Here is a 60,948-nt window from a genome sequence, read left to right on the forward strand (position 1 = left end):
CAGGCCCCATTTTAAAGATGAAGTAACGTATATACACTGCCCGGTAGCTCAGCAGTAAAGAATTCACTTGCCAATGCAGGAGACATGGGTTTGATTCCTGGGTTGGCAAGATCCCTTAGAGAATGAAATTGCAACTCACTCCAGTTTTCTGGCCTGGGAAATCCCATGGACAGAGGAGCCTGACTGGCTACAGTCCATGGGGTCTCAAAGAGTGGGATATGACTTAGCAACTAAACAACAACAACACATATACACTACCATGTGTAAAATAGATAGCTAGTGGGAAGCCGCTGTATAACACACCTAGAGTGGAGGGATAGGGGCAGGGTGGGAGTGAAGCTCGCGAGGGAGGGGATATATGAATACTTAGGACTGATTCACATTGTTGTATGTCAGAAACCAAAACAACATTATAAAGCAATTATCCTCCAATTAAGAATAAAAATTTTTTTTAAAAAAGAGCAGGTAACTGAGATTGAAAGGAAATGGCTACCCACTCCAGTATTCTTGCCTGGAGAATTTCATGGGCAGAGGAGCCTGGCGGGCATAGTCCATGGGGTTGCAAAGGGTTGGAACACGACTGTGAAACTAACACATACACTATAAAGCAATTACAAACATAAAACATATTAGCTTGCCCAAAGTTGCCGAAAATATAGATTGGTCTAACAGTTTCTCACTCCAAATTCATTTCAAGCTCTTAACTCTGGCTTCCACCTCTTGTAAAAGGGTCTTTTTAACCCACTCTAGAGAAGAGCTACAAGAGAGAATGGAAAGAGGATTTGGGAAGAAACTTAACAGTTAACTCCTGTGATTTCCGTATTTGTGACTTTTTCTTTTGCTCTTTATCTCATCTCAGCATAAATCACACATACCTAATAGTGAAAAGCTTGAAGAAAAATGTCTGGACTGGGCAGAGGAATTGGGGATCCTGAGTCCAGATGAATTCTAGAACCCTAGGACTGGAAGGGACCAATGCGTCCTCTACTTTAACAGCTAAATTTACAGATGGAAGAAAGTGAGAGGAATGTAACTCATGCATGCTCACCTAGCCAACCGTGGCCAAAAGCAGCCCAGAACCTTAGCCTACTGATGTACAACCAAATAACAGCGTAGAAATAACCACAGACTCATGGCACCAAAACAAACACAACACCCCAAATATGTAGGGGAATCAAGTGAAGTGAAAGGTGCTCAGTTGTGTCCAACTCTTTGCGACCCAGGCCAGAATACTGGAGTGGGTAGACTTTCCCTTCTCCAGGGGATCTTCTTGACCCAGGAATTGATCCAAGGTCTTTTGCACTGCAGGCATATTCTTTACCAACTGAGCTATGAAGGAAGCTTATCAAGAGCTGACTTAAAAAAACCAGTACACACTCTGCTACTCATTCCCCTTTTCTTTTGGATACATTTTCACTGGGCTCTGATTGAGAATGTTAATTGGGAAAATTTTACTGTGGTACTCTGTCTTGTCTTTTACTGATGTCATAGGGGGAGGTTGGTAGCAGTGCCTAGAAGGTAGAGTGGGTGGAACTGGGAAATTGCTCTGTAAGATTCAGGCTGGTGACAATGGGGTTCTTGATTCCACCAGTTTATTATTCACTAGGCACTAGAATTAAACGTAATAATAGCTTGCATTTGTATAGTATATTCTAATTTACAAAGGGCTTTTATGACATTATCTCATTTGATCCCACTGACAACCCCTTAAGGTAGACAAGACAGGTATAATTATCCCACTTTATGGATGAGAAAACTGAGACTGGAGAAAACAAACGACTTGACCACACAAACTCAGTTACTAAACTGGAGTCTGGGCTGGAAAGTGGGTGGGTGTTCTTACTTAAGAGACCTTCAGCTTTGCAAAGGTCACACAGCTAAGTAGGATTTGAATCCCAGTGAGGCTGCCTCCAGAGGTTATGATTTTGACCACCATGTTCTACTAGTCATTCAACAGACGTATGTTGAGTGTCTCTTTTCTTAGTTCCCTACTTACTGTCAATAGAATCTATGTACTCCTGCTAAGACCAGGACTCATTAGTGAAGGCATGCTTCGAAAAGGCTTCCAGAACCCTCTCCATACCTCAACAAATATAAGTCTGTGTCCTAATCTCGGAATCCCCATTAGCTCTAACTTCAGGGAAGATGAGTTAAGAGGAGCGATGGCCGAAGTCTCCAGGCCCTGGGCTGAGTTCAGCAGGAAGTAAGAAAGACAGATGAAGGCTCTTCTTCCTAAGAGTCTTCTGTGATGGCTTCTCCCTTGTCCTCTTAGCAGCTAGTAGCAGCTGCTGGCTACTTCTTAAAAATTGTCCAACCTGCGAAGAACGTGTCACAGAGTACACAGGGCTTCCTTGGGCCTGCACCCCTGGGACAGGCCGCTCAGCCAAGCAGCTCCATAAATAGCACTGTCATATGTGAAAGGGGAAGCAGGTCAGGAAAACATGCTGGCTCTCCTCAGTGACTGTGAACCTCTGAGTCTAAGTGATGAGTCTGAGGGGAAAAGACAATTCCTACTATGTGGGTTTAACACTGAGGAGCCTCTCTGAGAACTAATTAGCATTATAAGTTGTTTATTACTTTCTCTTCCTTATTCCTTCCCTCCCTTTTCTTTGGTCAGTCCCTGACTAACATGCCTTTTCCATCTTGTCTGTCAGATGATATTGTATAAGAATCTAGACTGAGTTTTTCTATTTATAGAAGACAGTTGTGCTGCTTTAGCACAGGAACTAAAGTTTGGTTCCGGGTTATGTTACATGTAAAAAACACAGAAATGTGTTTGTTCTCAAATGTTCTCTCCCATTCCTATTTTATCACATTAAAGAGGCCTCTTTGAGTAACATATCCCTTTCCCATGTCCTTTTGAATCACAAAAAAATTTTCTGATTGCAAAAGCAGTTCATGATAGTAATAGATTTCGAGGACTATATAAATGTACAGTTAAAAACATAAAAGTGCCTTTTAGTCTCCAGTCCAGAGATAACCACTGTTAACAGATGATGCCTCTTTTAGCATGAAGACTTTCACAATGATACATGGGAAATGTCAAGAATGCTGATAGTAGGTTTTGATAGAAGGGGGGAAAAGTTGCAAAGCCAGTTTCAAAAAAGGTTCAAAAGCAAAATGAAGAGGAGGTGGAAAAAGAAAAAAAGTGAAGCAAATAAGCCCCAGTTTTTCAGCCTGGGTGACTGGGAAGAACGTGTTGCTGAGGGAAAGAACAGGAAAGGTGTTTAGTCTGTTAGGCCTGGGGGGCCATTCTGGGTAAATTATTATCATCATTCTAGAAGCCACTGTCACACATGCTTCAAAGCCTGCACTTAGCTTCCCAGATGTTTGTGTGCTGCTTGGTATTCCAAATCTAGACCACTTAAGCATCTCAATAGGACTTAAAAACTGAGAGGGAGGGAGAAAATTCAAATGTAGAAAAGACAGAGCCACCTGCTTGAGGAACTTCAAGCTTTCAATCATCACTCTAAGCAGTTGCTTGGAACATTTTAGCACTGTCATCCACAATTTCTATAAACTTACTCATAACTTTCTCAAAGTTTAAACACTCCCTAATTAATGCAAAATCATCTTCAACAAAATGTAATTTGAGCCAAACAGATATCTTAAGGCCAGGGTAAGAGGTACACTGTTCTCAATTAAAAATGTGAATTCTGCCAGCCTACTTTGGGGATACAGGTCAGTTCATTCGCTCAGTCATGTCAGACTCTCTGCGATCCCATGGATTGCAGCACACCAGACCTCCCTGTCCAATACAAACTCCCGAAGTTTACTCAAACTCATGTCCATTGAGTTGGTGATACCATCCAACCATCTCATCCTCTGTCATCCCCTTCTCTTCCCACCTTCAAGCTTTCCCAGCTTGAAAAGTGGGAAAAAGCTTGATCAAAGTCTTTTCAAATTGGAGTTTCAGCTTCAGCATCAGTCCTTCCAATGAATATTCAGGATTGATTTCCTTTAGGATGGACTGGTTGGATCTCCTTGCAGTCCAAGGGACTCTCAATAGTCTTCTCCAACACCACAGTTCAAAAGCATCAATTCTTCAGCACTCAGCTTTCTTTATAGTCCAACACTTACATCCATACATGACTACTGGAAAAACCATAGCTTTGACTAGATAGACCTTTGTTGGCAAAGTAATGTCTCTGCTTTTTAATACGCTGTCTAGGTTGGTCATAACTTTTCTTCCAAGGAGCAAGCGTCTTTTAATTTCATGGCTGCAGTCACCATCTGCAGTGATTTTGGAGCCCCCAAAAATAAAGTCAGCCACTGTTTCCACTGTTTCCCCATCTATTTGCCATGAAGGGATGGGACCAGATGCCATGATCTTAGTTTTCTGAATGTTGAGTTTTAAGCCAACTTTTTCACTCTCCTCTTTCATTTTCATCAAGGGGCTCTTTAGTTCCTCTTCACTTTCTGCCATAAGTGTGGTGTCATCTGCATATCTGAGGTTATTGATATTTCTCCCAACAATCTTGATTCCAGCTTGTGCTTCATCCAGTCCAGCATTTCTCATGATGTACTCTGAATAGAAGTTAAATAAGCAGGGTGACAATATACAGCCTTGACATACTCCTTTCCCGATTTGGAACCAGTCTGTTGTCCCATGTCCGGTTCTAACTGTTGCTTCCTGACCTGCACACAGATTTCTCAGGAGGCAGGTCAGGTGGCCTGGTATTCCCATTTCTTCAAGAATTTTCGACTTTGGGGGTACATCATCTAATAATTATGGCAGAACAAGAGGCAAGCTTTTGATGCCATCACTCTTGCCACTATTAATCTTGCTGGTACTCATTGCTGTGTGTATAACTAGGCAATTTCCCATTTTAGGATCTTGACAAACAGGTCCCACTGGTTCTTCCCTTCTTAATCCAGTATCCCCACAGGTAGTGTGTGTTATTAAGTAGGCTGTACTGATGCCAGTTCCTATGCACCTTGAATGAGGCTGGTGAGGATAAAGTCAGAGCTTGGCCCTGCTGACTGGACAGTGGGAGGGTAATTGCTGCTGACTTGCAGCAATCCTCAGAGACTCCTTGATCCTCGGAGACTTCCTACTCCCTGGATCGCTCCCCTGGTGAGGTTTTCAGTGGGGCTGATGTTTGTACTTCTCCTACCTTTTAATTATCACAAAAGAAAAATAAGAGTGCAGAGATAATATTGTTGCTATTAGTGGTTATTTAATTTAACTTTACTTTGTTATTTTAGGTTTGTATCATTGGCTTAACTAAACCAAAGCTTAAATTTTCTCAGCATAGCCCCAAGGGATAGAACAAGGATCAAAGAGAAGAAACGGAAAAGGAGGCAAGCTTTAGCATTTCTAAAGGCACCAATCTAAGAGTGAAGAAGCAACTTCCTGAAAACAAAGTTCCCTCTCTCTAATAGAAGTCAAGTACTAGCCCAAGGATCCTCTGTTAGGATTTTATCACCTGCGTGGAAAGATTTGGGGTAAAGTCAGATGTGACTTGGGCCACAGAGCTAGTTGACTAACTAGAGAGTTTACCAGAAGGTGGCATTAATTAAGTATAATCACCAGATTTCCAGGAAGGGTTATACTCTTTAAAAGCTCATAAATTGAATTATAAGAGCACCAAGATATGATTGAAAGCTGAGAGACATATACATGAAAACTAGTGTGCCATACACTCATTCCCTATGAGAAATGTAACTGCACAACATATGGATATGAAAACCAATTGACTGCATTATCAGTTGTGGGGGTAAAAACACACACATTTAGACACATCTACAGAATCCTGGAAATACACTGTCAAGACTATGTATAATTAGGGATTTTATCACACTCCTAGTTCTCTAGGAATAGAACCAGCCTCATAACATGTAAGACTATCGAGCGATTTTAGCATAGTCACCTTCTGGAACATGTTTCCAACTTTCAACTCCAGTTAACTTTCAAGAATAGGCATGCCTTTATGTGTGTAGTAGAAACATTTGTTTTGAAAGAGGAGGGCTCACAGTCTCTCTCTTAGGTCATTTCCTCAGTTCCTGAGTTTATGCCTCACATTTTGATTCTCGCTAATGCTCTTCTCAGACAGTTCTGAGTTGAGTCAACTGTGAGAAAAACTGGCAGCTCACCCGCCTATTGACCATAGGGTGTGTGTGTGCTTGGTCACTCAGTCGTGTTCAACTCTTTTTGATCCCATGGACTGTAGCCCTCCAGGCTCCTCTGTCCATGGGGATTCTCCAGGCAAGAATACTGGAGTGGGTTACCATGCCCTCCTCCAGGGGATCTTCCCAACCCAGGGATAGAACCCAGGTCTCGTATCACAGTCGGATTCTTTACTGTTTGAGCCACGAGGGAAGCCCATTGACTATAGGGTAGCACTCAGTTGTTGAATGGGAACCTGTACGAATGATCTCTATGGTCCTTCTCAACCCTGTGGTTTTACAGTTTCATGAACCTATTCATAAGGGAATGGAGGAAGGGATAGGAAAGCTTACAGTTGAGGCAGGGGACTAAGGACAGGGTTGAATCTGATTTAACTAAAAAAACTGTTTTTACTGAGGGCAGAGATACGGGATTATATGTGTTGAATTTTCTCTACTTTCATTCCTCACAGGCGCTTCCATATTTGGCTAAAATCCAAGGAGAGTTTCCTATGGGACAAGGTAGGCAGCAGCTCAAGAACCGCGTCTGTGCAGCAGCCTCACTGTGTACGGGCCCACATACCTTGCACTGAATTATTGTACACTCTAATTCCACACAAAAATTGGTTTGGCCACAGTTTCACTCAGCTAAGTACCTTGCTCTATCTAGCCATTCCTTTGTTCAAACAACTTTTACTGAGCACTAAGCCAGATGCTGGCAGAGAGCAATAAGCTGGATACTGTCCGCTGCTGCTGCTAAGTCGCTTCAGTCATGTCCAACTCTGTGCGACCCCATAGACAGCAGCCCACCAGGCTCCCCCGTCCCTGGGATTGTCCAGGCAAGAACACTGGAGTGGGTTGCCATTTCCTTCTCCAATGCATGAAAGTGAAAAGTGAAAGTGAAGTTGCTCAGTTGCTCAGTCATGTCTGACTCTTTGTGACCCCATGGACTGCAGCCTACCAGGCTCCTCCGTCCATGGGATTTTCCAGGCAAGAGTACTGGAGTGGGGTGCCATCGCCTTCTCCGAGATGCTGTCTACTCACAATCTAACGAAGAAGTAAGATATGAAAGGAATAGTTTTAAAACTAAAAAGTTTTGTGTTTTGTTAAAGGAACATGCAAAGTACTGGGGAAGAAATCCCTCCAAGAACTGCTTTAGTTGCATTTCACAACAAAAAAGTTGTATTTTTATTTATTTCAGTGTACTATTTAATTCTTCTTGAGACTTCCTTTTTTAACCCAGGAATTATTTGAGTTGATTTGTTTTAAGTGCTTGGAGTTTTTTCTGTAATCTTTTGTTTATTTTGATTTCACTGTGGTTAGAGAATGGACTCTGTATGATTTCAATTTTCTGAATTTTGTTGAGGTTTGTTTTATAGCAAACCTCATAGGTTATGTCTCTCTTGATATATAATCCATGGGAACTCAAACAGCATGTGTGTTCTATTGCTGTTAGGTAAAATACCCTATAAATGTTGATTAGATCCTGTTGGTTGATGGTGTTCCTGAGTTCTTTTATATCCTTGCTAATTGTTTGTCTAGGTGCACTGTGAATTGTTGAGAGAAGTATGTTAAAGTCTCTAACTATAATTGTGAATTTGTCTATTTCTCCTTTCAGTTTTATAGGTTTTGCTTCACATATTCTGTAGCTTGTTGTTTCATGCATACATATTTAGCACTGCTGTCTTTTTAGTGCAGTGTCCCTTTTATCATTATTTATTGTCCCTCTCTGTCTTTGGTAATTTCTTTTTACTGGAGTCTACTTTTTCTGACATTAATATGGCCAATAATGCTTTCTTTTGATTAATGTTTACATGACATATCTTTCTCTTTTTGCTTTCAACCTACTTATTTCATTATATTTGAAGTGAGTTTCTAGTAGACAACATATTTGGATCATTTTTTTTAAGTTCACTCTGCCAGTCTGTCATTTGATTGGTGTATTTAGGCTATTTACGTATAATTATTGAAATGTGAGAGCTTAAGTTTGCCATTTTATTTTTATTTTCTATTTATTGTATTCCATTTCTATTTTCTTTTTTATGTCTTTCTGAGGATTATTTGAACATTTTTGAGAATTCTATTTTAACTTATCTATAGTGCTTTGGAGTGTTTTTTGCATAGCTTTCTGGTGATTGCTTAGGTACTATACATACATAAGTTATCTACTGGGAACATCACTTTTGGAGGATAAAATGGCAACCCACTCCAGTAGTCTTGCCTGGGAAATCCTATGAACAGAGGAGCCTGGCGGACTATAGTCTATGGGGTCACAAAAGAGTCGGATACAAATTAGCGACTAAAAAACAACATCACTTTACCAGTTTGAACAATAAGAATGATTGAATTGTAAGTGAAAAATTTTCCAAAGTCTGCAGCATTTAACAACAAGATATCACCTTTAGCACCAGAGAAGGTGTTGATGTCACTGAAGTCCAGATTTCAGGCCTTCCTTATGAAGCTGCCGTCTATGGTGTCGCACAGAGTTGGACATGACTGAAGTGACTTAGCAGCAGCAGCAGCATGTCTCCAGAAGTGTCTACCTACGAAATCTAGCTTCACCACAGGAGAAAAAATGGGTACACTGACATATGTAGGAAGCTACCAATTATCCATGTTTATGAAAAAACATGGCTCAGTGGTAAAGAATCTGCCTGCGATGAGGGAGACCTTGGTTCAGGAAAAGGAAATGGCAACCCACTCCAGTATTCTTGCCTGGAGAATTCCATGGATGGAGGAGCCTGACAGACTACAGTCCATAGGGTCACAAAGAGTAGGACATGACTGAGCGACTAACACACATGAGAAAAGGGATAGATTAGATACTTAAAATCCAGATAGAGCTTTCAAAATTCCAAATTTTATCTGCATATACCAATCTGATAAACTTTTAAGAGAAAATTTTAAAAACAACAAAATTATATTATTCAAATTTTACCTGCTGACTTTATTTTTTTGCTAGTATTTCATGTAAAGAGGAAAATGGGTCATAAATGACTCACACTGGATCATTAGACTGCAGGTACTTTGAATAAGGCAATATGAACTTTCAGTTTGGCCGTATGAAAGATGTCTAGACTTGGATGTCAGATAGATGTGGGGTTGATCCCATCTTTGTCATTTTTAAACCATGTGACATAAAACAAATTACTTAACTTTTTGCATACATAGCTTGTATTTGTAAAGTGTGGTCAATAATTTTTTCTGTAAAAGTGAGGATTGAACAACACATGACATATGCAAAAGGCTTAGCCTATAGAAGGTGATAGACAAAAATGAATGTCCTTGCTATGTTCCTGTTGACTTTCACAGACAGAAACCAAATATCTGTATTTAAAAGCATATGGATATTTCCTTTTGGCAAAACTAATACAATTATGTAAAGTTAAAAAAAAAAAAAAGCATATGGATATTTCCAAACTAGTCCTCTCTCATCAACCAAGGCTTGTATTTATCGATACCACCTTAACATATAAGTATGAGGTAGTCATCAGAGAGAAGTGTGATAGATAGTTAATATTTTGGTAGCAAAGAAGTCCCTTCTTAAAGAGCTTTTTTTAAAAGAAAAAACAAAAAACATTTACTGATTACTGACTAGGTGATGAGCATGGGGTGGCACTTTGGCCATCTGACATTACGGCTTCCTTTCATTGCACCCACCAAGGCATTTCCTGAGAGATAAAGGCAAAACAGGACCTGACCTGAAAATTAAGTCTGAGATGTAGATCAGAGCTGCCTAGGTAATTGTTTGACCTGGAAGACATTATTTAGCTTCTCTATAACTCAGTTTCCTCATCTATTAAACAGGACTAGACCGCATTTGGGGAAGTTTTGAGGGTAAATTAGGTCATGTCCATAAAACAGTTGAGGTCTTTGAAACAAAGGCTTTTACAAACATATAAACAGCATGATTAATGTCATCATCGCCATTATTATTGTTGATGAGGAATAGTTCAGCACACATGGAAACTGCAGAATAGGGGATATTTGTTACAGAGAATATGAATTGAAACACTCTTCTATGGAGTATATCTTACCTGATGCTCTTTTTTGCTGGCTTAAAACATCCCACTCTGACAGAAGTACTTTTGCTCTTAGAAGCGGCATTTTATTGCTAGAGTAAAATGTGTTTGTAAAAAGTTCCATCAGCCATCACCCCTATCTTTCACAATGGTTAATAGTCTCTCAAGAGTGTCTCAGGTGGAACTAGAAAACTTTTTACCTTCCCTGTAATGCAGTACCTTCTTTAATAATCTAAACAGCTAAATATTGATCTGGGCTTCTCTGGTGGCTCAGCAGTAAAGAATCTGCCTGCAGGACAGGAGACTTGAGTTCGATCCCTGGGTTGGGAAGACCCCGTGGAGAAGGGCATGGCAACCCACTCCAGTATTGCTGCTCGGAGAATCCTATGGACAGAGGAGACTGATGGGCTACAGTCCATAGGGTTGCAAAGAGTTGGACATGACTGAAGCAACTTAGCACACAATATTGATATAGCACGCAGTGTATTCCAGATACTGTGCTAAGATGTTATGAGCATTATCTCATTTAAATCTCACAACAGCCTAGAATACACTTTACTCTGACTTTCTTTAGTCTGTACTCAAATAGCACCTATTTATGGGAGATTTTCAGACTACCCAATAGAAGAGAGTAACAGCTCCCTCTCCCCAGTGCTTTTACTTGGGTTTTCCCCCATAGTTACCATCTAATATATTTAAGTTTCTTGGTATATTCTCTGTCTCCCATTAGAATGCAAGATGTATAAAGATGGGATTTTGTTTTGTTAACTATCCTCAACATCTAATATAGTCCCTGGCAGGCAGGTGCTTAAAAAATATTCATGAGCAAATTAATGACCCTACGAGTTAGGTAAGATTAAACTATTTTACTGATGATGAAATGGAGGCTTTGAGATTTACCCACAGTCACACAATAAACAGCCAAGCTGGGCCTGAAAAAAAAATCTATCTGATTCTAGACTAATCACTTCCCATTGACCTGATGCTCCACTGGCTTCAGGGAAGATCACAAAGATGATACTTTATTGCTGTTTTGCTGGGGCATCAGAAGAGTCATGAAAGTAATGAAAGTGAGATAAAGGCAAAAGATGTGTCTAACATGTCAGATGAACTGGGGAAGTTAATTTGATTGTAGTAATTGTCCTTTTCTCCCCCTTTCAACACATTTTGTATTTAAAAAGATATATCAATCAATTTTCCCTTTGAGTCTAGCTAAAAAGACCTGTAAATGTGGGGCCCCTTATTTCTCCTTTCCCTTGTCTACCTTCCATAACTTAGTCAGCAGTATGCTGGGGCTACAAGTTCCTACAAGAAACTGAGGTAGACCCACTGGGATTTTCCTACTAGGATATCATATTGTCTCCTTGCAAACTGGTGATAAATGCCAGTTCTTTAGTATAAAGACTATCCAAAACTGCAGGCATTGCAACACCAGAGCAAAATGACACGATGACTATCTCCGTATTTGGCTACGATGTGTCCCCTCATTGTCTCTATACCTGGTCCTCAGGTGCTCTTCCAAGTGGGAAAGACCAGAATCTAGGTCTGGGCATCTCTACCCTTAAGCCTTTATTCTCTTCAGGGAGGATGCCTATGTCTAAGCAAGAAGATCCCAATTAAAGTAAGGAGTATGGTAGAGTCAGGTCGGAGAAGACAATGGCACCCCACTCCAGTACTCTTGCCTGGAAAATCCCATGGGCGGAGGAGCCTGGTAGGCTGCAGTCCATGGGGTTGCAAAGTGTCGGACACGACTGAGCGACTTCACTTTCACTTTTCACTTTCATGCATTGGAGAAGGAAATGGCAGCCCACTCCAGTGTTCTTGCCTGGAGAATCCCAGGGACGGGGGAGCCTAGTGGGCTGTCGTCTATGGGGTCACACAGAGTTGGACACGACTGAAGCGACTTAGCAGCAGCAGCAGGGTCAGGTCAGGAGAAAATGGATCTGATTCAGTAAGACAAAAGGAAGGAGTATTGAGGAAAGGCAGCCCCAAGGAAGAAAAAGTAGCTGGACTCTTGGGATAAGACGAGACTTCAATGTGACAGTTTCTTCTCTCTCTCCTTTCTTCCCATTCCCTCTCCTAATCCCCTCCTCCCCATCCCAGAGATCACCACCTATTCATTTTCTGTAACTCCCCTCTATCCACCACTCTCCCTCCCTACTGTGCATTCTGAAAGGACTCCCTCAGACAGAAATAGGCTCTGGGGGAAGTACAAATGCCTAATAAACATTAGAAAAGCTGCTAACCTCTGAAAACCTGGGAAATTGAAATAAAACAAAGCTGACAATGCTTGGAAGTTTTTAAGCAGAGGGGTGGTATGGTCAGAATACATATATGTTTGTTTAACTTGAAATTTTAATGCAGTGTGTAATTTTTTGGATACAGACCCCAAAGCAAATGATTCAATTTCAGGTTTTAAAAAAATATACCAACAAATATGCTGGTGTTTTTGTGTTTAAATATAGCATGGTATTCTTGTATATGGAAAACTAGTTTTGCAATTACTAACCTTTATTTTTCCATAGCTGAAGGATTTTTTTTTACCTTGGGAACTTATAAGAGAAAAAACAAAAACACAAATGATCAGTGATGAAAAAGCAAAGGGTAGGGCATATCTAATATGCTCAATTTACAGATTGTTAAGTGTTACTGAAACAAATTTAGGTATACATAAATTCCATTTAATATGAAGACATACCTTTGGAGCAGTACTGGGGTTAACTCCATAACACCAACTTGTAGAAACATTCTAAAAGCTGAAAGTTTGTGGTGTTTAGTTTGGTTTGGTTTTGTAACTCATTCCTGGCAAGACATCATCTGATCTGAATTCATTTAGTGGCAAAACCTGAACTAAGCTCATATGTTATGCAGCTATTTATAGTCTGTATTTCCCACTTAGTATGAATATTCATACATTTTTCTGCAGAAATAATATTTGATTACAATTATGGGTCGGCTGTATACCCCATTAGAGTGTTACATAATATACTTTATATGCACATATTATGGTAAGAGATCCTATAATGCAGGAGCCACAGGAGATGTGGGTTTGATCCCTGGATCAGGAAGATCCCCTGGAGGAGGACATGATAACCCACTCCAATATTCTTCCCTGGAGAATCCCATGGACTGAAAAGCCTAAAGGGCTACAGTCCATAGAGTTGCAAAGAGTTGGCCACAACTGAAGTGACTTAGCACGCATGCACGAACCTATTAAAATCTGTCTTAAATCTGAAAAATTCTGAATTTTAAAAACCTCTGGCTCCAAAGGTTTTGGATTAGGAATTGAAGACCACCTTTCTCCACCTGGATATTAATAGCTGCATAACATTTTTATGTAAGGGGTTCCATGTTGGACATAGTGATCTCTGAGACATTTTCCTTTATTAAGCACAATATTTCCCCCTTTTCAATGGGTAAAAACTAGTGTCTACAGAGGAAGAGGCTCCAAACACACAAACGGTAACTCATAAAGCTCAGGCCATCATTACCAAATCTTGTCTCTGATGGAGAAATTTGGCCAGGGAGTGGCACCTATGCTGTTCTGGCCTGGATCATTTACTTCTACTGCCATAACTCTGAACTTGGCTTTGGTCCACTTTCTCTCAGATACTGTGAGAAGCCCCAGCCATGTGTAGCTTTTGAGAATCTTGTTATATTTTTTGAAAAAACGCTAAAATCGAGTTACAAAAATTGTGGTCATGTTTCCATTAAGTGGTTTTTGGTAACAATTTTGTTAACATACAATAAAAGCTATGCACAAAATAATTATAGAATTGTCTTAATAGGTTTATTAATATTATTAAAAATATTAATTGATAACACATTAGAGGTGGTATATCCAGTAATGAAACACAAGTTTAAAATTGCATAATGAACATGACCCAATTTTAATTCTGTAAATATACCTCCAGGACAATCAAATGTATAACCTCATTTGGAAATAACATCTAAAGTCTGCAATGAGACATCCCTGGTGGTCCAATGATTAAGAATCTGCCTGCCAATGCAGGGGAAATGGGTTTGATCCCTGATCTGGGATGATCCCTCATGCAGTGGGACAATTAAGCCTGTGTGCCACAACTACCGAGCCCGCATGCTCTAGAGCCTGTGCTCCGCAACAAGAGGAGCCACTGCAGTGAGAAGTCTGCGCACCTCAACTAGAGAGTAGCCCCGGCTCACCACAACTAGAAAGGGGCCAGCATGCAGCAGCAAAGACCCAGCATAGCCAACAACAAATAAATAAATAAAAAATTTTAAAAGTCTACACTGGAGGGCTTTGAAAGGGAAGCCCAGGTCCTGTGTTAGGCTTCCTGGACTGTCCCTGGATTGTTTGCTTTTCTATTTTAATGCTGATCTGCCAACTGCAAAGAAACCTCAGTCTCTGAAGCTGCCCAGAGTTGGGTCTTTCAAGCATGGGGTTTCCCTGAATTATGTATTTCTTTTGCTGAATTTATGTTATTCTTATGTTTTGTTCCATACGTAGTAGCAATAGAAGAGAGCCACACGTATCAGAAGCCATGACACTCCCTCCAGTCAAAAGGCTCTAGAATGTCAGGGACTTTTTTCAGACCCATGCCTAAAGTCTGTTGAAAAGAAGACTCTTCTGAGCCAAGTGCTGCCCGGAAGACTCTCCTCTTACTCAAAACCCTTTTCCTCTTGGGTTGTTTCCTGCTTCTCACTGTAATTGTCTCCCTGACAGAGGAACCACCTGCCCTGCTTCTCTGGGGGCCAACTGACCTGGGGTTTTCTGTTTAACTACTTCATGCCTGTCCCAATTAGGATATTATTCCCTTTCTGCAGGCAAGGAGACTGAAGTTAAGAGAAATTATGTGGTTTTCCCAAGTCCTAGAAATTTGCAAATGGCTAAACAATGATCTCAAAATCCATGCTATGCTAGATAGGCCAGGCAGTCTATTGCTTCTTTTACAAAGTGTTTGTAACTGATTGTTTAATCAGTTACAAAATCACCTAACTCTGCTATCCTGTGGCCCACATTTCTCTCCCTTAAAGAAATTCATGAAATACTTTGCTAAATGCCTTGAATTCCTTATGAAATATGTGGTAACTCCATTAAAAAGAAAGAAATAAAATTAGTTCGTACAGCAAGTATTTTTTGATGACCTGCTGTGTGCCAACACTCTATGTTTATCATAATTATTCCTAATGAATCAGTGTGGGATCCTAGTGATCAGTTCTTCCTCTTTTAGTAATTAAGAAACTATTCTTTGAACATGCTATTCCAGAATCTAGCACAGGATAATCACTGAAGTAACTAAGCTGTAGCTTGCTGAATTCAACTTTTTCACTTTTTTAGAAAATCATGCATGCAAACTATTCATGCATTCCTAGGAAACTTTTTCTTCTCCCTGAGTCTGATGTTGAAGCTGAAACTCCAGTACTTTGGCCACCTCATGCGAAGAGCTAACTCATTTGAAAAGATCCTGATGCTGGGAAAGATTGAGGGCAGGAGGAGAAGGGGACGACAGAGGATGAGATGGTTGGATGACATCACCAACTTGATGGACATGGGTTTGGGTGGACTCTGGGAGTTGGTGATGGACAGGGAGGGCTGGCATGCTGCAGTTCATGGGGTCGCAAAGAGTCGGACACGACTGACCGACTGAATTGAACTGACACCTTAGAGAGATAACCAAAATGGTTTGGCTCCCAGTTTTAACTTTTTTCCATAGCTGAAATAAATGTAATTGCAGAATACAGTTTATTTATATTTTCTTTGACTTTTATTTTTAATATAATTCCATTAAATTCTTTCACCTGTTTCTGAGGCACCTATGCTGCCTGCCTTCTTCTCCCAGTCTGCCCAAAGGAGTAAAACCTCTCTGACCCTGCTGCTGCTGCTGCTGCTAAGTCGCTTCAGTCGTGTCCAACTCTGTGCGACCCCATAGATGGCAGCCCACCAGGTTATCCCATCCCTGGGATTCTCCAGGCAAGAACACTGGAGTGGGTTGCCATTTCCTTCTCCAATGCATGAAAGTGAAAGGTGAAAAGTGAAAGTGAAGTCGCTCAGTCTTGTCTGACTCTTAGTGACCCCATGGACTGCAGCCTACCAGGCTTCTCTGTCCATGGGATTTTCCAGGCAAGAGTACTGGAGTAGGTTGCCATTGCCTTCTCTGTCTCTGATCCTAGGGAAGCCCTATTCCTGGATCTGAGATTTATGTGTTTTATTGTATAAAATCAACCTTCTGTGTATATTTGAGCAGAGGATCCTTTCACAGACTTGTTGCCTTTGGCCTTTTTTGGTTATGGCTACCTGCAGTTGTTTTGTGGGAGTGTTCTCATGATTCTATTGCTGCATAACAAACCACCTCAAGACTTAGTGAATTGAAATAACAATTTATCATTATTCCATGGGTGACTGGTCTCAGTTGGGAAGTTTTCACTTAGGATCTCTCAGCTGGTTGCCATCAGTCTTCTAGGTCCAAGGTGGGCTTCAGGGCTTATGGAGTCACACAGAGAGCCATTCTTAGAAGGGCCTTATGCTTGGTTCAGTGTCCTGCTGTTGCTATTTTGATTCTTTTAGTATTTTTTGAACAGGAAGTCCAGAATTTTCATTTTGCACAGGGCCTTACAAATTATGGAGCTGGTCCTGGCTGAGGCTGCAATCATCTAAAGACTTGACTAGGCTGGTTGTCCAAGATGCCTCACTCACAAGGCTGCTAGCTGAGGCTGGCTGTCAACTGGGAGTTCGACTGAACCTGCCACCTGAAACACCACACATGACTTCTCTGTGTGGCCTGAATTTCTCAGAGACAGTATCTCAAGAGTGAGGGATCCAAGACATCCAAGAAGAAGCTGAAATGCTTCTTATGACTCATCCTTGGAAAAACCAGAACATCACTTGCAACATATTCAGTTGGTCAAGTAATTCATGAAGACCAGCCCAGACTCAAGGGCAAGTGCAATGGACTCCACCTCTTGATGGGGAGTTGCAACATCACATTGCAGTAGAGAACATGGGATGAGACATTGTTTCATTTAGCTTTGGAAAATACACTCTGCCACAGGACTATCTGGGGCACCCCATTGCTTTGCCTTGAGTGCTCTGCCTCTTTCAACCTTCTCTGAAAGCTCTGCCTTGTTGGTAGGCATTCATGATCAAGAGTGGCTAGACAGGACAGTTTCGGGGTATCAGCCTTGTTTTTTGGTGTCTATATGATTAAAACAGGACTTGCTAAAAACCTCTTCAAACCAAGTATGTGCCTGAGGGATGAGAGGTGTGCTTAAGGGGGTTCTGATCTTGAGGTGGGGTAGAAGCTGCTAGGAGGAACTACTTTTTGAGTTTCCGCCACAGTTCATGTTGAGTAAAAATACTGAGCTTTTCTAGATTACATTGCTAAATTTTGCAGGTTTCAAACCCAAGGTCTTATGGTGGAGATGAAAGAAAAGAGGTGCAGTGTTTGGTACTCCTTGGACAGATCCCAGTTTCATCACTTAGGTAGGTAGGGAAAACTGACAGCTTCAGTTTCTCTGTAAAGTAAGGCTAATGATACTCCCTTGGGCTTCGCTGGTGGCTCAGTGGTAAAGAAGCCACATGCTAACACAGGAGACATGGGTTCAATCCCTAGGTCAGGAAGATCTCCTGGAGAAGGAAATGGCACTCCAGTATTCTTGCCTGAAAAATCCCATGGACAGAGGAGCCTGGCAGGCTATAGTCCATGGGGTTGCAAAGGAGCTGGACATGACTTAGCGAATCAACACAACAATGATACTCCCTTAGGGGCTACTGTGAGGATGAAGTCGGATAATGTATTAGGTGCTCAAATAGTTACCATTATCATTAAGTGTATCATTTGTCTTTGATTTAGGTTATTACCTTTTAGGTTCCCTTTACCAAATTCATGGTTGAGTTATTAGACCTGTCTAGAATCTTTAGGGCAACTTACTGGTGTAGACATAATGTGAACACTCTAACGGTGTACAGAGTCCTGCAGCCTCTGTACTAGAAGGTGCTGGTTTCCACCTATCAATGTTGAAGGCTGACAAAACTAGTAGCAGTGGTAATTAACATTTAGTGAGCAAGGAATTTAAATGTGTTAAGGGCTTTTGATTTAATTCTCGATCAACCCTCTAACTACTGTTTTATTTCTGATATTACAGGTGAAGAAATAGGTTGGTGAGAATAAGCAACTTGTGCAAAATCATCAAGAAGGTAAGTAAGAGGGCCAGGATCAAAACAGAGGTCTCTCTAGCCCCAGGGCCTGTGTTTCATCATTATGCTATATGGTCTCCCAAATGGATTAAAGTATTCACATATTTGAATCCTTTTTATGTGACCTGAGATCTCAGGCTCTTGTTTACTGAGTGATCCGGGAGCTTAGGACCCTAATATTTTACTATGAAGTCTGGTTGTAAGACCTTGTTGGAGAAGAGTCCTAAAAGCATCCAATTTTAGGCTGTTGGTATAAATTTCCCTGGAGGATTATCTTGTGGTGGGCCAACCCCTCGGTTTTGTGGCTGGGTAGATTCCAGCAAGGCCTCTCATCTGACATTTGGCATTTTTCCTGGCAGGCAGCCAAGGGGACTGAATATTTCTCTGTTTTATTTTACTTTCTTAACCATTTCCTCTCAAAATAAACAAAAAAAGAACTCATGGATTTTACTAGTGGAAATGCATCTTTAAAAAGCTGTTTGCAAGGGACATTTTATAGCTGGAGGGGAAAGGGGTAAAAGGTGATTGAGGGAAAGCAGGAAATAGAGCCCTTAAATTATTAACAGAATCCAGAATTCCCTTGAGCTAGAAATGTTCTAATTTTAAAAGCTGTTGAAATTCCTCAAAAGATATGTATTCTGGAAGTATAAATATATGGTCGGGCAACTCTTAATGAGGTATGGAGAATCCTTAAGGTTATTATTTATTGTGCTGTGTCCCTAGGGCTTTCCAGGTGGCTCAGGGTAAAGAATCAGCCTGCCAATGCAGAATGCAGGAGATGCGGTTTCGATCCCTGGGTCGGGAAGATCTCTTGGAGGAAGAAATGGCAACCCACTCCAGTATTCTTGCCTCCTCCCATGGACAGAGGAACCTAGCTGGCTGCAGTCCATAGGGTCACAGAGAGTGGGACACAACTGAGTGACTGAGCATGCACTCACATTGTGTCCCCATTTCCCTTTAGCAAATGTTTACAATGCATTTTCTTTCCTAACATTTAATTTGCAAACTTGATAAAAATGAGCAGAATTAGCTTAAGTTTGAATGCTTTCTCTTCCTTCTTCCTCTCATTTAGAAAGGTGCTAGTCACTATTCACAAATCAATGAAATGATTATTTGGCTTTAGCAACCCTCCCCAAGAAAAAATGTTTTCATCTCTGTTATCCTTTCCTTTTTTTTTTAATTGGACTTAACTACATGTCTTGCTTTAAGAGTTTAACAAGTATTAGCTCATTGAATCCTCACAATCCTAAGAGATCTCTAACAATTTGTTGTTGTTGTTCAGGTGCTAAATCATGTCCAACTCTTTGCGACCCCATGAACTGCAGCACACCAGGCTTCCCTGTCCTTCACTATCTCCCAGAGTTTGCTGAAACTCATGTCCATTTAATTGGTGATGCCATCCAACCATCTCATCCTCTGTCGCCCCTTTCTCCTCCTGCCCTCCATCTTTTCCAGCATTAGGGTCTTTTCCAATGAGTCGGCTCTTCAAATCAGGTGACCATAGTATTAGAGTTCCAGCTTCAGCATTAGTCCTTTCAATGAATATTCCTTTAGGATTTCCTTTAGGATTGACTGGTTTGATCTCCTTGTATTCCAAGGAACTCTCAAGAGTCTTCTCCAACACAATTCAAAATCAGTTCTTTGGCACTCAGCCTTCTTTATGGTCCAACTCTGACATTCGTACATAACTACTGGAAAAACCATAGCTTTGACCATACTTTGTCATGGTCATGACCATACCACTTTGTCGGCAAAGTGATGTCTCAGTTTTTTAATTGTCTAGGTTTGTCATATTTTCCTTCCAAGGAACAAGTATTTTAATTTCATAGCTGCAGTCACTGTCTGCAGTGATTTTGGAGTCCAAGAAAATAAAATCTGCCACCGTTTCCACTTTTTCCCCATCTTTTTGCCATGAAGTGATGGGACAGGATGCCATGATCTTAGTTTTTTGAATGTTGAGTTTTAAACCAGCTTTTTCACTCTTTCTTTCACCTTAATCAAGAGGCTCTTTAGTTCCTCTTTGCTTTCTGCCATTAGTGTTATCATCTGCATATCTGAGGTTGTTGATATTTCTCCCAACAATCTTGATTCCAGCTCGGGATTCATCCAGCCTGACATTTCCCATGATGTACTCTGCATGAAGTTAAATAAGTGGGTAACAGTATACAACCCTGATATACTTCTTTCCCAATTTTGAACCATTCCATTGCTCCATGTCTTGTTCTAATTATTCTTTCTTGTCCTGCATATAGGTTTCTCAGGAGACAGGTAAGGTGGTCTGGTCTTCCTATCTCTTTAAGAATTTTCCACAGAAATCTCTAACAATTATACCCCTATTTAACAGATAAGAAACCCAAAGCTTCGAGAGGTTAAGAACGTGCCCCAGGTCCCATGGCTCCTCAGCAGGGTGATGCCTTGATGAGAGGACCTTTCTTCGCACAGTCCCAGGATTAACACCAGGTTCTGCCACCTCCCAACATGACCAGTCAATCCACATTGCTTATATTGCCTGTAATATGCCTGAAGTTCTTACAGTATTTTAACCAATCCCAATGAAATCTGACATTATTCCCACGAGAAATTAAATTCATTCCAGTTCCTAACGGACTTTCTATCTTCCTTCCCTAAATAGGTTAATGGTACTTGGACTTTTGTTCCTGTAGAGGTTGGAAAGGGTTCTATTTAATCATTTCTCACTTGACAGACACTCACACATAGGCTATACAACACAGAGTAAGAGTGTGGACATTGGAGCCATTGGAGTTTTAAAAAAAATTATTTATTATTTTTGACTGCACTGGGTCTTCATTGCTCTTGTGGATTTTTTCTGGTTGTGGCACTCAGGCTTAATTGCTCTAGCATGTGGAATCTTCCCAGACCAGGGACTGACCCATGTGCCCTGCACTGGCAGGCAGATTCTTAACCACTGGACCACCAGGGAAGTCCTAGAACCACTGGACTTTATTTGAATTTTGGTTTTGTCATTTACTTGCTCAAGTTCAAACAGTTTGTCATTGATCTTTCTGTGCCTCTGGTGCCTTACATAAATTGGGTTAATGATAGTTATTAAGAATTTTAAATGACTTCAGTTCAGTTCAGTTCAGTCACTCAGTTGTGTTTGACTCTTTGCAATCCCATGAATCGCAGCACACCAGGCCTCCCTGTTCATCACCAACTCCCAGAGTTCACTCAGACTCATGTCCATCGAGTCAGTGATGCCATCCAGACATCTCATCCTCTGTTGTCCCCTTCTCCTCCTGCCCCCAATCCCTCCCAGCATCACAGTCTTTTCCAGTGAGTCAACTCTTCGCATGAGGTGGCCAAAGTACTGGAGTTTCAGCTTTAGCATCATTCTCTCCAAAGAAATCCCAGGGCTGATCTCCTTCAGAATGAACTGGTTGGATCTCCTTGCAGTCCAAGGGACTCTCAAGAGTCTTCTCCAACACCACAGTTCAAAAGCATCAATTCTTCCTCGCTCAGCCTTCTTCACAGTCCAACTCTCACATCCATACATGACCACAGGAAAAACCATAGCCTTGACTAGACAGACCTTTGTTGGCAAAGTAATGTCTCTGCTTTTGAATACGCAATCTAGGTTGGTCATAACTTTCCTTCCAAGGAGTAAGCGTGTTTTAATTTCATGGCTGCTGTCACCATCTGAAGTGATTTTGGAGCCCAAAAAAATAAAGTCTGACACTGTTTCCACTGTTTCCCCATCTATTTCCCATGAAGTGATGGGACCAGATGCCATGATCTTCGTTTTCTGAATGTTGAGCTTTAAGCCAACTTTTTCACTCTCCACTTGCACTTTTATCAAGAGGCTTTTTAGTTCCTCTTCACTTTCTGCCATAAGAGTGGTGTCATCTGCATATCTGAGGTTATTGATATTTCTCCCAGCAATCTTGATTCCAGCTTATGTTTCTTCCAGTCCAGTGTTTCTCATGATGTACTCTGCATAGAAGTTAAATAAACAGGGTGACAATATACAGCCTTGACGTACTCCTTTTCCTATTTGGAACCAGTCTGTTGTTTCATGTCCAGTTCTAACTGTTGCTTCCTGACCTGCATAGAGGTTTCTCAAGAGGCAGGTCAGGTAGTCTGGTATTCCCATCTCTTTCAGAATTTTCCACAGTTTATTGTGATCCACACAGTCAAAAGCTTTGGCATAGTCAATAAAGCAGAAATAGATGTTTTTCTGGAACTCTCTTGCTTTTTCCATGATCCAGCAGATGGTGGCAATTTGATTTCTGGTTCCTCTGCCTTTTCTAAAACCAGCTTGAACATCAGGAAGTTCACAGTTCACATATTGCTGAAGGCTGGCTTGGAGAATTTTGAGCATTACTTTACTAGCGTGTGAGATGAGTGCAGTTGTGCGGTAGTTTGACCATTCTTTGGCATTGCCTTTCTTTGGGATTGGAATGAAAACTGACCTTTTCCAGTCCTGTGGCCACTGCTGAGTTTCCCAAATTTGCTGACATATTGAGTGCAGCACTTTCACAGCATCACCTTTCAGGATTTGAAAGAGCTCAACTGGAATTTCATCACCTCCACTAGCTTTGTTCATAGTGATGCTTTCTAAGGCCCACTTGACTTCACATTCCAGCATATCTGGCTCTAGGTCAGTGATCACACCATCGTGATTATCTGGGTCTTGAAGATCTTTTTTGTACAGTTCTTTTGTCTATTCTTGCCACCTCTTCTTAATATCTTCTGCTTCTGTTAGGTCCATACCATTTCTGTCCTTTATCGAGCCCACCTTTGCATGAAATGTTCCCTTGGTATCTCTGATTTTCTTGAAGAGATCTCTAGTCTTTCCCATTCTGTTGTTTTCCTCTATTTCTTTGCATTGATCGCTGAGAAAGGCTTTCTTATCTATTCTTGCTATTCTTTGGAACTCTGCATTCAGATGCTTATATCTTTCCTTTTCTTCTTTGCTTTTCGCTTCTTTTCTTTTCACAGCTATTTGTAAGGCCTCCCCAGACAGCCATTTTGCTTTTTTGCATTTCTTTTCCATGGGGATGGTCTTGATCCCTGTCTCCTGTACAATGTCACGAACCTCATTCCATAGTTCATGAGGCACTCTATCTATCAGATCTAGGCCCTTAAATCTATTTCTCACTTCCACTGTATAATCATAAGGGATTTGATTTAGGTCATACTTGAATGGTCTAGTGGTTTTCCCTACTTTCTTCAATTTCAGTCTGAATTTGGCAATAAGGAGTTCATGATCTGAGCCACAGTCAGCTCCTGGTCTTGTTTTGGCTGACTGTATATAGCTTCTCCATCTTTGGCTGCAAAGAATATAATCAATCTGATTTTGGTGTTGACCATCTGGTGATGTCCATTGTAGAGTCTCTCTTGTGTTGTTGGAAGAGGGTGTTTGCTATGACCAGTGCATTTTCTTGGCAAAACTCTGTTAGTCTTTGCCCTGCTTCATTCCGTATTCCAAGGCCAACTTTGCCTGTTACTCCAGGTGTTTCTTGACTTCCTACTTTTGCATTCCAGTCCCCTATAATGAAAAGGACATCTTTTCTGGGTGTTAGTTCTAAAAGGTCTTATAGGTCTTCATAGAACCATTCAACTTCAGTTTCTTCAGCATTACTGGTTGGGGCATAGACTTGGATTACTGTGATATTGAATGGTTTGCCTTGGAAATGAACAGAGATCATTCTGTTGTTTTTGAGATTGCATCCAAGTACTGCATTTTGGAATCTTTTGTTGACCATGATGGCTACTCCATTTCTTCTGAGGGATTCCTGCCTGCAGTAGTAGATATAATGGTCATCTGAGTTAAATTCACCCATTCTAGTCCATTTTAGTTCGCTGATTCCTAGAATGTCTACATTCACTCTTGCCATCTCTTCTTTGACCACTTCCAATTTGCCTTGATTCATGGACTTGACATGGCCCGTGGGGCAACCCAAGACAGTCGGGTTATGGTGGAGAGATCTGACAGAATGTGGTCCACTGGAGAAGGGAATGGCAAACCACTTCAGTATTCTTGCCTTGAGAACCCTATTAAATGACTTACTCTACATTAAATAACTAGCACTATGCTTGGTACATAGTAAATGCTCAATAAGCATGAAGTTTCACTGAACAGCTATTTAAGAAATAGAAGTATGCTAGGCACTGGAAATAAAAGGACTTGAAATCTAGTGGGAAATACTGGGCACATTCCTTCAATAGATCCATTCAAGGGCTAAGCATCAGGCATAACATCTAAACAAAACACTCTTACCACAAATATTTACAAACTATTAGAAGAGGTAAATAGACAACTAATGACAATTCAGTGTAATAAGTACTGCAAATAGAGTAGAAATGAGTTATTAGAGCACAAGAGAGGGCACGGGGGCATGACATTTGAGCACTGCAGGAAACTTCTTATAGGAAGTAAACTCAAGGTAGGGCCTGGTGGATGAGAAGGAATTTGCCACATATTACTGGAACAAGGTGTGAATTGTAAGGAATATAAAGGGCATGGAGCATGTGCATACCATAGAATGAGTAGTCTTATGTGACTTAAGGAATACAGTGCATGTGGTGGGAGGCAGGAAGAAGGTGAGGCTGGAAAGAAGATACATTAGGTTATTAAAGACCTTCAGTTTTTGCTGAGGATTTGGGACTTTATCCTGTAAGTAATACAGAGCCATGAAAAGCTGTTGAGTCTAGGAGGAACAAGACCAGATAATCCAAACCTGATGAGATTTGAAGTCAGGGTCACAGTGATACACCTAGAGAGAAATAAAGGCCTCACTGGAGTGCTGGCCATGGGCATGGAGGAAAAGAAATACTTGAGAATTGTTAGAATGTGATGAGTGATTAGAACAGAATGGAAGGGCAGAATATCCTACAATGCCATCAAAAGAGACATATGTCTAGCTATGATGGGTACTTAGTTGGACAAGTCTGAGGAGTACAGGTGGCATAATGGAAAGAACTTAGTCTGTACCATTTGTTGGTTTCATGTTTACTGTAGATAACCTCAAAGTTTGTTATATAATAACATAAGCATGTAAAGCACCTAGTACAGTGCCTGACACATAGTAAGCATGATTGTTGTATTCTGGGATCAGAAAATAAGAAACAGTCAGAGGTTCATGCCAGACAGCAGGGGTCCTATGTCTTTTGAATGCCTTAGAAACTTTTCATTTAAAAGAAAACTTTATTGGGACTTCCCTAGTGGTCCAGTGCTTAAGAATCCACTTTCCAATGCAGGAGATGCATGTTCGATCCCTGGATGGGGAACTAAGATCCCACATACCACATGGATCCCACATGGAGCAAATAAGTTCGAGAGTCGCACCTACTGAGCCCATGCACTCTAGCACTCGTGTGCCACAACTAGAGAGCCCCCACACCACAGTGAAGATCTGATGTGCTGAAACTAAGACCCAATGCAGTCAAAAATAAATAAAGATATTTTAAAAATTGTTATTGAGATACCACCAATTCACTCACTTAAAGCTTACAATTTAGTGGGTTTTATTATACTCAGAGTTGTATAACTATCACCACAATCTTAGAACTTTTTTTTGGCCATGCCAAGTGCCTTGTGACTGTGTGGATCACAACAAACTGTGGAAAATTCATAAAGAGATGGGAATACCAGACTACCTTACATGCCTCCTGAGAAACCTGTATGCAGGTCAAGAAGCAACAGTTAAAACCAGACATGGAAACACAGACTGATTCCAAACTGGGAAAGGAGTATGTCAAGGCTATATGTTGTCACCCTGCTTATTTAACTTCTATGTAGAGTACGTAATGCAAAATGCTGGGTTGGATGAAAGTACAAGCTGGAATCAAGATTGTTGGGAGAAATATCAATAAGCTCAGATATGGGATGACACCACCCTAATGACAGAAAAGGAAGAGGAACTAAAAAACCTGTTGATGAAGGTGAAAAGAGGAGAGTGAAAAAGCTGGTTTAAAACCCAACATTCAAAAAACTAAGAACATGGCATCTGGTCCCACCACTTCATGGCAAACAAATAGGGAAACAATGGAAACAGTGAAAGACTTTTTCTTGGGCTCCAAAATCACTGCAGATGGTGACTTCCACCATGAAATTAGAAGAAGCTCCTTGGAAGAAAAGCTATGACAAACGTAGATACCGTATAAAAAGTAGAGACATCACTTTGTCAACAATGGTCTAATCTAAGCTATGATGTTTCCCAGTAGCCATGTATAGAGTTGGACCATAAAGAAGGCTGAATGCCAGAGAATTGATGCTTTTGAACTGTGATGCTGGAGAAGACTCTTGAGAGTCCCTTGGAATGCAAGGAGATCAAACCAGTCAATCCTAAAGGAAATCAACCCTGAATATTCATTGGAAGGACTGATGCTGAAGCTGAAGCTCCAATACTTTGGTCACCTGATTTGAAGAGCTGACTCATTGGAAAAGACCCTGATGCTGGAAAAGATTGAGGGTAGAAGAGGGTGACAGAGGATGAGATGGTTGGATGGCATCACTGGCTCAACCAACAGGAGTTTGAGCAAACTCTGGGAGACAGTGAAGAAGAGAAGCCTGGTATGCTGCAGTCCATGGAGCTGCACAGTCAGACATGACTGAGTGACTGAACTAAACTGAAGTGGCTTGTGGGACCTTAGCTGCCTGAGCAGGGATTGAACCCAGGGCCATGGCAGTGAAAACACTGAATCCTAACCACTAGACCACCAGGGAACTCCCAAATTTTAGAACGTTTCAATTACCCCTAAGACAAACTCCATACCCATTAGCAGTCACTGCCCATTTGTACCGAAGCCCCTCCACAGGTGTAGGTTGCCACTAATCTACTTTCTGTTTCTGCAGATTTGCTCTTAAATTCTTCAGAAGATCTGGTAAAACCAATGTCTATTCTGGGAATAAGCAAAATTTTGGATGCAATTTCTAGAGAAGCAGAGGCCTCAGTTTAAATTTAAAAGGAATATGCTTAATAAACTCAGAACTAATCTCTACCAAGTTGGCACTAGAGGAAGAAACTCCCTGTGGTGATGGTTGATGGTAAGGTCTTGTAGCTCTCACTCCTGTGTCTCTGCCTAACCTGAGATCTCTGCACATATACAATTTGCTCCAAAAATTTTACACATAATCTCCACATGTGAATGTCAGCCATGAGGCTCCATCTCCTTCATCCTTACCATTTGTTTCTTCTGGGAGCAGCAGAAACCTAAAAGATTCCAGTCAGCAATCAAGAGTGGTGTCTCTGAAGATCCATTTAAGGTATTGTGATTGTTGTTTTCCAGTCCCTAAGTCCTCTTTGCGACCCCATGAACTGCAGCACACCAGGCTTCCCTGTCCTTCACTATCTCCCAGTTTGCTCAAACTCATGTCCATTGAGTCGGATAAAGGCTCCTATTCATTGTTTATTATATCTGAGCATTGTGCTTATAATTATGTCTTCTAATTTTTCAGTTTTATGGATACCACCTGCACATGTATTATTTGTTTTTGGTAGCTCCCGGTAAATGTATCACCATGAAGAAACCTTCTGCCAATAATCTTTGTTCAATATTGTTACCTCTGACCTACTTCACAGAAGCCAAGGAGCACCGAGGGGGAACTTTTAGTGAAAAAGATCAGTGTTTGAGCTCCTGCTGGATCAATAAGAATGGCTTTGCTCTCTCAATGCCTAAAGTATCAGGTTAAAATTTCAAGATGTTTCACATGGCTTATTTTAGAATAACAAGTAAGACTTTGATTACAATATATTTTAATTTTTAAGCTTTATTACCATGTTCAGGGAATTCTTGGCAGAGAAAACTGGAAGCACTTGAAAGCACACACAGACAAAATTACCTTTGTATTCACTGTAAGATCTGTCTTCCAATTCACCACGCCAATCTCATGCTCATTTACCACAGACACTCAGAGACTCTTTTTTAATGTATTTATTTTTAATTGAAGGATAATTGTTTTATAGTATTGAGTTGGTTTCTGCCATACATCAAAATGAATCAGCCATAGGTAAAAGAAATTGTTTTTGCTTTTGTGTTTTGTCTTGGAATCCACAAGCTCCTTCCTACTTCATATTTTCTTACTTCAGTTTCTTTGGCTTCTTCTTTAAATCTCTGTAAAGCTGGTTTATTCTCATTGTTCAGGCCTTAGCTCAGAAGGCTTTCTGACCACATATTCAAAAAAGTTGTCCCTCCCTCACATTGTGCTCTCAAAGTACATATTGCTCTCTGAAAATGATGTCAGTGATGTATCTATTTACTTGTTTATTCATTGCTTCTTTCTATCAGTGTGTAAACCATGAAGACCAAAGCCTTTACTGTTTTGTTCATCACAGAATCCTCAGGGCTCAGAACAGTGCTTGACACACAGGCAGATGTTCAGTAAGTAGTTGTTGGTTTAAATGTTCATTTTCAGAATGAATAAATACTAATAAGGGGGAAATATACTTTCGGTTTCCAAAGAGGTTTACATACATGCACTTGGAACTTTACTGAATGTTTTTAAACCTAAAAACTTGCTACTTATTGTAATGTCCAAAATAAAATGTTTTTAAAAGAGTAAAATGAAAAATAACAATCTTTTTTTTCCTTCTAAAGTTTTTCTTTTGGTTTGACATATTCAAAATTAATTTAAATTAAAGGGAAGGGGAATACATCAATTTTAAGTGGGTTATACTTCTAAATGTAAAATCCAATACTACTTTAAAAATCTATAAAACTTATAAAACATAGGAGTAAATCTTTGGGATTCTGGGTTAGGCAAAGGCTTCTTAGATGTGACAACAAATGCAGAAGTGACAAAAGAAAAACAGATAAACTGGACTTGATCACAAAAGACCACATTAGATTAAAAAGCTTTTATGCTACAAAGGACACCACCAAGAAAGTGGAGAGTCAGCCCACAGATTGGGACAAAATATGCAAATTACATAACTGATAAGGCCCTTCATCTAGAATATAGAATACTTACAACTCTATAATTAAAAATAAATATAACTAGCCAGAAAATCGGAGAAGGCAATGGCACCCCACTCCAGTACTCTTGCCTGGAAAATCCCATGGACGGAGGAGCCTGGTGGGCTGCAGTCCATGGGGTCCCGAAGAGTCAGGCACGACTGAGTGACTTCACTTTCACTTTTCACTTTCATGCATTGGAGAAGGAAATGGCAACCCACTCCAGTGTTCTTGCCTGGAGAATCCCAGGGACGGAGGAGTCTGGTGGGCTGCCATTTATGGGGTCACACAGAGTTGGACACGACTGAAGTGACTTAGCAGCCAGAAAATAGCAAAGATCTAAATAGACATTCTCCAAAGCAGATATACAAATGGCCAAAAAGCATGTTAAGGATGCTCAATAAGCATGTTAAGGATGCTCTCTAATAACATTAGCTATTAGAGAAATACAAATCAAAACTACAGTGAGATACCACTTCACACCCATTAAGATGGCTTAAAATCAAAAGACAAATACCAGATGTGGAGAATCTGGAACTCTCATAATTGTTACTGGGATTGTAAAATGGTGCACCCACTTTGGAAGCTCCTCAAAATGCTAAACATAGAGTTACCACATGACAGAGCAATTCCATTCCTAGATATATATCCCAGAGAAATGAAAGCATATGTCCACACAAATCTTGAAATATTCACAGAATTATTCATAAGACCTAAAAAGCAGAAATAACGCAAATGTCTATCAACTGGTTAATGTACAAATAAAATACAATGGAATATTATTCATTTATAAAAAGGAATGAAGTACTGATACGTGTGACAACATGGACTTAGAAAACATTGTGCTAAGGGAAATAAGCCAATCACAAAAGATCACATGATTCCATGCATATGAAATGTCCAAAATAGGCAAATCTGCATATAGTCAAAGCTATGGTTTTTCCACCAGTCATTTATGGATGTGAGTTGGACCACAAGGGAAGCTAAGCTCCGAAGAATTGATGCTTTTGAACTGTGGTGTTGGAGAAGACTCTTGAGAGTCCCTTGGAATGCAAGGAGACTAAACCAGTCAATCCTAAAGGAAATCAGTCCTGAATATTCATTGAAAGGACTGATGCTGAAACTGCAGCTCTAATACTTTGGCCACCTGATACAAAGAATTGACTCACTGGAAAAGACCCTGATGCCGGGAAAGATTGAAGGCAGGAGGAGAAGGGGATGACAGAGGATGAGATGGTTGGATGGCATCACTGACTTGATGGACCTAAGTTTGAGCAACCTCCGGGAGTTGGTGATGGACAGGGAAGCCTGGCATGCTGCAGTCCATGGGTTTGCAAAGAGCTGGACACAACTGAGTGACTGAACTGATGAGACAGAAAGTAGATTAGTGGTTGCCCAGGGCTGGGGGTAGAGAGAACAAGGAGTGACAGTTAATGAGTTTCTTAAAAACGTTCTAAAATTCAGTTCAGTTCAGTCGCTCAGTTGTGTCCAACTCTTTCTGACCCCATGAATCGCAGCACGATTGGATAACGGTAATAGCTGCACCACTCTGTGAAAATACTAAAAAGAAAACCTTCGAATAGCACTCTTTAGATAGGTGAATTACATGGTATGCGATTAATTCTCAGTAAAGGTGTGTGTTTTTTTAAGAGTACAATGTAGCGGAAAAAAAGTAGGCAAGTTTAAAATCAAGGGTATCAATCTTCAAATAAAGTTTGAGGTAGCAAAATATAGAGAGTGTAATATTTCTATTTTTAGCTTTGATAGCCTAAGTTTAGCAACAGCCAAGACTTGCTATATTTATCATCCCATCCTCAGACAGAGGATTTGACATTTTCTTCATAAGAACCACCTTTACTACTTTTGTTTCAAAAATGCATTATATACTCAGTTCTGTTCAGTTCAGTCACTCAGTCATGTCCGACTCTTTGCGACCCCGTGAATCGCAGCACGCCAGGCCTCCCTGTCCATCACCAACTCTTGGAGTTCACTGAGACTCACGTCCATCGAGTCAGTGATGCCATCCAGCCATCTCATCCCATGTCATCCCCTTCTCCTCCTGCCCCCAATCCCTCCCAGCATCACAGTCTTTTCCAATGAGTCAACTCTTCTCATGAGGTGGCCAAAGTACTGGAGTTTCAGCTTCAGCATCATTCCCTCCAAAGAAATCCCAGGGCTGATCTTCTTCAGAATGGGCTGGTTGGATCTCCTTGCAGTCCAAAGAACTCTCAAGAGTCTTCTCCAACACCACGGTTCAAACACATCAATTCTTTGGTGCTCAGTTTTCTTCACAGTCCAACTCTCACATCCATACATGACCACAGGAAAAACCATAGCCTTGACTAGACGGACCTTTGTTGGCAAAGTTAATGTCTCTGCTTTTGAATATGCTATCTAGGTTGGTCATAACTTTCCCTCCAAGGAGTAAGCATCTCTTAATTTCATGGCTGCAGTCACCATCTGCAGTGATTTTGGAGCCCAAAAAATAAAGTCTGACACTGTTTCCACTGTTTCCCCATCTATTTCCCATGAAGTGGTGGGACCAGATGCCATGATCTTCATTTTCCGAATGTTGAGCTTTAAGCCAACTTTTTCACTCTCCTCTTTCACTTTCATCAAGAGGCTTTTGAGTTCCTCTTCACTTTCTGCCATATGGGTGGTGTCATCTGCATATCTGAGGTTATTGATATTTCTCCCGGCAATCTTGATTCCAGCTTGTGTTTCTTCCAGTCCAGCATTTCTCATGATGTACTCTGCATAGAAGTTAAATAAGCAGGGTGACAATATACAGCCTTGACGTACTCCTTTTCCTATTTGGAACCAGTCTGTTGTTCCGTGTCCAGTTCTAACTGTTGCTTCCTGACCTGCATAGAGGTTTCTCAAGAGGCAGGTCAGGTGGTCTGGTATTCCCATCTCTTTCAGAATTTTCCACAGTTTATTGTGATCCACACAGTCAAAGGCTTTGGCATAGTCAATAAAGCAGAAATAGATGTTTTTCTGGAACTCTCTTGCTTTTTCCATGATCCAGCAGATGGTGGCAGTTTGATCTCTGGTTCCTCTGCGTTTTCTAAAACCAGCTTGAACATCAGGAAGTTCACGGTTCACATATTGCTAAAGCCTGGCTTGGAGAATTTTGAGAATCAGTTTACTAGCGTGTGAGATGAGTGCAATTGTGCGGTAGTTTGAGCATTCTTTGGCATTGCCTTTCTTTGGGATTGGAATGAAAACTGACCTTTTCCAGTCCTGTGGCCACTGCTGAGTTTCCCAAATTTGCTGACATATTGAGTGCAGCACTTTCACAGCATCATCTTTCAGGATTTGAGATAGTTCAACTGGAATTCCATCACTATACTAAAAATTAGATTCTCTTAACATTTATATGATACCTGTATCCAGTGTCCCCAAAGTACTAGAATAATAATTTTCTTTTGCTATAGGTGGTAGCCATGTAAGGATGAAAGACTGATTCCTCTATCATGTTACTTACAAGTATAACAGGTCAGTGCTCAGGCTGTGAGATCAGACTGTTTGGACTCTTCTAGGCAATGTGAATTTGGGAGAGGCACTTAACCATAATTTCCTCCAGTATAAAAGGGGAGTAGTAATATTTCTCCATAGTGTTGTTCTGAGAATTTAAGGAAATGAGTCATGTAAGGTATTCAGCACAGTGTAAAGTGCATAGCAAATGCTCAAACTGTAGTCCTTGTTAGTAATTATTATTAGAATATAGCTACAGTAACAGTGGGTTGAGATCATTTAGAAATGGGTAAAAACAAGTTGTAATGTGGTTGATAACATCCTAAAAACAAGTGAGGGCTGGAAGGAGGTATACTATTCCCTTTATCAGTGTCATTAACATTAAGCAACTATATTGTATATTCAATCAATACACTTGGCTAGTTTCCAGCATTTGTTGCTAGAGAACTCTAGAGAGCTTGCTATAGATAAGGTTTTGAAGTTGCACAAGTATTTTTCAGAGAACAATATGTGATTCAAACATTGCTACAGAGAGCTGATATTTTAGGATACATTTCTAATCAGTGATATCTTATAACTTGACAGTTTACAACTCCCGGCTTTCATTTGAATAACAGGTCTGCCAAGAAATCTCCTTTTCCTTCTCTCTTGAGGTTTATTTGGCCAATATTTTTTCTATAAGAGTAGTAGGAACTTTTAAATATTCATAAAGAAACTAACTTCTCAGAAGGAAACATTGCAAAAATAATTACATATAAAATAAAATCAATTGTGAGACATAAAAGAATTGGAATTTTGATCTTTACTTGTATGATTTCAAAATGGGCTTAAAATTTCCCTGGAGTAACCAAAATTCCAGGAGAGACAAAATGGAGAGAAGGAAGTTGAAAAGTGCTAAGAAAATTCATAGCCATACAATTTTGCTACATATAGCTTATTTTTAAGTATTCTTCTTATAAGAATGCTTGCTGGTCATAAAGATCTATTTGAAGGAACCAGAAACCTGTACCTAGGATAAAAATGACTAAGGACAGGCCTGCCCCACTCCCCAGACTGTGGTGGTAGTGGTGGTGGTGTTTAGTTGCTAAGTCCTGTCCTGACTCTTCTGTGAACCCATGGTAGCAAGCAAGTCTCCTCTATCCATGGGATTTCTCAGGCAAGAATACTGGAGTGGGTTGCCATTCCCTTCTCCAGGGGATCTTCCTGACCCAAGGATCGAACCTGCATCTCCTGCACTGGCAAGTGGACTCGTTACCACTGAGCCACTAGGGAAGCCCTTCTAGACTGTAGTGAGTGGGTAAGTTACTTTGTCTCTTTGTGCTTCGTTTTTCTCATCTTAAAAAAGCAATAATACCTTTCCCATAGAGTTGATGTAAGGATTAAATGAGATTACATAAAGTGCACCAAGTACATAATAAAACATCAAGTTTTAGCCCTTGATATTGCTGTGACAGAGGCCAGAAAGTGGTAAGAGGAGGGGCTGTAGCAAATGTCTCAAAGATGCAGATATTAATAGACCCTGTGAAAGAGAAAGAGTTTGTTAAAGCATGGTGATCTTCCGAGCTATTTTCAAAGGGGCATGAAGAGTATGATCAAAAACTCCTTGTGCTTTGTCTTGGTAAAAATCATAAGAGCCAGAGCTTATGGAAGGAGGCAGGGTCTGTGTGTGAGATGGGGGAGTGTGTGTGGCAGGGGCTGAGGCCACAGAGAAATACCTGATTTTGAGGAATATGGGCTGTATTTAGAAAACCACTAGGCTTGCTGCCACATGCCTGTAATATGACTTTTATTTTCCCTGTTAAGGAAGTGAAGTGAGTCTCTCAGTCGTGTCCGACTCTTTGCAACCCCTATATATAGTATAGTCCATACTATATATGGACTATATAGTAAATGGAATTCTCCAGCGAGCATACTGGAGTGGGTAGCCTATCCCTTCTCCAACAGATCTTCCTGACCCAGGAATTGAACCACGGTCTCCTGCATTGCAGGAGGCTTCTTTACCAACTGAGCTATGAGGGAAGCCCTCCCTGTTAAGGATTTGATTTCAATTATGCTCAGAAATCGATAAGGTTACATTCAGCCATGTTACATACCCTGTCTGACATACAACAATATTTCAGTTCAGTTCAGTCACTCAGTTCGACCCCATGAATCGCAGCATGCCAGGCCTCCCTGTCCATCACCAACTCCTGGAGTTTACTCAAATTCATGTCCATTGAGTCAGTGATGCCATCCAGCCATCTCATCCTCTGTCGTCCCCTTCTCCTCCTGTCCCCAATCCCTCCCAGCATCACCATCTTTTCCAATGAGTCAACTCTTAGCATGAGGTGGCCAAAGTACTGGAGTCTGAGCTTTAACATCAGTCCTTCCAAAGAACACCCAGGGCTGATCTACTTTAGAATGGACTGGTTGGCTTTCCTTGCAGTCCAATGGACTCTCAAGAGTCTTCTCCAACACCACAGTTCAAAAGCATCAATTCTTCGGCGCTCAGACTTCTTCACAGTCCAACTCTCACATCCATACACGACCATTGGAAAAACCTTGACTAGACGGACCTTTGTTGGCAAAGTAATGTCTCTGCTTTTGAATATGCTATCTAGGTTGGTCATAACTTTCCTTTCAAGGAGTAAGTGTCTTTTTTATTTTTTAACTTTACAATATTGTATTAGTTTTGCCAAATATCAAAATGAATCCGCCACAGGTATACCTGTGTTTCCCATCCTGAACCCTCCTCCGTCCTCCCTCCCCATACCCTCCCTCTGGGTCGTCCCAGTGCACCAGCCCCAAGCATCCAGTATCGTGCATCGAACCTGGACTGGCGACTCGTTTCATACATGATATTATACATGTTTCAATGCCATTCTCCCAAATCTCCCCAACCTCTCCCTCTCCCACAGAGTCCATAAGACTGATCTATACATTAGTGTCTCTTTTGCTGTCTCAATCACCATCTGCAGTGATTTTGGAGCCCTAAAAAATAAAGTCTGACACTGCTTCCACTGTTTAGCCACCTACTTCCCATGAAGTGATGGGACCAGATGCCATGATCTTAGTTTTCTGAATGTTGAGCTTTAAGCCAACTTTTTCACTCTCCACTTTCACTTTCATCGAGGCTCTTTAGCTTTTCACTTTTTGCCATAAGAGTGGTGTCATCTGCATATCTGAGGTTATTGATATTTCTCCGGGCAATCTTGATTCCAGCTTGTGCTTCTTCCAGTCCAGCGTTTCTCATGATGTACTCTGAATATAAGTTAAATAAGCAGGGTGACAATATACAGCCTTGACGTACTCCTTTTCCTATTTGGAACCAGTCTGTTGTTCCGTGTCCAGTTCTAACTGTTGCTTCCTGACCTGCATAGAGGTTTCTCAAGAGGCAGGTCAGGTGGTCTGGTATTCCCATCTCTTTCAGAATTTTCCACAGTTTATTGTGATCCACACAGTCAAAGGCTTTGGCATAGTCAATAAAGCAGAAATAGATGTTTTTCTGGAACTCTCTTGCTTTTTCCATGATCCAGCAGATGGTGGCAGTTTGATCTCTGGTTCCTCTGCGTTTTCTAAAACCAGCTTGAACATCAGGAAGTTCACGGTTCACATATTGCTAAAGCCTGGCTTGGAGAATTTTGAGAATCAGTTTACTAGCGTGTGAGATGAGTGCAATTGTGCGGTAGTTTGAGCATTCTTTGGCATTGCCTTTCTTTGAGACTGGACTGAAAACTGACCTTTTCCAGTCCTGTGGCCACTGCTGAGTTTCCCAAATTTGCTGACATATTGAGTGCAGCACTTTCACAGCATCATCTTTCAGGATTTGAGATAGTTCAACTGGAATTTCATTACCTCCACTAGATTTGTTCATAGTGATGCTTCCTAAGGCCAACTTGACTTCACATTCCAGGATGTCTGGCTCTAGGTCAGTGATCACACCATCGTGATTATCTGGGTCATGAAGATCTTTTTTGTACAGATCTTCTGTGTATTCTTGCCACCTCTTCTTAATATCTTCTGCTTTTTTTTAGGTCCATACCATTTCTGTCCTTTATCAAGCCCATCTTTGCATGAAATGTTCCCTTGGTATCTCTAATTTTCTTGAAGAGATCTCTAGTCTTTCCCATTCTGTTGTTTTCCTCTGTTTCTTTGCATTGATCGCTGAGGAAGGCTTTCTTATCTCTCCTTGCTATTCTTTGGAACTCTGCATTCAGATGCTTATATCTTTCCTTTTCTCCTTTGCTTTTCGCTTCTTTTCTTCAACAACATTTAAGTCTTGGACGAGATGGCTGGATGACATCACTAACTCGATGGACGTGAGTCTGAGTGAACTCCAGGAGTTGGTGATGGACAGGGAGGCCTGGCATGATGTGATTTCATGGGGTCGAAAAGAGTCAGACAGGACTGAGCAACTGAACTGAGCTGAACTGAGCTGAATTGAAATGTTGGAAATTAATTTATATTGATTCATTTCTATCAGAAGGCTGAGTCTGGATTAAAGAATTGATGTCAAGTGTCTCACAGTGGAATTAGAAGATTGGAGTTAACTCCTGGCACTTACACTTTTACAGATGTGAACTTGATTAAGTTATTTCAAATAGGAAATAGTTTCACCTGTGAAAAGGGAAAATTATTTACCTAACAAGTTGTTGTCCTCATTAAGGTTATTCATAGTACCTGGAACATAGAGATGCATTTTCTATAGTCTGGTTAATAGAAAAAGGTTTAAAAATTATGATAATACATTTACCCTCACCGTGTTACCAAATATGCTTGAATATGCATGACACCCTTTTAATGGACTTCTCAGCTAATCCCAGTGCGAATTAAAGACAATTCCCTGACATATTTCTCTCCCCTCACTGCACCTCTTAGCACATCACACATTAAGATGCTCTTCAGATTACATTTTAATGTTATTTGTTGAGTACCCTTTACTAACACCCAATCCTTGACTTGCCGGGCACTAATGTCAGTCTAGACTCTAGAAAGTGTTTCTACAAACAATGCCTTTTGGAGGCTTTCCCAGTGTCTGGCTAGTGCTACACTGCCAGGAGTTAACAATTAAAGCACCGGTCGCAAAACGGCACTTCTCATCCAAGAAAAGCGCGCAACACTCACTCTGCTAGTTCAACCTGTCTTTTGGATCAGTTCTGCTGCTAGAGTTCAAGTCCCCGCGAGAGGAAGCGTATTCCGCCTCACATTAAACAGAAACACTTCGATTCATTATTAGGGCTGCAGGAGGGCAACTCCAGCAACTAGGGATTTGGAAGAAAGCGGGTTCCGCTTTCGCGAGGCCAGTGCGGCACCTCAGCAATCTGCCAGCCCTGGAAGTTTGTGAGTCTCCACTTGTAAGACTGATAGTCACCTTGACCCTCCCGGAGAGGTGGGGAAAGTTAGTCCTGGACCGGAGGCGGGGAGTAAAACCGAAGACTGAGAACTTTCGCAAGCAAAACACGCCGTCACGTTTTCCTGTTTTCAGCGCAGCAGGAGATGCCAAGAGTTTAAGGGTGGCGATAGCAGGTGGCAGGACTCCGCCCACCACCGCGCTTCTCCCTCAGCTTGCACGCCCCTCTCCCTCGGTGAGGTCCCGCCTCTGAGGCGCGCGCGAAGAGTTGTTAAGCCTTGTATTCTGGGAGTTGTAGTCCTGGTGCCGGGAGTCACCCCAGGAAAAGCAACTCTGGCCTACAGACCCCGTGGTACCGTGCGGCGCTGGCCGCTCCCGGATGTGTGCCTAGCGCCGGAAGAGAAGACAGCCCCCCTCTCTCAGCCCGGCCATCTTGTGGGAAGAGCTGAAGCAGGCGCTCTTGGCTCGGCGCGGCCCGCTGCAATCCGTGGAGGAACGCGCCGCCGAGCCACCATCATGCCTGGGCACTTACAGGAAGGCTTCGGCTGCGTGGTCACCAACCGATTCGACCAGTTATTTGACGACGAATCGGACCCCTTCGAGGTGTTGAAGGCAGCAGAGAACAAGAAAAAAGAAGCCGGCGGGGGCGGCGTTGGGGGCCCTGGGGCGAAGAGCGCAGCTCAGGCCGCAGCTCAGACCAACTCCAATGCGGCGGGCAAACAGCTGCGTAAAGAGTCCCAGAAAGACCGCAAGAATCCGCTGCCCCCCAGCGTCGGCGTGGTTGACAAGAAGGAGGAGACGCAGCCGCCTGTGGCGCTGAAGAAAGAAGGTAAAGCAGTGGTAGAAGGTGGGAGACACCCGGGATGGAGGGAAGGAGCGAGGAGACTTGGGGCTAACCCTCGCTTCTGGGGCTCCGAGGGTTCGCGGGAGACTTGGCCACCGATATCCCCGCGTTTCCCTCAACGCGACAAAAGCCAGGTCCTGCGAAGGTGTTGGGAGCGTGTTAAGCCCAAATTCAAACCACCACCTGCAAGGATACTGGAACCACCCCTTCCCGCCTCAGGTCTGAGCCGAGAAGCGTGGTCGGGATCCTGGGAGGCTGTTGCCTTCCCGCCGGATTCCTTGGCGGGCGAGCGCATGGACCGAGGCTCGGTGAAGGGAGCCACTCCTCGGAGCACTTGTAGTGAAGCGGATAGCGGGAGCTCCGCGGCTTCTTCCTGCTCAGAGCTCCCCCCTCAGTCTGCTGCTCTGAGGTGAGGTTGTCTCCTTTAGGCTCCTCTCTTGCCATCTTGTCCCAGGATGGCGCGGGGTACGCCCGAGAAAGAGAGTCGAGTTTTTTGCCTACGCACACACCTCCCCGCAGGCATGTTCGAACCGCTCGGATATTGTGGAATAAGCTGCCCTTATAGGTGCACACGTGCTTTATTGTCCACCCCTCGCCCCCTCAACTATTACAAACTTAATAACTTGCTGGAGTGAGTCAAGCTGTTGGGAGAGGAATTTAGCCACTCGGGATTGACCAGAAGCGGGAATTCTGAATGAAAACGTGTTGGCAGGAAATCCTGAAACTCGTTCTCGAGTCAAGATCTTTTTTATCTACCCCGTCGAACCCCCGCGCCCCCCCCCACCCCCCCGCACACAGTGTTTCGTGTGGTGTGCCCCTGGCCTGAGCCTCGTGGCTGTCACAGCGGTAGCCACCGCAGAGTCCTTTTGAGTCTATGGCTTTTTCTCCCCATGTGCGTGAAGCATGGCCGGGATTTCATTGGCGGGTGGTAGCTGCTTCCAGGTCATTGTAAACTTCGCGGGATTGCCTTGAACTTGGTGTTTGCACTCTCCCCTCATTGCTGGTTTCTCTTTGGTGGTGGGTGAAAAAGCATAGCAGTGAGGAGTAAGGAAAAATCTTAAAGATCCGAAGTAAGTAGGTGTAGGACCTAAGCTCTGAATCATAGAGATTACCTCTGTGTGTTGAAAGTTGAAATTTTGCCACGTGCTTCAGAAAGGAGTTCTTAGCTTTAGTTGAATTTGATAGCGTTCAACTAATTTAAAAATGAAAACAATTGTGTTAGGTTTTGGTTTAGAATTTTTAAGAAATATAGAGAGAACGTTTTGAGGCTTGGGATGAAGAACCTAGGTGGTAAATAAAACAATTATATTAAAATTACAGGTTGGAAAGGGAAGCACACTTTGGAGTATTAGAAAGCATGCATCTTTGAGGCTACTCAGCTAGTCTTTATAGCAGGCTCTATAGGCTGTAGTACAATATAGTAAATCGTTTAATTTCTATGTTAAGAAACACTGACTTGTGTAGTCATTTAAACTGTGCTCATGTTTACCTCCTTTATCACACTAATTCAAAGGAGGTACATGCAAAAATGGAATCTGAAGTGTGTTCACTCTTTTTGCATGTTCAAAACATGGGGTGTGCTTTAAACCTCTCAGTTTGATCGTAAAGTCAGTTTATGAAATAAACTTTTACCTGGAACCTAGTATTTTAAATTATAAAGTTAGTTATTTTGTAAATTTATGAGCAGGATTGCGTTTACCGTTCAGTAGTCTTTCCTTGGGAAAATTTCCATTATTAGCTATCATCATTTTCCTTAGGTCAGCATTTCAGAGCACACTTATCCTTAAATTGCATAAAACAGGTTATAAAAATGTTGAATGAAAAAATTTCATTTTGAGAGCCTACTATGTAGCAGTCATTTCTGGTCATTGGGAAACTATAGACCTGTAAACAAAGTCCTGGACTCTTGTAGTAGGAAGGATTGTTAACCTGATCATGTATTCTGTGCCTTTGAATAGAGGTCCTGGCACAATCCTAGATATGCTTTAGGTAGGTATTTACTGTTTGTATTCTATTAATTTTGTAGTTTGTCTTTTGCCCACTTGAGGAACTTGAGAATTGACACCACTGAACATCACTAAGGTCTATTCTCATTTGTTTTTTAATGTTGAAAGCCTGGAATATAGAGAAAAATCTAGAGACACATTTTTAAATGTCAATTGCTGCATGGATTTATTTGTGTTTTAGATTCTGTAAGCCTGATAACTGAATATTGGAGTGGGGAAGTAAGCCATTGTTCATTTGGGTGTGTGAGGCTTGGATATTATAAGAACTGGTTCCGTAGCTCCACCCCATACACTACCTCTGAAGAAAAATTTTTAAATGCCTTGGTGTAAGATCTAACATTTGTGGCCTGTCCTGAGAGTTTATGTGGAACGGACCTTAAAATTTCATTTAAGAGTTTGACATTTACCATTTGACTGCAAGCAGCTGAACAGTTGGGTGCATCTTGGTGGTGGTACACTTTCTTAGAAAGAACCAGAGTGAACCAACTTAATATCTTGTTGTGAAATCAGTTCCTCAGGTGACTGTCAGAAATTGTGGTTTGGGAATTAAAGCATACCTAAAATTTTACAGTCATAAGTTTAACCATCAGTCTACTTATTATCCTTAAGGCCACCATGGGGCCTTTTGGCCTTTGACACAAACAGAAAAAAGGTAAGGGAGAGGGAAATCAGTAAATGCTTCAGCCATCATTTAGTGTCACAAGTTTCTGTTTCTTACATCTTGCTTAATTTGTGTATGTGGTTTTTAAAGATTTTTTGAAAACATAATTGTAAGGGCAAACTAAAAAAAAATTTCTCCATAATAATAACTTCTGGTTGCATAACAGTGTGTTTTAAAATTAGGTGTGGTATGTATGTATATGTTTACATATATAGAAATATGTATAAACTGCAATAGGAAGAGGGTTAAGTAGCTATTTCCAACTATGGAGATGTAATCGTTTTAAAATTTTTTTTATTGAAGTATAGTTCATTTACAAAATGTGTTACTTTCTGCTGTACACTGAAGTGATTCAGTTATACATGTATGTGTATATAAGCTTTTTTAATATAGTCCCTTATGGTTTGTCAGAGGATATTGAATATAGTTTCCCATATTATACAGTAGGACCTTATTCATTGGATATAATCTTAAATGGCATTTGCTTTCCCTTCAGTTTTGTAATTTCATAAAATCATCAGTCTTTTTACTCTTTTTTTTTTTCTCTTCAGATGATGGAAAATAAAATAATGCCTTCACTGTTGGTGTGTGTGTTTTTTTTTAAGGGTCCTTATCTGGTGATTGTGTTGGTTTGTTTGACTATTATTTGTAAATGGCTACTCTTATTAATCATTTTTACTATATCATTTGCTTAAGATTTCTTTGAATTTAGAATTTCAAATTAAGAAGCGGGCATCTTGAAAAGTCAGAGAAATAACTAAATGACCTCCAGGTCAATTACAGAGAATGCTTTGTGGGGAAATGGTTTGGCAAACTAAATGGAATTTTGAAACAAGTTTATTTAAATAGAAATTTTTCTGAAGTACTTCGTTAAACTTCAGAGGTGCCCAGTGTTAGCCTTTTTCAACAGAAAGTGCTAGTGGTGGACTTAAAGAGTAGTATTTTTTTTTCCTAACAGTCTAGGCCTAAATGTTTTGTGTTGCAAAAATGATTTGCTTATATGGGCTTTTTTTTTTTTTTTTTTTAATTGTTTTAGGAATAAGACGTGTTGGAAGAAGACCTGATCAACAACTTCAGGGTGAAGGGAAGATAATTGATAGGAGACCAGAAAGGCGACCACCTCGTGAAAGAAGATTCGAAAAGCCACTTGAAGAAAAGGGTGAAGGAGGAGAATTTTCCGTTGATAGGCAAGATTGTTTCTTAATCTCTTCATATATTGTCAGTTTATAGACATCCATCTTAACGCATATGAATTAAGCATAATTGCCAGGAAGCAGTGTGGCTGGTTAATTTTATCAGTTTTTTCAGCAGACCATGTGAGTATGTGTGTTATTAATGACATTTTGGTAACAGTTTTTGGTATTCAGACTTAGATTTCTTGTAGTGAAACACTTCAGTTATGCAGGTTAGATGTGTTTATTTTAATTTTTAAGTATATGAGTGAATAGCAGTTTTATTAGATTATAATGTGAAATGAGTAACAGTGGAAGAGTATACACAGTAGTAGTAAAAGCGAATGTCAAAATAATTTTCTTTCTTTGGGTAATTCCCTAGTTCTGATTCCCTTTAACTGTTTAGAAAGAGACTATTTTGAATTTTCTAAACATATTTAACAGTTGCCATGTGAGCCAGTAAATACCTTCCTGTATTTTTGAGTCTTTGACTTTCTCTCATTCTTTTTTCCAGAAACCTTACAAGTATGTAATATTTTTCATTTGTTGTAGACCGATTATTGACCGGCCTATCCGAGGCCGTGGTGGTCTTGGAAGAGGTCGAGGAGGTCGTGGACGTGGAATGGGCCGGGGAGATGGCTTTGATTCTCGTGGCAAACGTGAATTTGATAGGCATAGTGGAAGTGATAGATCGTAAGTCTTATATTGGTTTTTATTATACTTTAATATTTGAATCTACTTCTTTAATAAAACAAAATTTGAATTTCTAGAACTAAAGAGTATTATGTTAACTCAGTTTTGTTAGTTCTTTTTCACATTACAGTGGCCTGAAGCATGAGGACAAACGTGGAGGGAGTGGATCTCACAACTGGGGAACTGTCAAAGATGAATTAACGTTGGTATTCCATTTTTTTAATAAATAATTTTAATAAAATTGTATAGTTTACTTTTGAGATTTGCCCTTAATTCTGTTAAATATTTACTTGTCCTTGGGACAAAAATGGATGCTGTCATCTCAGCTACTTCCTTACAAGATGATGGGTGATTTTTTGGATATGTTAGGGTTATAATGTGTCAAATGACCAATTTTCCTCTGTTTCAAACGTATGTGATACTTTTCATATAGGTATATCACTTTTTTTGAAATCTTATATTGGAGTTATTTGAATGTTCTGCTATTGTATGTTTCTTATTTTATAATTCTTATTCTAGCTATTGACCTTTTAGTGATTATAAAAACTTGAAAAGCTGGTGGGGCTTTATTTCAGAACTGCTGCCTTTCTACTTTTTGAGTAGTGTGCTTGAGCTATAACTTGGATCAGTATATATTTTTAAATTATTTTCTCATGGTGTTCTACAGGGGAGTAAATTCAGTAGGAAAAAACTGGGAATGTGAGAATTTTAAAATACTTCTGTATACTCTTTTAACTACATGTAAATGGACCTAGATGCCTTTTTTTTCTTTCTTTCCTTAGAGAGTCCCCCAAATACATTCAGAAACAAATATCTTATAATTGCAGTGACTTGGAACAATCAAATGTGACTGAGGAAACACCTGAAGGTGAAGAACATCCAGTTGCGGACACTGAAAATAAGTAAGTGATTTTGTGTGTGGTGGTAATGCTTGAGCATTGCAATGTGTGGGGTTTACCAAAAAAAACAATCTATAGACTTAATGTTGTTAAATATTTGCTTTTTAATAGGAAAGACTTTATTGTACTCCATTCCTTCAAATAGTAGAGTAGTACTTTACACATGTATATGTTGGGCTGTTTGAATTTACCATTGACATTTTAAAAAGATAAGGAAGATACGTATTTTAGTAAATCCTGTTAGCCCTGAGCACAAAAATTATCTATTTTAACCTGAGAATTATTTGCAACTCATAGTTCAAAGTACTTTGGACTCTATAGCTGTACACATTTTATACTGAGACAGTTTAAAATGAGAAAATGTGACTATTAAAATTAGTTCCTCCATCTCTTTGAACGTTTTTCCTGTTGACATAGAATGTGGAATACAGCATTATTGGCTTGTTTTAAAATCTGTGAGGAGAGCAAGGCCCAGAATACGTTATCATTTAACTAGCTTTTCTTATTTTCTGAGTTTTTAGGTACAAGACAGTTTTGAAATTGTTCAAGGATTGGAGAGTTTTAAAGACTCAAGTTATGCTGGTAGAAATAGTTTTATGCCTTCCTCTGTCTTCCATCAATACAAGCAGAAGTTATATGTCAGTCATTTCTTTCAGCATGTAGTTTAAAGTCTTGCATTGCAGATTATTTAGGTCAGTAATTCTTAATAAAGGCATAATCAAGTCATTTAGGGAGGGGATACTTTTCTAAACTCTTTTTCTCCAGAATTTTTCTTAGAGTGAAGCACTATTAATGATTAGAAAGTCATATTTAGTGGATTTCCTTAAATAAGGAATAATAATTGATTTTTATTAGAGAAAATTACTATTGTTTTTAGTTATTACTAAAAATATAAATATTATTTTTAGTTACACTATTAGTTATTTTAGTTATTATTATTACTATTAAGTAAAAATACATGGTGTTGAGTGATGTGTTGAACTTTGTTTTATTTTGTATGAAACTATGAATATTTTGTGGTAAACAAAGGAATAGGTAAGTTAAATGAACCTTATACAACACTTAATTACTTTACAAAGCTCAACACAAATATTGTGCCCTTAATGAAGAGCCTTCATTTATTTAAATGAATAAATATTTAATTTGTTTAAATATTTAAACATATTTAAATCACCTTAAGAGTAATCTGCCAAGATTATAACTACTAATACTTAACAGTTATGTAAGAGATATATTGGTATTGATGGGGTATTGGAAGCAAATTTTAGCTCAGTTCCCAGGACTGAAATTGGGGTTCTAGGTACTGAGCCTAAAGACCATGATGATGACATTAGCTTACATATGCAAGAGTGTAAATTTAAGAAACACAGTTTTGGCTGAATTTGATTGGTTCCTTTAAGTATAGTTCTTGAGTTTCTGTTTTGTTTCATTTAATTCTTAGAACCCTTGAAGGTAGATGTCATGGTTTCATGATGTGATAAATGTATGCTGAGTTCTGTTCTTGGCTAGGTTACAACTTATGAGTAACTGGGACCTTTTTTCTATCTTTAGTTTTCTGATGTGCAAACTGACAGGGTTGGACTTGATACTTAAAATTGCATCAATTCAGTATAAACTCGGTCTGGGGAGTTGAAGATGAGATTTGTCAAACAGTAAAGAATAGCATGTATGGAAGTTATTTGAGCTCTGAGGCTAACTGAATCACCTACTATCTTTGGAAAGAAGCGGTGCTCCCAAAATAGCAAACTTGTTTGGTGACAATTGAAAATTGAGATTAAATAGTGAATTCCTAGGTGCATGCTTTGTTTGTGTAAAAAGGAAACAGGATACTATGTAATAGTTATAGTCTGGGAATTATATTAGGAATAACACAATTTGGTATTAAGTATTGAAAACCGGTATTTTATAGAAAGTTCCATTACTAATGAAACTTTAGTTTGCTATTCATGTACACACTGGTTTGACAGTTGGAGTATATATAAAGATTGGATTTGTAGAAATTAGAGATTTGCTTTAAATATTATAAAAATGGATGAGGGAACAGTTCTCTTATATTCTTATATAAAACTTGGTTGTCATGGGCAGCCTAGATGATTACCTTCATGTGTGTTATGAATTATGTATTATGGAAATTAAAAATGTGTTTTAGCAGAAGCTAAATCAGATTTCAATCACATACTGTAAGTTTTTAAAACAGTAGTGTGGTTTTAAAAAATGTGTTCTGGGTTTAATAAAGCCAGTTCAAGATTGTGTTACTGATAGATGGTCATTTAAGAGTTTATAGAGATGAATTGTATGTTCTTTCGCTATCCACATTTTCACTGATTCAACAAACAGTGAATTCCTGGTCTCTACCAAGTCACATGTTAGCCATTGGGTTACAAAGAAAACTGATTTTCCTGTCCTTGGATAATCTAGATGATTATCAACCAGCTAAGGTTGGTACTTCCTCACTTACAAGTTCTGTGATTTTATGAGCTCACTACCAGGTGTAATACTGAAACATCTTCACACAGGGAGAATGAAGTTGAAGAAGTAAAGGAAGAGGGTCCAAAAGAAATGACTTTGGATGAGTGGAAGGCTATTCAAAATAAGGACCGGGCAAAAGTAGAATTTAATATCCGAAAACCAAATGAAGGTGCTGATGGGCAGTGGAAGAAGGGATTTGTTCTTCATAAGTCAAAAAGTGAAGAGGTAAAGTGAAGTTTTGTGGTGTTTGAAAATGTTCAGATTTGTCTTGAATTACATATACAATTTTTGTTTTAAAATTTCACATGGGTAATCTGTTTATAAAGTAAAGTTTTACATGGGATTATTTGAGATATATATTGCCCCCAAAGGAAAATAAACTGCATTATGATATAGTCTTAAGAAATTATTCTTTTAAAGTTGTAATCTTTTTTAAAATCTTACTTAACTGGGAGTCATTAAGACTTGTATTAGGTTGAAAGGTTGGCATTTTTTATGTGGTATAACTTTAAACTGTCTGCCTATGCCCTGTATAAATAATATCCAGGAATCTTTCATTAATCTTTACTGAAGAGTAATAGCTTGTGAAGACCAGAGAATTTATGAGTTTCCTTTCCTTAGGAAATAAGGAAACTAATGAAAATACTTGAGAAAGACGAGTGACTTTTGATTTGGTAGCTTTTATTTAAGTCTTGGGGCACACATTCTTAGGGGACTATCCCACTGCTATATCTTTTTAGGGTTTATGTAAGTGTGAGCTTTTAGTCACAGTTAAACTGAAATGTTATGAAGGCAACCTGTAATTTTAAAAAATACAGTAAAATCTTTCTACATTTTAATTTTCTAAGCAAAAAAATAATTGTGAAACAAGCTTGGAAATATTCTGCACTAAAAAGTTTAGAGTTGATTTTTTAAACATGGGCATCATGAAAGTAGTATAAATGAGACAGTCTTGTGTCATTTCCTGTTGGTAAAGAAAAAATATTTTGCTTCATTAGAGTGCTTTGGGTTTTTTTGTAGTTCTTGTTGTAAAGTTGTTTTGTGTGTCTGTAAAATTCAAAAAGAATCTTGGATTTAAAGAACCATAGAAGTTCACTTTAGGGAGATTATTCATTTGAACTAATTATTAAACTGCTTGCTGCTGCTGCTGCTAAGTCGCTTCAGTCATATCGGACTCCGTGCGACCCCATAGACGGCAGCCCACCAGGCCCTGCCGTCCCTGGGATTCTCCAGGCAAGAACACTGGAGTGGGCTGCCATTTCCTCCTCCAATGCATGAAAGTGAAAAGTGAAAGTGAAGTCGCTGAGTCGTGTCCGACTCTTAGCGACCCCATGGACTGCAGCCTACCAGGCTCCTCCGTCCATGGGATTTTCCAGGCAAGAGTACTGGAGTGGAGTGCCATTGCCTTCTCCATTAAACTGCTTAGGATAATGTAAAAAAAAGTACTTTGGCACCTTTGAGACAATTATTCATAAGTTTTTGGGGTCCCAACAGAATTTTTCTTCAGAACAGGACACAGACATGAAATACTTTGGTATAATTTTAGATTATTTATTACCATTAATACCCTGCAACCTCTTCATGCATTTTATAGACATCTGGTTAAATATCCCAGCTTTAAGTATTTTATATTGAGCTTTTCAGAAATAATTATTACACAAGGTGATACATAGAATTTTCTGAAAATTATAAAATGTGAAATTGGTTATGAATAACCTTGAAAATAGGATATTTTCTTTATCAACCACTTACAAATGCTTGGACCCTCATAGTTAGGCTACTTTTGTGATGTTGTACTTGGAATCTGGCCTTATTGGCATATATGGCCTTAACACTTGAATACAGATTGTCTCTGATATAGAACTTGATTTTCACTTTCAATACTACATTTTATAAATTACATGAGATATTTAACACATTATAATAAAGGCTTTGTGGATTTGTTTTAGATGATTTTGCTCTGCCGTTGGGTAATGTAGATGTCCTAAGCACATTGAAGGTAGGCTAGGCCAAGCTATGATGTGTTTGGTAGGTTAGGTATATTAAATGTATTTTGGACTTAAAGATAATCTGGGGTTTATCAGGATGCAACCTCATTGTAACTTTATAATAGGTCTTTAAGTTTGTTGTATACAGTGCTTTGAGTACTCTTTTTTTCTTTTATTGTACTTATCTTCATCTTCACAATAAAAATGAAGTAGTTAGGGAAAGGAAAGCACTTTTTTGAGAAATGGAGAACTGAATTATTGACAGCTGAGACCAAGCTCTATTTCCTTAATTATTGCACAGTGCTATAGAAAAAAAACAAACAAACCCTGTAAATTGATCCTGGTAGTTTACTTGAAGATTGGGGATGTAACCTGAATATCCAGGCTTCCTCTTAATTACTATAGTAATACCTTCAGGATTGTTTTCAGTAATATATCACCTTAAGCTTTTTTGCTTCTTGCTCTAGAAATTTATAAATGGTTTTAACTAATAAATTGATATTGTTGTTTAAGTTAATATTTTTAAATGTTAAAATTAATATTTTTTAAACTTAAAAAACTGGAAAATATTTTTAAAAACCTTTCTTTTTAAAGAAAGAGACAAAAGGGATGTAATTTAGTTTGGGTATTAGATGATTAAAGGAATGCAAATCTGTTAACAAAGAATTTGTACTTGAAAGGTAATTATTAACAGTTGTAATATTACAAGATATTTAGAATGAAATACCTTTCAGAAAAAAGGATTATACATGTATTTAGAAAAATTAAAACATACTTTAGGAAGTTTCCAACTAGAAGATTAAAACCCATTCTCCCAAATGTACAAAAGAAAATCAGGCATTAAGCAGTGTGAGATTGCTTGGCATTTTTGCAGAGTTTGTCATGTGGCTTGGGCATCTGAATTTCACAAACATGATGACTTCATTTTAATGCAGGTTCCTTTGGTAAATTTAAGGCATGGTTTTATTTGTGCACAGTTTTTGAAGGTTTTTTATTTAACTTGTTTCACTTGAATCTGTAGTTCTCCAATTTATATGGCAGAACATGTTTAAATATAAACAAAAGCATTTTGAGAAGTCTGTACACAGTTTCTTTCCCAAATCATAGCTGGTATAGAGCAAAAGTTCTCTTTAAAACTTAATGAAGAGATTCAGTAAAGTCTCTAACAGAAATATATACCATCTATCTAAAAGTCTTCATCAGAGGGTTCAGATTGGAATCCTAATCTGAAGGGCATATTTTAAATGTACTTGTTCATCCCTGATGGCTCAGAGGGTAAACAATCTGCCTGAAGTGCAGGAGACCAAGCTTCTATCCCTGGATCGGGAAGATCCCCTGAAGAAGGAAATGGCTACCCATTCAAGTATTTTTGCCTGGAGAATCCCATGGATGGAGGAGCTTGGTAGGCTACAGTCCATAGGGTTGCAGAGAGTCAGACACGACTGAGCAGCTAACACTATTCATACTTCACTGCTAAAGATTATAATTCAGTAGGTTTGAGGTGGGGCCCAGCCACTTGAGTAGTTGTGATAATACCTCTAATCAAGACTTGCTAGTGTCACCTATAATTAAAGTTAAGGGAATATGAAGTGGAGAAAAGTGAAAGGAATTCTTCCTGCTAGATGACTGTAAGTCATCCCAAAGCTTACTTATTACCTGTTGTTACATTTTTTCACACAAAGGACAGGTTGTAGAAAGCTCATTTAGAAATATACAACATTGCTTTCCTATTAATCAAATCACCCAGTGGCCTTCATTTGAAATTTTAGGCTCATGCTGAAGACTCAGTTATGGATCATCATTTCCGGAAGCCAGCAAATGATATAACATCTCAGCTGGAGATCAATTTTGGAGACCTTGGCCGCCCAGGACGTGGTGGCAGGGGAGGACGAGGTGGCCGTGGGCGTGGTGGACGTCCAAACCGTGGCATCAGGACTGACAAGGTAATTTTAAGACATAGTCTACCGTTGTAAGTAACTTGAGGGACCTCTTTGGATGGATGACTGACCTAACTCCTTTTGGGGACATAAGTAGAAGAAAAAGGTTGGCACGCCTTTAAGAAATTACATTTTAGGTTATATTTTTGTTTAAAGCACTTAAATGGCTGTGCTGCCAGTGGTTAAGTTTATCACCCTTTATTGAACAATTTAGTGCTTGTCATGGTACTGTGCTTTTAAAAAAAATTGCCATTTTATAGAAGATGAAATTCAGGTGCAAGGAACCAAGGTAATTTTTTGGTCTTTGTCTACCTGAAGTGCCAAATATCAATAATTGTCTTGACAAATCTTCACTGCTTTTTAGAGCTCAGCTTAATAAAACCTTTGTGTCCAGTATCTAATTGTGTTACATTGATTGGTTGTTGATTCCTATTCTTTTCAGGAGAGCTGGTCTCTTACTAGAGTTGGGTTTCATTTTTGTCGTATTTTTTGTGATTTCCATTGCCTTGCACTGTGTGTGACACAAAACAAAATTTTTCTGAAACATTTTGCTAGAAGCCCTAGTAATTGGTAGTTTTGAATTCTGATCTGCTTGATCCCAAAGTTCATGGTTTATTGATGAGATATTATTAAAGTATTAGTGATAATTTGAGTTAATTCATTGTGTCTTACAGTCTATTTCAGAACCAACCATAATGTCCTGAATTCTCAGCATCTGATAAATGGCACCCCATCTGCTTGATTGAGTCTGACAATGTTTAATTACAGTAGTAACTTAATATTCTAGATTTTATGGTCACCTATAACAGTTCAGTGATATTTTGTTTGTTTTTTCCCTCTGTAACACAATGGCAACCCACTCCAGTCCTCCTGCCTGGAAAATCCCATGGGCGGAGGAGCCTGGTAGGCTGCAGTCCGTGGGGTCGGGAAGAGTCGAACATGACTGAGCGACTTCCCTTTCCCTTTTCACTTTCATGCATTGGAGAAGGCCATGGCAACCCACTCCAGTGTTCTTGCCTGGAGAATCCCAGGGACGGGGGAGCTTGGCGGGCTGCCGTCTCTGGGGTTGCACAGAGTCGGACACGACTGAAGTGACTTAGCAGCATTGTGTATATGGATCTTTTCAATACTTTTTTGTTTTATAATTTGTATTTTGACTATAAATAGCCATCGAGTTCCTTCCTATTAGCTATGAATGTGCTGCTTAAATAATTGGTTTCTTAGCCTGCTTTCATTGCCATTCTTAATAGCAAGTGGGAAAAATAAAAGAATAGTGAACAGGAGTGAATCCACATACGTACCTTGTGTGAATCTACTAGTGTGATTTGTTAGAAAAACAAATAACCCATGGTGTTACTAGGAGTTTTCTCAGATCTTGGTAGAAAATTCAGGACAGGGCTCATTGCAAATATTTGTAGTCCTTTTTTGTTTTTTTAATTTTACTGGAGTTTACAGTGTTGTATTAGTTTCTGCAGAGTTGGATCAGTTATATATACACACATATATTCACTTGTTTTTAGATTCTTTTTATATATAGGTTGTTACAATACAGTCAGTCCTTATTAGTTACCTATTTATTTAGTTACATATAGTGTGTATATGTCGATCTCAGTCTCCCAATTTATTCCCCTCAAGTCCTATTCTGATCCATAATTTTACCTTTTGAAAGTAAAAGCTTTGGCGTATTTTACTTATTGTAATAAAACTGTGTGTGTGTGTTTTTGTTTTTTTTTTTTAAGAATCTGTCTAAATGTAGCCACTGGAAATATTATATAAGATTTGAGAATCATTAATTTTGCTTGTTTCTTTTTCAGTCAAGTGCTTCTGCTCCTGATGTGGATGACCCAGAGGCATTCCCAGCTCTAGCTTAACTGGATGCCATAAGACCGCCCTGGTTCCTTTGTGGACCCTCCTCTTTGAGGCTTGCATGCTTAAGGATCCCAAACGACTAAGAAATTTAAAAAAACAAAAAAAAAGACTGTCATTCATACCATTCACACCTAAAGACTGAATTTTATCTGTTTTGAAAATGAACTACTCCTGCTACACAGAAGTAACAATATGGTAGTCAGTTTTGTATTTAGAAATGTATTGGTAGCAGGGATGTTTTCATAATTTTCAGAGATTATGCATTCTTCATGAATACTTTTGTATTGCTGCTTGCAAATATGCATTTCCAAACTTGAAATATAGGTGTGAACAGTGTGTACCAGTTTAAAGCTTTCACTTCATTTGTGTTTTTTAATTAAGGATTTAGATGTTCCCCCTATTACAAACTGGTTTTAAATATTGGACATAATATCAGTTTTAATACCTGCTTTGCATTTTCACACATGGTCAACTGGGACATGTAAACTTTGTCAAATTTTATGCTGTGTGGAATACTAACTACTTTATGTATTTTAACTTAGTTTTAATATTTTCATTTCTGGGGATAAGGTCTTTCTCACTTCTCATGATAGCTGTTATATATGCTAAATCTTTATATACAGAAATACCAGTACTTGAACAAATTCAAAGCACATTGGTTTATTAACCCTTGCTCCTGCATGGTTCATTAGGTTCAAATTATAATTGATTCAATTTCAATTATATTTACTTTTAAAATGTCACTTGGCCATTTTAAAAATCAGTCTAGACACCTTACTGGTAAAAGTTGTTTAAGCTACTTATTGTTGATAGACACATACTGTCAAGTGAAGTAGTTTTATGGGTGTTGGATTTTTCCTCCTCCAATAGGGTGGATGGAACAAGTTGATTTGGCTAATGTGTTAACATTTAAACTGCTCTGTAAAGTAAGTGGCCGCTCAGTATGATATGTATGTGTGAAAGGTCCCAAAATCAAAATTGTACATCCATAATCAACCCTTTAACTCTCCCTTGTTCTAAAGAAACCAAAGGGCACTGGTTAGTATGGTAAGGTTGGAGGTTGTTAATTTCTGGGATTTGGAAAGTGGACAGCTTTACTTTATAAGGTTGGAACAGCAGCACCATCCATGAAATGAAAACCAAAAATTTTACTGTTTGCAAATTTCCTATATTGCTATTAATTTTTGTCTTAAGTTGATAGATTCTGTAGAAGGTAACAACTATCTTTTTACCTCTTCCTCTGTTACAAAATTAGGTTAACAATGGATTCTTTAATCAAGAGCATCACCACTTACTAAAACATACATGGAGAGAATAATAAACAGCCTTTCTAGGATTTTTTTTTTAAGTCTTCTGCAACATTGATTAACAGGAAAGGGGCTTTATTTACAGATTTAAAGATCTTTTTGTCACTATTAGTAATTTTCTATGTGGTAATGTCCAATTTTAAAAATACTTTATATAAGACATTAAGTCATAAAATGTCTGTTTATCTCATTAGTTTTCCCCTGTACTTCTAAAGGAGAAACCATACAGTACAAGAGTTACGCATTGGGATTGGATTAATTGATACAGTGACCTACTAGTTTGACATTTTAGGAAGGAGGTAATTGGTTTTTTTAAATGGTGGATAAGCTTGTGCTGGTGTTTTGGATCTTATGATGCTGAGCATGTTCTGCACTGGTGCTAATGTTAAACATAATTTTATATTTACAAACATATCTGCTACCCAGAGGCAAGTATTAATTTAGTCCATATGGACTATTGACCCCTCTTGAGATTGCAACATACACATTCCTAAACATACCCATAAGTAGTGTGTTTAAAGTATCTTAACTCATTTTTGGATACGAACATGTAATAAACCTGATTTCTAGCAACATATAGAAAACACCTATTAAAAAAATAAGTTCTACTCATTGTCAGCCATTGCTGGCATTATGTCACTAGAGAATACACAGCAATATCTGGTATGTTGCAAGCTTTCAAGATAGCCTGGATTTTAAAAGTCAGTCCATTAGTTGTATCTGATGGATGTAAATTTGCCTCCTAGTTCACTTTGTGTCACGAGCTAAAACTGTGAACCTAACTTTCTCTTATTGGTGGGTAATAACTGAAAATAAAGATTTTATTTTCATGCTCACTTCTTAAAAGTCATAAAAGCAATCAAATAGGAGCCCATTTATCGTCATGTGTCTTCTGACCTATGTGTGTATTCCCAAAGGTAATGTTCATATTTCATTTTTTCCACAAACAGACTTGTTTATATGGAGTGTTTGTTAACCTAGTCTGTCAAATAGCAATTGGGAGAGTACCTATTTTAATTACAAAGTTTAATTCTTGCAAAATGAATTTCAAGGACCGACGTGACAATTGACTTGTAGGAAAATTGACAATTTTCTTGTAGGAAACTCCATGTTTGAGTGAATGTCAGGGATTTGTCTTTTATGTTGAGGGTTTGTCTTTTCACAAATAAGGTAATAATGGCTGATAGAATGTTCTAATGCACTTGTGTCTTGATGCTTTTAAAGCGAAATAGTGGTACAGTTTATATTTTTTATTAAGATTTTCAGTTTACATTGAGATGATGGAGATAAGGTCTCATAGTTAAATATTTTGAGGCCTTTGTGCAGTTATGAAAGGTTTTTAAATGTGTCACCAGGCACATTATACATCTAAGTTACTTTACTCAGTTTCATTTAAAAAGGAGGCAGAATATATCTCGAGTTGTAAATAAGTAATGTGTTTGGGGATTGTTTCTGGTGTTTTATGGAGGGAGAATATTAGGTATTCATTTTTATTGTATTATTTTTCTAATTGCTGTAGGTGGTTGGAAATAGAAAATTTTTGTTATACGCTGTTAGGGAGTTGCATAGAAAGTCTGAATATTGTATATTAGGTCTTTTAAACATCTTTAAGAGACTAACATATGGAAAGAACCAACAAATATCAAAGGGTTAAAAAAACTCAGAAATGTGGAGCTGCTAGAACCTGAATGATTTTGACTTTAAAATCATTATCATGTATACTAGTGGACATCTAGAAGACATCTATCCTAATAGCAATTCTAGGCTCTTGGGTGCCTGCAACTCTGCTTTATAAAGAAAGCAATTAAATGCTTAGAAAATAGATTCTAACCCAGACATTGTATTTCTACTGAAATAAATAGGCAGAACACTTAAAATCTAGTAACAAAGCAATAAAATCCCTCATCAGATTTTCAGACCTGATTAGATAAACATTGTAAAATTGTCAGATTTGATCATTAATCTGTATATTACGTGTCAACTTTCAGAAATTTGGGCTCCTGATTTTTTGCACAGTCTAGGTTTACCTCTGACATGTTCTTTCAACTTGAGAGTCAATCTGATGATCAAATATGGGGGTTATATGCGAAGTGATTGAAAAGGGATTGAGAGGAATTCATTAAATCAGTAATGTAAGGAAAGGTAACCTAAAAGTATAAGCTTAATTTCAGAAAGTGATTAGGATATAAATTATTAAAACCATTAAGATTTAGTCCGTACTGGGAAGTGCTAACATTGGAAGTGAGTATCATTTAAATTAGTGCTACATCTAAGCCAGACATCAACAGATTTCTGTCTGTGGTCTGTTTTTTGTACAGTTCCTGAGCTAAGAATGGCTTCTACCTTTTAAAAGTGAACGATGTATATAGTTCCCAAAGTTTAAAATACATGGTCCTTCACAGAAAATGTTTGCTGACCCCTGGTCTACACCATCACTTAGGTCAACATGAGTTGTTTTTTTTAAAGTTACAGGTGCAGATTAAATTGCCCTATATGGGAAGTTGTGAAATTTGAAGTATTTAAAATTTTTTACTTCTTAATCTCTAATCAGAGTAAGGGCAAGATATTCAGTAGCTTTTTAGTAAAGATTTATTATTTTTTAAGAAATTACTGAGTTTGCAACCTAAATATTCTGAAAGCTGTTATGGAAAGTATAATTTGCTAGACTAAGACACAATGGCATGGTTATAGGTTTTCACATTTAGTGGCAATTATCACTTGATGATATCTTTCTGTTGTGCTGTCTGTGCCATAAGATAAGAAATAGAAATATTTTACATGGATAAAACAAATGTCAACTTCATAGGTTGAACTGGGGCATGAATTAATGGATTCTGAGAACTGTGTTTCTCAGCTTAATCAGGATATCCATTTAGGCAGAATCTAGCTTTTGTGTCATTACTTCTGTCTTATCTGGGAGTCAGTTCACTTTGAAATGGAAGGGTGAGAAATAGCTCATACAAGTTAGAAAATGACTTACCAAATTATGTTTTTGTTGGAGGTGTTAATTATGTGAAAGTCAAATTATGTGACTGTGGAAGTTTACATGAAATTTATGTGAAGGTGAAAGACTCAGTTGTGTCTGACTGCGACCCCATGGACTGTAGCCTGCCAGGCTCCTCTGTCCATGGAATTCTCCAGGCCAGAATACTGGAAGGGGTATCCTGTCCCTTCTCCAAGGAATCTTCCCAACCCAGGAGTTGAACCAGAGTCTCTGGCATTGCAGGTGGATTCTACCAGCTGAGTTGCCAGTTAAGCCCCTAATTACATAGGTAGTGTTAAATCAGTAACATTAGTCCCCTTTGCTGCCTGTTGGAGAGGCTGTGACCATTCCGGTGCACTTGAATGTGTATTCTAAGTCTTGTGCTTGGAAAACAATACTTGGTGATAATTATTCTGTTACCTTTGGTTCTTTGTGAATTTTTCCAAACTGCTGCTGCTGCTGCTAAGTCGCTTCAGTCGTCTCCGACTCTGTGCAAGCCCATAGACGGCAGCCCACCAGGCTCCCCCATCCCTGGGATTCTCCAGGCAAGAACGCTGGAGTGGCTTGCCATTTCCTCCAATGCATAAAAGTGAAAAGTGAAAGTGAAGTCGCTCAGTCTTGTCCGACTCTTAGCGACCTCATGGACTGCAGCTAGACTACCTAAAGTGCTAAGAATTGCTCTGAACTGATCTTGGTTGTGGCTTTATTCCTTATATAGTGGCATAAATGTTACTGGCATGGAAATGTGAAAAACAAAGGGCTAGTTAATATTTAGGATTTTGTTACTTGGAGAACTGAGCTGCAAGAGTGAGCAGTAGTTCGTTTGGACAGTATTGTTTACACCATAACACTGTAATTGCAGTTGCAGCTGACTTCTCTTACAGATTTTAGGACCAAAAACGCTTCAATTTGAAGAAATGGCTTTCATTTACCTAGAATGGAGATGTATAAAATGATCCAGCTGAACTTGGTTCTTGTTATTGCCCAGAATTTTGTCAGTTTGGGACTGAAGTTTTCTTATTTAGCTGATGAATAATGTCCAAAATTTTATTATGGAAACTTTTACACATTGAATTCCTTGTTTCACACCTTGGGTGTAATAATCCACAGTCAGTTGTTGCTTTGTTTGGCAGGCACACTGACAAATAGTGACAAATGTTAGATAAGCACATGTTTAGACATTCTGTCAATGCTCAGGCTGCCAGAGGTTTGGAAATGATCTAACACATCAAAGAAAATGGCTTCCTCTCCACCCCCAATTGCATTTCATAGCTGAAAATATTTAGGCTTACGTGACTGGTGAAATGAATTAAACACAGGAACTTTTCTGTTTATAGATGAAGTTGGTTTGTCTTTTCTGGAAATTCTGAATTTCCAGTGGAGCTTCTACATTTTTTTTCCCCAACAAAAAAGGAACACATTTTCCTAAAAACTACAGAAAATTTGGTTTCAGCTTGATACTGTGTACTTGTTTATCAGGGCTTCACTTAGGTGCTACAGTTGTAGTAAGTTAAAAAGGCCATGGGAAGACTGGGTTGGATAAATTACTTCTGATAAAGGTGTTCATTGGTCACTAATCATATGAAGAAAATCAACATACCCAGCCAGGTATATTGTGTGTGCTTCCCACCACTGTATTTTGTTCAGAAGAGTATCCATTGGAGATCCAGTGGCACTTTGTCACTGTATCAATACAGTGGATTGATACATTGTATTGATACACTATCATACAGTGGATTGATACAATACATTGTATTGATACACTATCATACAGTGGATTGATACAATACATTGTGTTGATACAGTGTATCACAGTGGATTGATACATTGTATCAGTACAGTGTATTATACAGTGGATTGGTACAATATAATACATTGTATTGATACAATATTATACAGTGTGTTATACAATACAGTGTATTGATACAATGCATTATATAGTGTATTGACAACAATGCATTATACAGTGTATTGATACAATGCAATACACTATCAATATATTTGAATTGGTCCACCCTCTGCTCCAGCCCTGCATAAGTCAAGTAGAGCTGGAAGTCAAGACTGAAATAGAGAAGTGCTTTGGATGCTGTATATTGCTCGGTGAAAATAAAAATCATCTGAGAAGTTCTCTTTAGGAGAAAACGGACAGTTTATTAACAGAAAATTGCCATTATACTATTGCTTGAAGAACTTAAATAATCGGCACCTCCTAATGACACCCAAACATGGATGTTCCTCCTTACCTTTTTTTCTTTTTTTCAGGATCATCAATTTCTTGTCACTTAAAGTTATTAAACTTTTATCTACAGATTTTTAGAGGAAAAATTTTGAGAAGTATCCGTAGCTGGAGAAATTATTGGCTAACTATCCTTTCTAGCTATTTTTCATCTATTGCAAACACATGAAAAGTGGGTGTTTTAACAACAACCAAAAAGTCTCTATACAGCTGTTGTGAAAGTTAACCTGCCACAGACCAGAGGCATCTAAAGGGAGTGTTTATAGGAGTGCAAAGGAATCCAGCCATCCGCAGTTGCAAGAGGGGGAGAGGAGAGGAAACAGGAAATTGTGAAAAAGAAGGCAAATGGTCTTTAATGCCCTCTGTGATGGAATAAGGTTAAGATTTCTTTTTATAAGTGAAATCTGGTGACATTCAGTTTTCACCCTGAGATTTTTGGCATGTTAATGCAGGTTATGATCTTTCTGGTGAAAATCCAGGACCTATGAAAAACAGTCTCGATGAGAATCTCGTAATAGCTTTTACAGTATTTTGTTGGGTCCAGTTACCTGTGGGTAGTATTAAAATCTGAAATTGGAAAAGGGAAGATACGGACTCCACCTGACATTCTCTTGCCTAGGCAAGGCCAGGGTTCCTTGTGGAAGAATTCTTCACAGTCGTGGAAGTTGATAAGTGGCCTGAATTAATTTAAAGGGACCTTGTGGCATCACATAATAGGTCTGTATGTTTCTTGGAGATGTGATTGAAATTTCAGCCAAATTAAGAATGGTTTTGCCACTTATAAATAAAAGAACCATCAACAAAATGTGGAACCAGTTACCATAGAATAAAGGAAAGGCATTTATGTTTCAACAATTCATACAAGCAACACAACTGGATAAAAACAGCCCTAATTCGTTTTTACTTAAGAAACAGCCATGTTTGGAAAAAATCAGGTTAAGTTGGATGGAGTTATAGATATTTTAATTAAAGAGAGAACACACTGTTCTGGTTACTTTTCTATTTGAAAGGCATAATGTTTTTATTCATAGTTTTAAAACACTTTCCAGTTTCCTTAAAATAATGGACTTTCTCAGAAGTGTTACTTCCCGTCTGTGACCTACAGTGTGCCTTGTAAGATTTAGATAGCTGAGTAGATAAGTTAGCAAACTTAGTGCCAGATTTGTCCTTGTGTCATTTAAGATTTTCCTGCTTTTTAGGTAGTTTCCTAAAGAACCAAGAATGCTCTAGAACTTTAGAAGTATGGAAATGCCAGTTTTTGATTATCTAGTAACAATAGGTTCAAAGATTTTTATGGAATCACAGGTATTGTCAACTACAGTCAGAATCCCAATTGATAAAAAATTTGTTGTGCAGTCACTTGCATAGAGAAGAATTAGAGTAGTTGAAAGTTAGGCTCTTAAACCAGACTGTGGTATCAGGTTCTAATAGTATGACTTGGGTTTAGTTAACTTGTACCATAGTTTTCTCATCTCTGAAGTGGAGAGAACACCTACCTTAAACTAATCATGGTGAGACCTGAGTTACACCTCTTGAAAACTGCATGGACTAAGTACTGTGTTAGAGGTTGTTGATCATTATTAACAATTTCTGTAAGAATGGGAGTAAAGGCAAAAATTGGCTTGTTATATAAACTTGTATTTCTTTCAAAGATCTATTGCTTCAGTTACTACTCTTTAACATCCATCCCCTTCTAGTCAGTGCTGTGATAAAGCTTTTATTCACTTTATGATATTTATACAGTTTTAGTCTACATTGCTAGGAAAGGAGTTCCTGACTCAAATTTTACTGAATATTGCCCAGCTGCCTGCAGAAAAGAGCCAACTAACAGTACTCTTAACCAGCTAATTTTTAATGT

At 39.2% G+C, this 60,948-nt stretch overlaps 1 protein-coding gene across 4 annotated transcripts; it reads left to right on the forward strand.

The window, feature by feature from the left end:
* Positions 1-38,435: 38,435 nt before the first annotated feature.
* SERBP1 (SERPINE1 mRNA binding protein 1) lies at positions 38,436-53,900 on the forward strand. 4 transcript variants are annotated; one of them, XM_005895781.3, is made up of 8 exons: positions 38,436-38,855; positions 42,574-42,724; positions 43,262-43,402; positions 43,515-43,604; positions 44,185-44,304; positions 46,818-46,995; positions 50,528-50,701; positions 52,510-53,900. In XM_005895781.3, the coding sequence occupies exons 1-8, from the start codon at positions 38,543-38,545 to the stop codon at positions 52,564-52,566; spliced, it is 1,224 nt and encodes a 407-aa protein (XP_005895843.1). In that variant the 5' UTR covers positions 38,436-38,542; the 3' UTR covers positions 52,567-53,900. The 4 variants fall into 4 exon arrangements, with proteins under 4 accessions (XP_005895843.1, XP_005895845.1, XP_005895844.1 ...); XM_005895783.3 differs by having other exon boundaries at positions 44,230-44,304; XM_005895782.3 differs by having other exon boundaries at positions 43,533-43,604.
* Positions 53,901-60,948: the final 7,048 nt, after the last annotated feature.

This window comes from Bos mutus, chromosome 3 (assembly GCF_027580195.1).
Source record: "Bos mutus isolate GX-2022 chromosome 3, NWIPB_WYAK_1.1, whole genome shotgun sequence".
Taxonomy (NCBI): Eukaryota; Metazoa; Chordata; class Mammalia; order Artiodactyla; family Bovidae; genus Bos; species Bos mutus.

Coding starts and splice junctions, on each gene's coding strand:
- SERBP1 (XM_005895781.3), top strand. CDS start 38,543: ATGCCTGGGCACTTACAGGAAGGCTTCGGCTGCGTGGTCACCAACCGA. Junction 38,856..42,573: donor TGTGGCGCTGAAGAAAGAAG/GTAAAGCAGTGG, acceptor TAATTGTTTTAG/GAATAAGACGTGTTGGAAGA. Junction 43,403..43,514: donor CATAGTGGAAGTGATAGATC/GTAAGTCTTATA, acceptor CAGTTTTGTTAG/TTCTTTTTCACATTACAGTG.